The 72,089-nt window shown below is 38.7% G+C and overlaps 1 protein-coding gene across 1 annotated transcript; it reads left to right on the forward strand.

Moving 5' to 3' along the window:
* Positions 1-1,857: 1,857 nt before the first annotated feature.
* On the forward strand, positions 1,858-29,525 carry LOC110156777 (vesicular inhibitory amino acid transporter-like). Its single transcript, XM_055149771.1, has 8 exons — positions 1,858-1,961; positions 3,527-3,893; positions 15,437-15,573; positions 16,610-16,724; positions 16,800-17,002; positions 18,187-18,424; positions 19,995-20,146; positions 29,198-29,525. The coding sequence occupies exons 1-8, from the start codon at positions 1,858-1,860 to the stop codon at positions 29,523-29,525; spliced, it is 1,644 nt and encodes a 547-aa protein (XP_055005746.1).
* The last annotated feature ends 42,564 nt before the right edge of the window (positions 29,526-72,089 follow it).

Consider the following 72,089-nt stretch of genomic DNA (forward strand, 5'->3'; position numbering starts at 1 on the left):
CACAACCAAAATAAAATAAAATAAAAATCCCTCTTACTTTAGTGTATTGTTTAATCAGGCTTTAATCAGATGTCAGACATTTTATGGTATTTTGTTCTATTTTAGTTTAGTTTTATGCAGAATATCCAAGAGGAATATCCACAAAAGAACAGAGGTGGATAGAGCAGCCAAAAGATTTTACTCAAATTAAAGTAACATTGCTTCAAAATATTACTCAAGTAAAAGTAAAGTAGTGGTACAAATAATAACCCAAGAGTGAAAAAGTGGTGAACTACAACTCAAGAAAGAGAAAGAAAGAGAAAGAGCTACAGCTGTGTCGACATTTTCACAGTTTTGATGAGTAAAATTGGTGTATATTAATTTGCACAAACTTAGCAGACTTTTAGTGTCACAGCCATGATTTAGTCTTTTTTTCACTCAACTGTATAATCGATTTGAAATATACTGTATCAAATTGTATTGAATCGAAAAACGTATCGTATCGAGGCCTGTGTATCGAGGTAAGTATTGTATCACCAACTTCTTAATGAAACTCAGCTTTAGGACACCACCTGCTTGTCTCCATGGGAAAAATACTGCTTTTCCTCGAATGTTGCACAGTATGGCATTAAACTTTTGGTATGAATTGCACAAAAATGGGTGTTTTTCATATTAACTTTGTACAGACTTGGTGGACTTTTAGTATCACAGCCATAATTTAGCCTTTGTTTTTCACTGAACCGTATCGAATCGATTTGTAATATATCGCATCGAATTGTACTGAATCAAAAGTGCACTGTATCGAAAAGCATATTGTATTGTGGACTATATGTCGAGGTATATATCGTATTGGCAACTTCTTAACGAAAGCTTTAGTACGCCACTTGCTTGGCTCCATGGGAAAAAATACTGCTTTTCCTAGAATGTTGCACAGTATGGCATTAAACTTTTGGTATGAATTGCACACAAAAAATTACAGTGTGTTGACATTTTCACAGTTTTGAGTAAAATGGGAGTTTTTCATATTAAATTTGTACAGACGTAATAGACTTTTAGTATCACAGACATGATTTAGCCTTTGTTTTTCACTGAACGTATCAAATTGATTTGAAATATATCGTATTGAATCATATTGAATCAAAAGTGCACTGTATCAAAAAACGCATAGTATCGTGGCCTGTGTATCGAGGTATGTATTGTATGGGCAACTTCTTAACGATACCTAGCCCTAATACACCCCCAGATTGTCTCCATGGAAAAAATACTACAAAAAATTGCGTGTTGACATTTCCACTGTTTTGAGTAAAATGGGTGTTTTTCATATTAACTTTGCACAAACTTAGTGGACTTTTAGTGTCACAGCCATGATTTAGCCTTTGTTTTCTACTGAACTGTATCAAATCGATTTGAAATGTATCGTATCAAATCGAAAGTGCACTGTATCAAAAAGTGTATCGTATTGAGGTATGTATCGTATCTCCAGCTTCTTAATGATACCCAGCCCTAGTGTGAAACATTCCAGACAAAGTAAAAACATCTCCACAGAAAAAGCGTTTGACGAGGCCTCCGCCAGAAAAGTTACACAATGCACCTGTAATTATATATATTTTTTACTTTAAATGCAAAATATCTGAAGTTTTTATAGCACTAAAAGGCTCAGACTCCCTGTCTATTAGCAGTATTTACCTGTCCACAGTCAGAAACCCATGGCCGTATTAAAAAGTCTCAGCTCACTGGCCTGTCAATCACTCACCTGGACAACACCGTTTTATAATAACAATTTAGTCGGTGCATTCTTTTTACGCAGGAGGTGTCCGTCTGAACAGCTGCTGGAGATCCGGAGCAGAGAGGCTGAGCTGGCACACGTCCAGGCTGAAAATGAGCTCTCTTCACTGGGCACGGGGGTCGGGGCAGCCCTGGGGTTCTCCTGGGTCACCGTGGAGCTGGGCCACGAGGAGGCTGCACTTTAACTGGACAGCAAGGTACGAAATATTTTGTGTATTTGTTGTGATAAAGTAGGCTAAAAATAATACTGAATTGATACTATAGTTAATAAAGAGTCATCAAAGTCAACAGATATATATTTTTTTGTTTTACGTTGTTAATTGCTATGGCAACAGTCCTAATCTTTCATCATTCTGAAATCCATTGATAGTTAAGGACATTTTTATTTAGTATTTCTGTATTCAGCTCATTATGTGTCAATTTAAAATGTTACTTACTTCGAATATCATTATTTTCTTGTTTTGTTTTGTTTTGTTTCTGGTATGGGTTGCGATTTGGGAAAAGCATCTGTCGTAAAACCTAAAAATAAAACTAAAGTATATACATTAGTTGTATAGAAATGAGTAATTCCAAAATGACAATACAACTACTAAATATTATATTACATAAGGAAATTAAGATATTGGCTAATAGGGGTGTAACAACATGCAAAATATTGCGATATCATATTGTCAAAAGTCTCTCAATAACATCATGGATCATCACAATATATCGAATTACAAGTTTCTTTGCTTAAATTCATTGTTATGGTGCAGCAATAGCTAAAAAAACAGAGGGAACTACATAGACCATGATCCTTTGCTCTGTTTTGGTGCAAACTACATGAAGAAATAACAGTTCTAAACACTTTTAAGTCTTATTTCTTTGGATTAAGTCTTGTCAAGGCATTTTAAGAGGAATAAGTAGCATATTCACAATTTTTTTTTTTTTGCCTCCACAAAATATCAGAGGTGGGGACTTGGAAGTTGTGACTTGGACTTGAGTCAGACTTGAGTTACTAATTGTAGGACTTGAGACTTGACTTGATAAAATGGACTAAGACTTGGGACTCGACTTGGACTTGAAGGTCAGTGACTTGGGACTTGATGTGGATTTGAGGTCTATGACTTGAGAAGATTTGAGAAGCACTTTTAAATCTGAATTCTTTCTGTTCTGACCATAATGATTCACACTAAGATCTTGTCAAGACAGTTAAAATGGAAAAATTAACTAGATTCATTTTTACAACTCTTGTATACTTTATAAATACTCATATATAAATATACTGTGACTTTTTAAGTACTATTCATCTTAAAATTCATATAAACTGCAAAAATCTAAAATACTTTGGATTAAATGACTTGAAGCTCAAAGCAGACGACTTGGACTTGACTTGGACTTATGGACCAGTGATTCGAGACTCGACTTGAACTTGCCTGTATTTGACTTCGGACTTGACTCGGACTTGAGGTCAAAGACTTGAGACTTACTTGAAACTTGCAAAACGACAACTTGGTCCCACCTCTGCCGTGAGATGTAAATCGTGAAAATATTGTACCATGAGATTTGGATCGTTACATCCCTATTTCAAAATCAAAATCTTTTTATATGTAATTCAAAAATTTATACAAAAAGAAAAATTCTGAACTGCTAGTATAACATTTAAGAAAAACAACTAAATTCAAACAGTACACATGACATTAGAGCAGTTGCGTTAAAAAAAAAGCATATTCAGTGTAAAAATTGTTCTTAATTTTTCAATTTTTTCTTTTAATTTCTTTAGATTTACTTCCGACAGTGAAGAAACGCTCATTCTCACTCAATCTGACGAGCTGAGCCGAGTTTACAGCGAAGACACCAGGCTGCCCTTGAGCAACGCACCTTTTACCTCGACTTTCAGCCACTCCAAAAGGTCCGCTCAGAATTGCCAAGTACAAAACAACGCAAGCGGAGCGATCAAAACCAACGCCAGAGCCCACAGAGCGGTCAGTGTGGAACAGACAGGAGCTCAAGACGGAGGAGAAGGAGAAGAAGTTGCCTCTAAACAAGTCCGATGTAAAACGAACCAAGTAACGGTAAAAACAACTCTGAATCCATCTCCAACCATAACAGCTTGGGAGGCAGGCTGGAACGTGACCAACGCCATCCAGGTAAGCACAAATATGTAAAGCTCCACTGTGTAACTTTTCTTCCTGAGGTGATCCCACTCATAACAAGAATCTATGTTTTTACGGTATTTCTGCTTTGGCAATAAAACTGGTTGTAATGAAATAAATGCTAGATGGATTTGTCAGATTCCAGGCAATAATATCTCCATAGAAACAAGTCCACCCACCAGAAATGTTACATAGTGCACCTTTAAAAAACATATTTAATTATAATTCTATTCTGTAATCGTATATAGAAAAACTTGGGAAAAAAAAAAAACCATCACAAAAATGAAAACTGAATAGTCTCAGTTAATCTGAATCATACTATTACTTTTTATTCAGTAATAGTCATTTTTAAAAATCCAAAAATGAAAACATTATTTACTAAAGAATGATTCAATAATAGTTCAATTGCAAATCTAAAAGTAATGGTGTGAAAAAGTCGATACTCTTCAGGCTACTACAAGTTCACCCCTAACCCTTTGGTTGAGGGTCAGATTCCCATTGTGCATATTGAGGTTTTGCCCTTGAGCCAAACACCTGGACAACAGGGTGAACAGAATTTCAAAAAAGTCCAAAACTGGGACACTCTCAGTTTCAGTTGGCTGGAAATAATAAAATTGTGAAATGAGTGTGTAATTAAGGAGAAGAAAGGAGGAGAATCTGCACTTGGCCCATTCATGACAAACATGTGAGTCAGTATAGTCACATTTTCTTTATGTTTTAGTCATTTTTAAGCAGATTTTCCGTATTTTAGCTCAACAAATGACAATGTATGCCTCTCTTTACTGTTGGCATGTATCAAATTGGGGACACTTGGGACATTTCTTGTATAAAACTGGGAAAAATCACTGGTTTTGTATAAATTTGCTGGGACAGGGGACACAGAGCTCAAAACTGGGACTGTCCCAGGTAAATAGGGACATCTGGTCACCTTACTTGAGAACTGAAGTGCGATTCTTTTTGTCCACACCTGCTGAACCTAAGGTGACCAAATGTCCGTATTTACCGAGGACAGTCCCAGTTTTGAACCCTGTGTCCCCTGTCCCAGCGAATTTATACAAAACCAGTGATTTGTCCAAGTTTTATACAAGAAATGTCCCAGATGTCCCTATTTTTGACCAGTTTGAGACCTGCCAACAATAAAGATAAGGATACATTGTCATCTGTTTAGGTAAACTACAGAAAAGTCACTTAAAAATGACAAGAAAACAAGAAAATGTGACTATTCTGACTCACATGTTAGTCATGAATGGTCTCTAACAAATTTCCTTAATTATGCACTCATTTCACAATTTCATTTTTACCAACCACCAAAAAAATGAGAATGTCCCAGTTTTTTTTATTTTTTTATTCTGGTCACCCTATATCATTGTTTCCCAAAAATCCGGTTGCAACCCTCAAGTGGGTCGCAAGAGATTTTTTTGGGGTCGCCTTGTCATGATCTGCATGTAGGTCTGTGATATACAGTTCTGATCTGTGACTTTATCGTCATTCTGGATAAACATTTCATCAGAATATCCTCAGTAGTGCTAGTATTCTTATGTTATTCCTTTCACTACTACATATTTGTGTGAATTGGGATTTTCTGTGCTCACAAAAATGAAGACAAAGCACAGAAACAGACTGAATCCTGCGCCTGATCTGCTGCTGCGCTCTCCTCCTGCACTCCAAAACAAAAACACAGACAAACCCACCTATCTCAATAGAAATGTTGAAATGTTAAGACATGTTTTGTGTAATTTCTAATCTTTTTGTAATGATTTTAGTGACTATTTTGTTCCAATATTGCTGGTTCAGTTGAATGTTGAAAAGAAAATTTAACTACATTTAATGTCCAAATAGGGGATTTATGGATCCTTTTATTGTTGTTTTTTTATATTTTTAAAACTTGAGTAATACTAATTGTTCAGAGAGACACGATCACTCAGTCAACAATAAAATATCCTCATTAATGTTCAATAATGGTCAAATCCACCTTTATTTTGTGATTTACCAATAATGTCTATTGGGTCATGAAGGTTTGTGACTTTTAAAATATGGGTCTTTAGAAAAAAGTTTGGGAAATACTGTCTTTTAATAATAGTCTATAGTCTATATCTAACATTTTGATTGTTAGCAACCTATTTCCACAATTCTTTAAAATAAAATTGCACATAAATCAAGTGTTTAGTCTATAAAAAGCAGACTTGTCGTTCAGAACATGTCCTTGAGGTGATAAAAGATGATTATTTCGTAAATAATAAATAATAAAACTTGTCTCCTTTCACTCTCTGTTTGTAGCTAACATGAATAGCCGCGCATACAACGACATAATGAAAGACATGCTAACGCTAAACGGAATCCACAGGGAACTGATTTACATAAACGTTTGTGCGGGAAAAAATGTAAACAACGCAATTTAATCATTAGCAGGCATTGATTTAGTGCTACTGTCTGTACATAAATACGTGTTTGACAGTGGGATTGAGCCGGAGCCTGCGCCACTGTTTCTTATGCTAATGCACGGCGTTAGCGTAGCAGGCATGTCTTCAGAGAGCACTGTGTCTTTGTTTAGTGTCCAAATTATGTTTTTTTTTAGTCTTTTCTTTCTTTTTTTTAATCATCAGACACAAGCAATCACAAGGCAACATGGTTTTAGACAGAGAAAATGTTTTTTTGTATGGTAAAATTAATTTATAGATTTTAAAAGGAGTAAGAAAGTTGAAAAATCATGTTGCCTGCTGAATTATAAACAAGGGCGTAGGTTTGCATAGGGATGGTGGGGACATGTCATAACCAATATTTCTGGACAAAAAAAAAAAAAAGAAGACAAAATAGTTCCTACCAATTTTTGCCATTTAATAAACAAAAATATACATTTATTCCGATATTTTTCCAAACTCAGTTGTATTAGCTGAACACATTTTAGTTCACATTTTGTTTATTATACGTTCTGAGATGTATTCAGTGATATAATGACAGGGTTACTCCTGTCGCTGCTTCATTGGCTCCAACAGATTGATGCCATTAGTGGAGCCAGGAGCCTAAACTGGGGAAGTGGCAGGACAGGGCCAGAACCTGAAGATGTCGGCTTGAGCAGGCGTGAGTGAAGACACTGTGCACTAGAGCCCGACCGATATATCGGCTGGCCGATATTATCGGCCAATATGGGCACCTGGAGACATATCGGCTATCGGCCGATATGCTTGCTGATATGGGCCGATATTTCACGTGGGCATGTTATACCTCGTTATAAAGCTTAGACTCTCTACATTATGTTCATTTAATCCAATTTATAGACAGATAAATGTCCTAATATGTGGCTCCGCATCAGTATTTATTTGCGGTGTAATTTGTGTCCGTACTGTCCCTGAACACACCACAGAGTCACGTCACTTCACTCACGTGTGTTTGTTTACACCCGCAGCCGTGCGCAACACTGAGATTATTTTCTTTTTACGAACAATCGTCTTGAGTCTGGATTAAAAGGACTTTTATTAGTGCAGACTTGTGATGTGAGGAGGAGCCTGTGTGAGCGGTGAGTGTTGGAAATACATCGACTTTGAAGCTAGTTTAGGTTATCTGTTAGCGATTAGCTGCTGTAGCTCCCGCACATAAACAGGCTGTTTTCTATTGGTCTATTGTAAAGTGACTGTATTGTCCGTATATTTGTTACTGGACCAGCATTGATATGTAAATGAGCTGTGAACAGACGTGTGAATGATCCACATTTATGCATATAATTAATTACCGCGGTGCGCACGTTTTTATGGCTAAAGGCTAATAGCGGTAGTTTATTTACTAGCTGGGAGTTATGGGTCGGTCGCGATCGAAGCGGCTCTTAGAGCCGGCTCTTTGAAGTAAACAACGGGAGCCTGCTTCTTATTGGGAGCCGTGTTTTTTCTTTTTCTCACTTTTTCTCTTCAAGCCGCATGTAGACCCGTAGTTTGACAGCAGCAGCGGCTGAAAACGAAACTTTCAGAAATATGCGTGTGCATAGGATAAAAAAAAAGTGCATATTTGGCTGCAGTTCAGCATAAAATGAATAAAGCAGGACTAATCTTGGTCTTGAGAGAGAGATAGAGACCGAGTCCCGACACTCAGACCTGGTTCAGTTCTGGTTTAGTCCTGTTTTACACATGGTTTAAATCTGTTTTAGTCCTGGTTTAGTCCTTTTTCAGTCCTGGTTCAGTTTTGGTTTAGTCCTGCTTGCAACAAAACAATCAAGAGTCGCTTGGGAGCCGAAAGAGCCAGCTGCTTTAGTGAGAGCCGGTTCTCCAAAAAAAAAAAAAAACTGGAATACCCATCAATAGTAGCTAGAATGTGATGCAAAAATGCCATTAGGCCAATCTACTGTATGTAAATATGATGTAAAGAGTCAGAATAACAATAAATTTTTACATCACTAAATATATCGGTGATTATATTGGCTATCGGCAGCTCCTACTCCCATTATATCAGTTTCATATCGGCCACAGCAAAATCCATATCGGTCGGGCTCTACTGTGCACCAAACTTTGAAAAACTTTTCAAAAGGAACTGACTTGGCTTCATCTTCAGTTAAACTTGCCTTATAATGAGTCACCATGGAAAAAGAGCGACTATCACCACAAGTGCACATCCCAAACAGAGCCCTACTCGTGCGCTGTTAACAGCCGGACTCTACTGACAATATTCCATGGAAAAATGTACGGACATGACCTCACAAATATCTCATCACCAACCCACAAAGGGAAACCTGCTACAAACTTCTACATCGCTGTTATCTGCTAAAGAATCATCTTAGAAGGACAATGGACACAAACTGTACATTTTGCAAACTGAAAAATGAAACCAACTCTCACTTATATTAAACCTGCCCTTGATTATAAGAGTAAATGACTTCAAGTGACGCAGCATAACTTTTCTTTTGGAGGATCTGCACCTGCTTGCATCTACAGTATGGATATGTTGTTGCTTCACCTGGAATGTTCCATAATAAGACAATAAACCTGTAACCCTGGTAACAAGCAGGTGACACCACTAGGGCGAGTCAGATCTGTGGAGAGCATGAACATGTTTTATTATGTATACACAGGTATGTAGCCATAAAAAACATAATCAAATAAATGTAAGATTGTTTAATGCCCAGGGTTCCCACAGTCATGGAAATCCTGGAAAAGTCATGGAAATTGAAAATGTAATTTTCTAGGCCTGGAAAAGTCATGGAAATGTTTTTAATTTAATGAAAGTTTTGGAAAAGTCATAGAATTTTAGTATCTCTTTCACGCAACTACAGCATTCTGTTAAGTTCTCATTAGGCTGTTATGATTATCTCTGATTGTATGCACCTTTTGTTTAAAAGTGACGACAATAAATGACAGTTTTCTGAATGTTAAAAACTATAAAACCAAACCATAAGGTGAGTGGAAAGGGTTAACATTTCATATTTAGCTCTAAAAGTATGATCAATTCTACACGTAGGTGCCGTAAAGTCATGGAAAATTCACTTTATGTCATAAAAAAGTTATGGCCAAGTTTTGAAATTTTGTCTGTGAAAAAGAGTCTGAGCCTGAATGCCATATTGTGGAACATTCCCGGCAAAACAATAATATCTCTGTGGATTTGAGCAGAGATTAGGGTGACCAGATTTTCAAAATTCTAAACTGGGACACACTCGGGTTGGGATGTTTGGTATAAATAAAAATGTGAAAAGAGCGTGGAAGATTGTGCATTCTCATGTGAGTCATAATCTGAAGGACTTCTTACGCTGCATTTTTTTTTTTGCTTTATGATCTTTGGCAAATATGTATTGCTGAATTTTGGCAAAACAAATGACAATCAATGCTCCTCTTTACTGTTGGCAAGGATCTGATAGGTCAAAAATTTTGATAATCCTGTTTTAGTCCTGCTATAGTCTTAGTTTAGTCCTGGTTTAGATCAAATTGGTCAAAAATAGAGACACCTGAGACATTTCTTTTATAAAACTGGGACAAATCACTTGTTTTGTATAAATCTGCTGGGACAGGGGACACAGGGCTCAAAACTGGGACTATCCCGGGTAAACAGGTACGTCTGGTCACCCTAAGTAGAGTGTATCTTCCACAAGCACAGTTATTAGTGCTTTTTAAAAACATTGGCTATATAGCTGCAAGTTGACAGAAACTACAAAACAATGCTATAAACAAAAATATAAAAAATGCCTTTCAAAAAATGTTTCAAATTAGACACTGATGATTTTCATAGAGAAATCCTTTTTAGTTTTTGTTTTGCATGAGAAGAATCGATTCTTTCCAGTACCTTGTCTGTATTGATTTATTGATATTTTGGATTCAATCTGTGAGTCACTATTTTTGAAGCTCCGTTCTATTATTTTTTACTTGACTTCAGCAAAAATAAATCTATTATTATTATATTATTATTATTATTATTATTATTATTATTATTATTATTATTATTATTAATAATAATAATAATAATAATAATATTAAAAAAAATAAAAAATAAAATAAGTATGTTTCTAAAATAGTGTGACATTTTGTCCAAACCCCACAGACTTGACTCGAGTGTCTAAGTCTCACCCGTCTCTCTTCACCATAAGCCCGTGGATGTTATTTCTGTTAGAGGAAGAACAGTGGTTTTCATCTTAGCATCAAGGCTAAAAAAGTGTATTTTTCTCACTTGGTTTGTTGATGCCAATATTACTCCAGTGTGTGCCAACTAAATCAACTTTTTATTAGACAGTGAATTGCTGCCAGAAATATCAAAAGCAACTCCTCTGCTTGAAACTCATAACATGGGAATATTATGAAGAAGTTAACCTGAAAAATGAGGCGTGCAAAGCTATATGTGTCTGTTTTTATGGTAAATACAGAAAGTTTTATATTATATCTGAGCCAATATTTAAGATTAGAATGTCAAAGCTCTTCAAAAAAACATGTTGCCCAAAGCATTTTAAGGTTTAACTCTGATCAAAATATGGAAATATGACATTAACTTTAAAACGAAAACATCACAAAATGACACTTAAAGGTCCTATATTAAAATAAATTGATGTCATGTAATAATGTTGTTACCTCCTCAAAAACAGACCTGGAGTTGTGTTTTGTTTCATTCACATGTTTGAGTAACTCTTTGTTATTAGTCTGTCTACATCTCCAAACCTCAAAATGTTCTGGTCCACCTTGTGATGTCATGAAGTTTCCAAGTTAAGATCTACCTTTTACCTGTTTGTTCAGTAGAGTTTGGCAATTCCAGGGCTGAAATCATCCAAATGATTCAAGTGTGAAGTGTGTGGAGTTTAAAATCCGTGTATCATTCATTCATTCCTTTTTCAATATAAAACCAAAAGTGAGAAAATGAAAAAAGCAACGAAAATGGAAAAAACGCTAACAATTCGTTTGTTCACTTTTCGATTTTGTGTTTAAATGAATAATGGAAAAAAACAGATAATGGCTGTTTCCCATTTCCGTGACTTAAACGGCGGACTGAACCAAAACCAGGACTAAAACAGAACTAAACCAGGTCCAGGACCAGACCGAGACCAGGACTGACACCAGGACTGACACCAGGACTGACACCAGGATTGAGACCAGGATTGAGACCAGGATTGGGACTGAGACCGGGACCAGAGCAGAACAGAGACCAGGACTGAAAATGGTTTAGTCCTGGTTTAGTCCTCATTCAGTCCCGATTCAGCCTGTATGCAAAAACTGAAAAAAAAAAAAAAAAAAAAAAAAAAAAAAAAAATGAATCGTTATCTGCTTTTTCAGTTTGGTTTTGGAGACAAATAGTGAAGAAAATTGTTGTTTTTTTGTTTTCTTATTTTTGGTTTTATATTAAAAAAGGAATGAACAAATGATACACAGATTGAGCTCTTCCGATATTACCACATGACATTACAGGGCGGAACAGAGTGTTTTCGGTTTAAGAGAAGAAATCAGCCTAAATATGCAGGGTTTGTGTGTTAAACAAAAACAACTCCAAGTATGTTTGTGATGATGAAACAACATTATGACTACATACAGAGCGCAGCCACAAATCAGATTTTTTTGCCCCTATGTGACCCGTGTCTGATCTTTTAATAACAGTCTGAATGACACAGATCCGATTTTTTCAAATGCGACCCAGGCCACTTGGATTTGTGTTTAAAACCGATACATATCCGATCTTTTGACATGTGACTTCAGTCTGAACAGCCAGGTCACATTCATCCCACCTACACGTCACAAATGTACACAAACGTGCTTCTTGTCATACGAAAATTGTGTCTGAATTCCGTGTCGGTGAAGTAGTGAAGAATGCAGCAATCCCACCGCTCTTGGCTGCGACACTGCACCCACATGTTCCTTTCTACTGACGTTGCTGCCACTGCCCCACAAAACGGTCAAAAACCTCATCCTTCTCAATCTCCTCCTTAAAACAAATAAGCTGTTCATGTTCTGGCTCCGGTACGACAGCAACTTTAAAATCTCCAGGTGCTCAATGCTCACGTCCATGTTAAGGTCTCCAGCGCACATGTGAGACACTTTTGAGGCTTTTAAAGTTCACACTGGAGATCACATACAAGTTGCATTTAACTGGAAATATGAACGACCTCACAAAAAAAATCTAATTTCACAAAAAAATTTAAAAGTCTAAACGTAAACTTTAATACAAATCAGAAAACAGTATCATATTTTTTTATCTTACATCAGGGGTGTCAAACTAATTTTGTTCCGGGGGCCATATCCAACCTACTTTAATCCCAAAGGGGCCGGATCAGAAAACTCATGGCATATAAACCCCCCAAAATAACAATAAGTTCAAATATTTGTGCAGAGAAATGCAAATCTATTACAGAAATCTTTTTTAATTGATGAACTGTTTCTTATTATAATATTATAATATTATGAACAACCTGAAACTTTAAGAAAAATTCCATTTCAACACAATGTTTTAACATGAACTTGTTTGCAAACAGGAATAAGTCAGTTTTTCTTGTAAAATCCTGCACTCGGCTCCACTTTCTCATGTTTGACATTTTTCTGATGAGGGTGTCACGGTCAAGAGTCAAAACGATCGTCCTTTAAGAGCGTTTGGAAAGAGACAAGTCTTCATTTGTGCTGCTCTGGTGGGAGGGGCCACGTACTGAGACGCTGGAGACGCTGCTGTGATAAACACCACAGAAAATTAACAAGATTTTAATAGAAAATAGAATTAAAATATTTTAGTAGAAAATCACCCAAGGGCCACATTAAAGGTTTTGGAGGGCCGGATCTGGCCCCCGGGCCTTATGTTTGACACCTGTGTCTTACATCATTATAATCACTTACAAATAAAGCTTACGCACAGTTACAAAATGCCGTATCAAATCCCTATCTGCCTTTTTAACGGCCAGCTTTTTTATTTATAATCCTTCAGTTAGAAGCTAGTTCAGGTTTAGCCAACGTGGAATTAGCTGGCAGGATCACAGACAGAACGCAGCAGTGACTACGGGAGACGAAATGTCCTGAGGGGGGCTGGATACTTGGATTTGATACCCTTTTGATCCCCGCTAGTTTCATTTCTACATCAAAAAGCACGAGCATATGCCTAACAGACTGCACTTAGCGACTAGTGACTTAAAAGTGTGTGTTTTTATCTTAGCGAGCGTCAATCCTCTGTGGTACGTCTCTCCCTGCTCCTACATCCAAAACACCAGAGCCAAATCAAAGTGGCTGTAGTCGTCATCTCTGATCTGAGCTCGCAAATAGAAAAGATTGCTAAATTCATCTGCCAGTTTTGATACACCACCACCTGTTTAGTTACACGCAGGCAAAGCCATAACATTGCTGCAGACAAACCAGTAAAGTGACCATTCCCCAGAAAAGTTACACTGTGCAGTTTTCATTTAAAACTTTATTGTGTTTAAATACTGACCCTACTTCCAGATGATCTGAGCTTTCAAAACAGAAAAAATGGAACAGATCATACTGCATCTCTGTTGATTTAAACAGGTCTACCTCATGTCTGGGAACACCGATAGGTCATGCTCATAAAATTTTAAATCAAAATCTGTTCCCTAGTGTTGTAGACAAGACCGCACTAATCGAGACCAAGACCAGTCTGAGACCACAGGGTCCCGAGACGAGGACAAGACCAAGATCTCTGAGAGTTGAGACCAAGACAAGACCATCTTTGTCATTTCCTACATTTATTTGTATTTTACTGTTATTTTAGTACACATATATCAATGTTTTTATAAATCTATGTCCATTTGATCTGATTAATGTTAATTTAGGTGTAGCAGCCAATGAGCCTATGCTGCTGGCCCCCTGGCTACTGATTTAAAGTTGGTCTGACACGCTTGTAATATAAATCCACCAATACATTCTTAGTCCTTTATTGGCTTACCAGTATCAGCCAGATATTTCACAATACAAACAATGTAGTTAAAATGCTTTGCCCCCTATCAGCGGCACTTGTGGCTGCCTTCTTGGCCCTTAAATATGTTAAGGAGGGCATCATACTGCCATACAGTGGATGGAGGATAAAGCAACAGGCAAACAGGCTTAAAATAAACCAAGCAAACCATACTACACTTACTCACACACTTTGGGGGCCTGTTCTTTAATCCAAGTTCATTAAATTTATAGTTATCTTACAGGTTTTGCAGTGATATTTAGCAGCCTCTGCACATTTACAGGCCTTAGTGAAATATGATCACACTTGCTGAGTGTCAGACATCGAGTCCGAGACAAGACCGAGATAAGACAGAGTCCGATCGCTATCAAGACCGAGGCAAGACTGAGTCCAAGTGCCATCAAAATCATGACAAGACTGAGACCAAGCGCTATCAAGACCAAGACAAGACCGAGTCCAAATGCTCTAGAGTCCGAGACGAGACCAAGACTGTAAAAAAGCGGTCTTGAGGCCAGCCTTGAGGACTACAGAAATACTGTTCCCTTTAAGAATGATATATCAGTATTAAAAATTCAAGTAACATGTGGAGGAGCTGCTGGTGCATTGTGGAGTGAAGAAATGAATTGCTGGTGGTGTAAATAAACTGTAAACAGACTCAGCACCCAGACACTGTGATAGTGTTGACCTTTCCAGTCTAGTGCACTCTAGTCTTCCATTGCTTCTGTTGTAGGGAGTATTATACCTCTGATGACATATGCCAAGTTAACAAGGAATGAGCTGGCAGTGAGTATGGATTTTCAAAATACTGAGGAACTTCTTGGATTGCTACAAAATCAAGTATACCAGTGAAATTACTCAAACATGCATGTATAATTTTGACAAGAAAACCAATTCACTCAAAAAAGTCTATAAATATTGCACCTTTTGCCGTGCATTTCTGGCACCAACTCAAATCTTCCTTTTACACCAAATACCATTTTTTCATAGTCCCAGAGTCTCTTCCTCTGTGTTTAAATTCCACTCTGTCTCCAGCTATTACTTCTCAAACAAGTCACAACAATCATCCAGGGAACTCAATTTGGACGCCATTTTATTCCATTTCCAGTCAATTTCTGTGCTCTGAATGCCCCAGAAAAGAATGCATTTTGTAGTGTTATGACCACAGCTGTAGAAGTAGGTTGATGGGTGTTTGTGTGCAGGGCATCTTTGTACTGGACCTTCCCTTTGCCCTGGTGCATTCTGGGTACATGGGGCTGCTGTTGCTGGTGCTGTCGGCCTGGGTTTGTAACTACACCGGGAGGATCCTGGTCTCGTGTCTGTATGAAGAGGGACACTGGTGAGAATTTCATGTGTACATTTCAAATTGCTACTATTATTTTATCGTTTGTTGTAATTTAACTGATGCACCACACAATTTCTTTGACAAAAATAGACAAAATGAGAAAAAAAGCATCCTGGGAGCAGACTTGCATATCCAAAAACCTGACTCCTCATGTTTGTCCCCTAGAAAATGTTGTTCCTTTGACTATAAAATTCTAGCCTGATTCATCCTAATGCTGCGAGGTCCACGACCGTCTGACCTCGCAGCATTAGGATTTGTTCACTTGATGATAGGTGGGTACTTAAAATTTAACCAATCGCTGCAAATTGGTCATTGCGCCGCTAACGAGGCTAATTGGTATATGAAGCTTTTCCCAAATCCTGTAGAAAGAAGAGCAATAACGTCTTTCCCCTTGATAAAATTCATCAAACATTCTCTTTGTTCCAAGTTTAAATCCTTGATCTCGGGAATGGTTGCCAAATCAGAATGTATGGCTCTTCGCTGATTGGCTGGTGCCCAAACTCGCACTTCCGTGGTTCTTGCAAACTGTCTAGTGTATTTTGATTCCTGACCTTGTCGCTGGAGAGAAATGAAATTGAGTAGAGGCACTAGGTGGCGCCAGCCTGGCTAATAAAATTCCGTAGTATGGCATAAAATGTATCTATCTCCATGAAGAATGTTCCAGAGTCTGGTTTTAACTTTCTATTTCTGTGGAATCATGCAAGGGATGTGCCATTTCCAGAAAGTTACACAGTGTTGCTTTAAATGTGGAACTAGATTAGGGGTATTTTAGAACAGGTTTAGTCCTTGTTCAGATTTGGTTTAGTCTTGTTTGTAGTGCAGTTCTGGTTTGTTGACATTTAGTTCTGGTGTAAGAGCGAGTTGTAAATCTGAAACGGTCGGTCCTGATGTTATTTAGATCCGTGTTTCTGAAATAACTTACATTTTACATTAGCATTTAATAATGTTTGTAAGCCAAACATGTTATGTTTTTGTGTCTGTGTTGTCTACCAAAACCAAAAATTCAGATTTTTGTTGTTGTATTTTCCAGTGGAGGTCCAAGGGTGCGAGTGCGTCACAGTTATCAGGACATAGCAGAGACGTGCTGCAGAGGTCTGTGTCCTCACTGTCCTGCACTGGGAGGAGCTCTGGTCAATGTGGCTCAGGTTACACTTATATAAGCATCTCAGTATTTCACTTCTAGTTCCTGTTTCTTACTTTGATCATATCTGTTTCCGTAGCTGATCGAGCTGCTCATGACCTGCACGCTGTACCTGGTGGTCTCCACCTCTCTGCTCAGTGACAGTCTCTCTGGGTTGGCTGTACCCAGACTGGGCTGCTCTCTGCTGGGGCTGTTGTTCCTGATGCCCTGCCTCCTGCTCACGGACCTGCGCCCCGTGTCCACCCTCAGCCTGCTCTGCACCCTGGCCCATATCCTCATCAGGTTACTGTTACATCATCTACAACATTAATTCTAAAACGACAAGGGGAGATTACATTTAGTCACGTGCAAGGAGTGTCATAAAGGGCAACAAAACACCACGGTCTGAGTTAACATCTTACAAAGGTTTGCCGCAGGGTTTTAAAAGTCTTAAAAAGATCTTAAATTTCATGCTCCTAAATTAAGGCCTTAAAAAGTCTTAAATTTAGTTGCCCAAGTCTTATTTTTTTCACAATGGTCTTAAATTTCATTAGCCTATTTTTTTGTATACTCTACCGGGCTGCAGTGTGGTGTTAAATGGAAGGAGGAAGAAAAAAAAACCAACATGAAATCACCAACATGAATGAACGTCTAATTTGGAGTATTCGCAAACAATACTTTGGTTTCTGGCGCCGGTGGCAATGAGTAAACAAGCAGTACAGTGGAGGAAGACGCTGGATGAATCATGGGGAAGTGTAGGTTTAATCCACAGTGGCTCTTAGATTCTAGATATAGTAGTTGGTTGGTCATTATCAGAATTGGACCTGGTGTTTTTCGCCTGCATAATGGGTGTGATGTCGGTCTTAATTTCATTTAAGTGGTTTTCTTTCTGTTCTTGAGGAGGCTGATGGTTCTTCTGCTTCAGTGGAGATGAAGCAGAGGACAGTCGTAGATGGATTGTTATGACAGTGGGACTAAGCGAGCATTTCTATGAACTACCTGCAGGTGATTGGTTGTGAGGCAAATGTAGCAGACTGACAATAATAGCTTTTTACCTGATTTATAAACCATGAAAAGAGAACGTCAGATTTAAATCGGTTTAACTAGTTTGTACCTGTCACAAATCCTGCGTTACTTCATTAGTATAGATTTATTGACCATTAACACAGCTTTAGAACAGCTTTATCAGACGGAGAAGTGAAGGTTAGAGCACCTTTATGTCAGCTACAGCTTTTCTTTTCTCTTCAGTTTCCCCGTAATAAGTGATGGGTCGTATTTGAATCCAGGAACGTGGCTGAAGGCTGGACCAACATGATAATTGTGATCATATTTCTTCGTGTAATCTATGAAAACAGGCCGAAGGAGCCGAGGTCTGTGCGCCTGTGTGCTTGTTCAGGATGTATACCCGCCCCCGAAGGTCAAGACATTTCACCCACATTCCGAAGCATAAAAATGTTGTGTGTGTGAGTGTTTATTTCTCCCCGTAGCCTGCTGGTGATGCTGTACTGCCTGAGCCGAGCCCGCTCCTGGCACTGGTCCTCTCTGTCTCTGTCTGTGGACCCAGAGGATTTCCTGGTGTCTGTGGGCGTCATCATCTTCTCCTACACGTCGCAGATCTTCCTCCCGTCACTAGAGGGCAGTATGGAGGACAGGGGTCAGTTTAACACCATGCTGGGCTGGACTCACGGAGCTGCATGCGTGATGAAGACTCTGTTCGCTCTTCTGGTAAGGTTATGTTAAAGGAATTCTTATTTTGATACCGAACTAAATTAGACCTATAATGAGATGTTTCTTTTTCTTATTTTTTAGATGGTCTGACTGAAAAATGTAATTGTTAACGTAGATTTGTTGCCACATCTGCTTTAGGACAGACTGATAGAAATGTGCCATTTTGTGAAAAGCGTGCCAAGGGAAGCACTTTCTGTCAACTGGATTTTTAAAAAGTTCAGATTGTCTTCTATACTTGATATTTGCAAACGTTTATAGCATCACGTTAGATAGAAATAGAAATAAGCAGTGTTTGTTTTTTGTTTTTTTTTAGTTCTCTTGTAGTTTTCTTGTAAGCCGCTATGTTTGTTTTAACACAAACAGACCGTGCTTATCTCTGATTGGTTAATCCACCTGTCAATCATTATTAGCCTGATTCAACAGCCCGTTTCCAATCCAGTCTAATCCACTTTATTCATATAGCACATTTCACAAACAAACAGTTTTCAAAGTGCTGCAAAATACTTAACAATAATAAAATGAGTATATTAAAGCTCAGATTTAATCATACTAGTCTTGAAATAATAAAACCAGTCAAATAAAATAAGAGCAACATCATAGAATAGCAATAAATAAAGAAAACCAATAAAATACATTAAAAATAAATAAAAGACATAGAGGACCCCACAACTCACACGGTGTTAAAAGCCAGAGAATAAAAGTGGGTCTCAAGACGAGACTTAAAACTCTCCACTGTGGGGGCTGTTCGGACGTGGAGGGGCAGATCGTTCTAGAGCTTAGGGCCGACCACAGAGAAGGCCCTGTCCCCCCTGGTTTTAAGTCTGGTCTTAGGCACCAAGAGCTGGAACTGGCCCTCGGACCTCAGAGCGTGCCGTGGGTATAAATTTGGATGAGGTCTAAAACGTATTGTGTTATCTGACGGTTTCACTTCGTAGAAACCGTCTGACCTCGCAGTGTTAGAATTCATTCGCTCGACAGTAGGCAGGAGGTACTTTTTATCATTTAACCAATCGTTGCTATTTGGTCGGGACATATGTAATGCGCCACTAACAGAGCTAACTGGTATATTAAGGTTTTCCCAAATCCCATAGGAAGAAGGGCAATAATGTTTTTCCCCTTGATAAAATTCACCAAACATTCTCTTTGTTCTGGCTTTAAATCCTCGACCTCGGGAATCGTTGACAACACTGAACACAGGGCTCTTCCCTGATTGGCTGGTGCCCGAAATTGCACTTCCAGGGTTTTTGCGAACCATCTTTTATATTTTGATTCCTGACCTAGCTGCTGGAGAGAAATGAAATTGAGTGGAAGCACTGGGTGGAGATTGTATTTGGTTCCAGATTATTTTAAAGTCTTGCAAAAGCACCTGGTCTTCTCTTAGTATATAAGTTGTTTTCAGCCTCTTGACCTGCTTGTTTTCTTTTATCGACTTCACCGTTGAGGTCACGAGTGTGGGCGGGACTTTGACTCCGGGTTCACTGTTCCGTCTGTAATGAGCAGGCCGGATGAGGATGATTGATTGATTCTTGTGACGGCTCGGATTGGCTGTTGTTGCTTCTCTCCTCAGTGCGTTTTGACCTGGGGCTGTGATACCAGTGAGGTTATCACAGACAACCTGACCCCCGTGCTCCGCCCATTGGTCAACTCGTGTCTGCTGGCCAAGGCTCTGCTCTCCTTCCCCCTGCCCTTCTACTCTGCGGCCGAGATACTTCAAACATGGATACTCAAAGGTACACCTGTGTCCAAAATCACTATTAGAATTACTTTAACTTTTCTCAGTACTACCAAAGAAGAGTTTTGGTTTTAAGCGTCCCAACAGATCTAAAAGTAAGTATATAACAGGACTATTCCAGGTGTAAGGTCTAAAAGTGGACAAAATGAACTCTAAATTAAAGATGCACTGTGTAACGTTTCTGTTGTAGGGTCTCCACTGATCTCCCTGAAGATATTACTGTTTTATTCCACAGTATGGAAATAAACTTAGTAATCATGATTGAAACAGGTTAATGGTCAGATCTATGGAGAAGCAAGTCTGCATTATGTAAGAATTAATATATAAGAATTCATGCTTTTTAAGTTATTTTTGAGCTATAAAACACATGTAATTGAACAAATGGAAGGGAGACCTGTTTAATGCCCTACTGTGGGACATTCCATGCAAAGAAATCACTCCATAGAAACAAGCAAGCAGCGGACCCTCCACCACAGAAGTTAGTGCAGCTTTAAGCAAATCCACAAACTGTAAAACTCTCCAAGCACAAACAACAATTTGAGAATTTGAGAAACACTACTTTAACACATACAAAAACAAAAATAAAAGTGTTAAATAACTTTCTCTGTAGCACCGAGGCTGAATCATAAGCATTTTTGTGAGACATAATGAAAAAAGTTTCCAAAAAAGGTTTGTTAATTATTTTAAATGTATTGCCAAAACAAGAAATGTTTTCATAAACCACACTGCAGTTTTATATCTTAAATGGGAGTGGAACATTTAAGAATTAAATTGAGTTTAATGATGCAACTAGTCAAGAAATATTCCACCATTTAACTCAGTACAGTGGTAGATTAAATGTAAGTAGTTCGACAGTTGTAAGATGAGGCACAAGACTGCAGTTCTAGCAGTTCTAACAGGAGATGTTTAAATGTTTGTATATTCTGCCTGGCTATGTTTCTATTGTAGGGAGTATTATACCTCTGATGATGAAGGCCAAGATAACTAGGGCTGAGCTGGCAGGGTAGAGCTGGTATAGCACAGCAGAGTGATTACTTGATCCTCAACCATGTCTTTTTCTATATCAGGACCGTTACTAACAGCGTTAATTTTTTCAATAATGAGTAATCTAACTAATTACTTTTTCTGCTGCTGGACTTATTTCTTCGCTAAAGCGTGAGTTTTACTGTGCGACATGTAAATAAAAAGTGCAGTGTGATGGCATCATCAGCGTGGCCTGGTTCGGTTGTGCAAGTGTGAGTGCAGAACATAGAACCCACAGCAATCGTGCTTGTGCACTGCACAGTTCAAAAGACCTAGTGTGAGTGCATCCTTAAAACTAAACAAAACAAAAGTAATGCAATAGTTACTTTCCACAGTAACTAGTTACTTTTATAGTGGAGTAACTCAGTTACAAACTTACTTTTTGGGAGAAGTAATTTGTAACTATAACTAATTACTTTTTCAAAGTAATGTAGACTGACCAGGGTTCGGTTTAGGGATCAGGACAATGATTCATTAAGTCATTTTCCGATCTATGTAATAATGTTGTTTCCTCATCATGGCTCATACCTACAGTTTTGTTTTATTTGTTTAACACACAAACCCTGCATATTTAGGCTCAGTTCTTCGCTCAGACTGAAAACACTTGTTCCACCTTGTGATGTCATGTGGTAATACAAGATGTGCTCCACTGTGTTTTTAAACTCCGTACACCTTCACTAGAATCATTTGGATCATTTCATCAATAATGCAGGGTTACTTAAACATGTGTGAGTGAAACAAAACAAAACGTTGATGTTTTTGAGGAGGTAACAACATTATAACACATCTTAAACCTCACAAGAATCAATTGTATAACATAGGTAATATAGAACATTTAAGTATTACAGTGTGTCAGACAATATTACAGTCACATGTTAAGAGGATGGTCCCAATGGCCAAAGAATGAATCAGTGTTCTGCTACCATACACCTATTTCTCCAGTTATATTGGTTCGAGGTTTTGTCCAAATTGCATCCAAAATATAATAAAACAACAGTCACGTTTGATCATTGTTACAAAACACTACTAATACTGCAATTACCAAAACATTTATGTATATTCTCAAGGCAAAATAGCCCTAACCCACTCATCCACACAAATAAGATGACTAATATTCAGATCGTTGTGCTTGGGGGACTCTCGTTCATTTACACACTGTTGCTTTCACTCTCTCTCTCCCTTTTTCTATCGTTCTCTCAGGAGTAAAGCAGAAATCTTGGCCTGTAGCATGAATCTGTTTAGAGGAGTCCCATGGTAATCTCCAGTCACAAACACGAGCAGTGAACTTTTGACATTTGCTCTTTTGACAGTGCCCTGAAGTGAGCGGAGTGGTTATTTATGTAAAACTGAGGATTACTAACCGGGTCACCACCTATTATAAACTAGAAGCTATTATCTCTCATTTAGCGCTCTATGAGTCAATATTGATGAGTTGAAGATGATATTACAACATTTGATGGGATGTGGTTTGTCTATAACAGTGTTTCTGGGGACCCATGCTTTAAAAGTGACAAACCTTTGAGACAATAGTCAATAGATATTATTCATAAATCACAAAGTAAAGGTGGATTTGACCATTACTGAACATTAATAAGGATATTTTATTGTTGACTGAGTGATCGTGTCTCTCTGAAGAATTAGTATTACTCAAGTTTTAAACAATGAAATACAGTCATTGAACCAGCAATAAATTTGGACATTAAACGTACCTTATTTCTTTTTCTTTTCAATATTCAACTGAACCAGCAATATTGGAACAAAATAGTCAATAAAATAATTACAAAAAAAATTAGAAATTATACAAAATATGTCTTAACATTTCTAATGAGATAGTTGGGCCTGTCTGTGTTTTTGTAGCGCGTTCCAGTCCAGGAGAAAAGCGCAACACATATATCAGTGTCAGAACAGCATATTGCAGACCTACATGCAGATCGTGATGAGCCTGATTGATCAGCCAGTTTCACTTCGTAGAAACCGTCTGATCTCGCAGTTTTAGAATTCGTTCGCTCGACTGTAGGTGGGTACTTTCTATCATTTAACCAATCGCTGCCATTTGGTCATGACGTATGTAATGCGCCGCTAATGGGGCTAACTGGTATATTGAGCTTTTCCCAAATCTTGTAGGAAGAAGGGCAATAACTTCTTTCCCCTTGATAAAATTCACCAAACATTCTTATTGCCAACACAGAATGTATGGATCTTTGCTGATTGGCTGGTGCCTGAACTTGCACTTCCAGGGTTTTTGAGAACCGTCTCTTCTATTTTGATTCCTGACCTAGTCGCTGGAGAGAAATGAAACTGAGTGGAGGCACCAGGTGGCGCCAGCCTGGTTAGATCGTGACCTGAGGGTCTCGAACCAGTCTTTGGAAAACAATGGTCGATAGTTAATAACATGCTGCAGTACCTTTAGAAAAACATAACAAAAGGATGTAATACTAAAATCTATAGGGCATATGACATTATTTGCTTTCATGAAACCATTTGAACCTGCTAACTCAGGTTTTAGGTTGTTTGTGTGAAAAGAAAAGAAAAAACAAAACTATGACGCAAGTTACTTTATTATTTTATTTCTTGGTAAAAAAAAATCAGACCACTTCACATTGTCTGTATCTAAATATAAAATATTCTATTACTTGAAGAGCCAAGGGTTTCTGAGAGAATACAAACACACTTCCTCTACTCATGTAATGAAAATCAGTAGCCATCTGTTTTTGGGTGTTTTGTTTTAGTTTCTTCAAGAAAATTTCACCTTCCTTACCTGCATGAACAATATGTTGTGTTTTGTATCATTCACACATGTTTGAGTAATTTTCAAAGCACAAAATGCTCTGTTCTACCTTGTGATGTCATGTAGTGGTAGTTTTCAAATCAATATCTAAATTTTACCTTTTGTTTAGTAGCTAGATTGACAATGCCAGGTCTGAAATGATCCAAATGATTCTAATGAAGGTGTGTGGAGTTTAAAAACACAGTGGAGCACTGCCATCACAAGGTTTAACAGAGTGTTTTCTGTTTGAGAGAAGAGAGTAATTGGGGTCCTTTAAAGTATCTTGTCTCCATAATTAACATGTATCATATTACATCAGTCATACGAGGCAACAGAAAACCACCACTGTATCCACTGTCCACACATGAGTCAGAGTCTTAGATCTTATATTGACTGTAAACACATACAACCAGTGTTGGGAAGGTGACTTTAAAAATGTATTCCCCTACAGATTACAGATTACATACCTCAAAATGTAGTTTGTAACGTAATCCATTAAGTTACTTAAAGTGAGTAACGTAATCTGAATACTTTGGATTACTTGATATTGTCCTGGTTTTAGTCCTGGTTTTAGTCCTGGATTTAGTCCTGGTTTTAGTCCTGGTTTAGTTCTGGTTTTAGTCCTGGTTTAGTTCTGGTTTTAGTCCTGATTTAGTCCTGATTTTAGTCCTGTTTTAGTCCTGGTTTAGTCCTGTTTTTTGTCTTGGTTTAGTCCTGGTTTAGTTCTGGTTTTATTTCTGGTTTTAGTCCTGGTTTTAGTCCTGATTTTAATCCTGCTTTAGTCCTGGTTTTAGTACTGGTTTAGTCCTGGTTTAGTCCTGGGTTTAGTCCTGGTTTTAGACCTGGTTTTAGTCTTGATTTTAGTCCTGGTTTTAGTCCTGATTTTAGTCCTGGTTTAGTCCTGGTTTAGTCCTGGTTTTAGACCTGGTTTTAGTCTTGATTTTAATCCTGCTTTAGTCCTGGTTTTAGTACTGGTTTAGTCCTGGTTTAGTCCTGGGTTTAGTCCTGGTTTTAGACCTGGTTTTAGTCTTGATTTTAGTCCTGGTTTTAGTCCTGATTTTAGTCCTGGTTTAGTCCTGGGTTTAGTCCTGGTTTTAGACCTGGTTTTAGTCTTGATTTTAATCCTGGTTTAGTCCTGGGTTTAGTCCTGGTTTAGTCCTGGGTTTAGTCCTGGTTTAGCCCAAAATATGAAAACAGGAAAATACCGTTGTATAATCCATTTATTTCAACAAAGTAACTGTAATCCGATTACCACTCACTGAAACTGTAACTGTAACTGAATACAGTACTTGTACTGAATACTTGTACTCTGATTACGTAACTCCAGTACATGTAATCTGTTACTCCCCAACACTGCATACATCATACGTCATTCTGTGTCTAGTGCTTTAGGCTAGATGGTTTCACAGGTTAAAGGTAAAAAATGTATGTATTTATTTATTTATTTTCAAATAATACAATATGGGGGAAAATTTTTGCCCCGGATAAGCGGAAAATAATGGATGGAAGGATATTTCGCTATTTTCTGATGTTATAATGTTGTTTCCTCATCCGAAACAAAACAAATTCTTCTCCCCATTGGAAAACACTGTTCCACCTCGTGATGTCATGTGGCTCCACTGTCTTATTAAACTCTGTACAGCTTCATTAGAGTAATATGGATCATTTCGGCTCTGGATTTACCAATCTCTACTGAGCACAAGGTAAAAGGTAGCTGTTAACTCTTCACCACAAAATGACATCACAAGGTGGAGCAGAGCATTTTGAGCTTTGGAGATGTAGACAGAATAAAGGATTAGTCAAACATGTGAAGCAAAACACAACTCCATTTATGATTTCTGAGGAGGTAACAGCATTTTTGAAATTTCTTAAAGCTCACAAGAGTCAGGTTTTGTGCAACATAAGACTTTTAAGGACATTTTTACCTTGTCCAATGACACTCTACAAAACAGGAGAAAAATGATCAATATGTACAAATATATTTCAAACCAAAACACATAACTCTTTATTTGGAATTAAAACACCGTCACTGTGTGTCAGCTGAAAACCGTAAAATGTTTCTGGCATGTTTTTAACCTTCACCAGCTGACCCTGTATTTCAGAGACTCTTAGTTCTTCCTCTATCTGCCACGTCCCCTCAGTAGTATTTCTTAACCCTGTCTGCTCGTGTGTCGTTAAAATGGCGTGGAGCTGCAAAAATTAAATATAAATTGCTTCATAGTGGAGTAATTAATCACAGTAATGGCGTTTTTATTTATGCTCTTCTGTACAGGCAGCAGTGGACTGGGCTGCTGATCTGACGGCTCAATGACAAAAGAGAGCAACTGTTACATACGTACAAGGAATTAAAACCTTGACTTATATCTTGGAACAATGTTGTTTTTTTGTTTTGTTTTTTTAACTAAAATCTTTTGATTTCTTTCACAACAAGACACAAACGAGACACAAGTTGTTTTTGCTGTTGTTGATCTATGTTTGTATGTTAAACTGAAACTGCATTTCTGTGCTGTACCTGCCCCACACTGCCAGCTCTGTCTTCATAATCGTGATTTAAGTTGTCGGAGGTGTAATACTCCCTACAATGGAAGCACTGACTATACAGTTACTAGGGACGGGCATTCGATGAAATTTTCTTAATCGATCGTTGGAAGAATTAACGATTGATTATCGATTAATCATTAACGTGTTTATATTAAAATGATCATCATTATTATTACTGTCTGCACTACTAACCTGCATATATAAATTCAACTTTACGACATATAAACCGTAACGACTCTAGAGCCACATCAGCCCGTTTGAGATTATAATGAGTTTAACGCAATTTTGCGCAACTCTCACAGAAACGAAACTTAAAACCGCATCGCTAATTTGCAGAAACTAAGCGAAGATAAAACTACAGCTCTTGTGTCGCTGATGTGGTTCAACTTCTGTTGGATTAAAAGACATGATTCAGTGGAATACAGGTTAGTGTGACCAGATTTGCGTTTGTCAAAACCAGGACACCGTACGGGGGGAGGGAGGTGGGGCCTCGTCATCGACATTGCGCGACTCTCACCTGGCAAAACGTTTTCCCACTGGACACCGAGACATATGTGCTGCTTTGTACACTGTGCACATGGACTCACACTTGTCCCAACCGGAACAGAAAGCATTGAATTCTTGTACAAGTCATCGATTAATCATGCCCATCCCTAACAGTTACTATTACAATGACTTGAGAGTTCATGTCACCTGGTGCTGGGTAATTGTAATTGAACTTAAAGGGACAGTACAGGAATTTTGGACATAGGACCTCATTTCCTAGTGAGCCAAAGTGTTGGAGACGTGTGGAGACACTTTTTAAAATATTCCATCCAGTCCTTGTATTTGCAGAGGTCACTGGTGCCCACTCCACAAAACACCCAAAGCAAAACAATTATTACGCCAGACTATCGATGTGAATGTCTGTGTTGATAGAATAATGTTTGAAATAAAACTAACCTTGCATCGCATGAATCATCACATGTTGAGGGACTATTTTCTCATATATCACTCCGCAGCTGTCGAACTTTCTATCATGAAGTACAACTCACTGCTGCTGCTCAGACATAAATCCTTCAAATGCAAGGTTGGTTTAACTTCTAAAATTATTCTATCAACACAGACATTTACATCGACAGTCTGGTGTTATAATTGTTTTAATAATAAAAATGATAGTAATACATCTGACTTATACTGTATAGCGCTTTTTTGGACACTCAAAGATGCTTTAGAAACAAATAAAAAGTGACACTGTAGAAAAGGGGGGAATCATGGGGGGACAGGTGAGTTTTTAGTAGTGATCTGAAGTACTGCAGTGAGTCCGAGTTTTGTTTCAGGTGTTTTGTGGAGTGGGTAAGATGTTTTTAGTGGCAGGATAACTATGGCCATTGACATGCACTAGTCTAGCACCAGTGACCTCTGCAAATACAAGGACTGGATGGAATATTTTAAAAAGTGTCTCCACACGTCTCCATCACTCTGGCTCACTAGGAAATGAGGTCCTATGTCCAAAATTCTGGACTGTCCCTTTAACAACTGGTTTGTGGTTCAGCTCATGCTATATTGATCTTAAGTTGCACTGTGTAACTTTTTGGTTGGGAGTCTGTCACCTGCGTTTCTATGGATGTGTCACTGCCAGAGGTAGGATCAAGTCGTTGTTTTACAAGTCTCAAGTAAGTCTCAGGTCTTTGACCTCAGGTCCAAGTCAAGTCCCAAGTCAAATACAGGCAAGTCCAAGTAGAGTCTCGAGTCACTGGCCCATAAGTCTAAGTCAAGTCCAAGTCGTCTGCTTTGAGCTTCAAGTCATTTCAAGTTTTTAAAGCAAAGCCCCAAATATAGCTTAGATTTTTGCAATTTATATGATTTTTAAACTAAACTGTACTTCATATTCATATAATCATATTTTTATGTATAATTATTCATATAAGAGTAGCAGAAATGCAATTTTTTGACAAGATTTTTGTGTGAATCATTACAGAGAAATTCAGATTTAAAAGTGCATAATAACAGATATTTTGTCATGATGGATCATGTTCTTTGTAGTTCCCTCTGTTTTACTGTATTGTACTTTCTTGTACTGTATATTACTGTAGTACATTTGAGGATACCACATCACAGTACTTCAGTTCCATCCAAAGTAACAAACAGAAGTGGGAGGGACATGTTTCAGTTTGTTACTGTAACATTAAACATTGCATTTATCAACTGAAAAGAGAAAAGTGTTTTCAAAAAACATATTTTTTTAAGGAAAGCGTCAAGTCTTCTTCAATCACAGGGCTCAAGTCCGAGTCACTGACCTTCAAGTCCAAGTTGAGTCCCAAGTCTCAGTCTTTTTATCAAGTCAAGGCTCAAGTCCTAAAAATAATGACTCAAGTCTGACTCAAGTCACACACCTCTGGTCACTGCTTTGCCTGGAAAGTTCCACTGTATTTTACCTTAAATTTATTTAATTACAGGTGGTTTTATAGCTCAAAAATACCTCGAAAAACAAGTATTCGGACTGAGCGGTGTTGCCTCTTCGCAGATCCGACCTGTCACTTGGTCTGGTTTGGTCTCCGTGAAGATAGAAAGGTTTCATGCCATATTGTGAAACATTCCAGACAAAGCAATAACATCTCCATGGACACAATGCACCTTAAATGAATAGATTAAAAAATGTTTGCAACTTTTAGTATTTAAAAAAATGACCTAACATTCGCTCTGAACGATTTCTATTTCTTTTCTCTCTCTTCTCAGACACCACTCCCCACCTCAAACCAGGCAGCCTCCTCCCCCCTCTCCCCGTCCTCCTCCTCCGCTGCTCCCTCCTCCTCTCCTCCCTGCTCCTGGCTCTGCTCCTGCCCAGATTCTCCCTCCTCATGGGGCTTACGGGCAGCGTGACCGGAGCCGCCATGACCCTGGTCCTCCCCTGCGTCTTCCACCTCCGGCTGCAGTGGCACGGGCTGACCACACGGGGCAGACTGACCGACGGGTGCGTGCTGGGCCTCGGGGTGCTGTGTAGCGCCTCTGGGGTGTTCTGCGCGGTGAAGAGGCTGCTGCAGGCCGGGATGTAAGAAATGAGTATTGTAACTGCTGAGTCCGCATTTTTACGTTGTCATTTGCAGCTCTTATGTGTTTTATAATCTTTTATCAGGGGCCAATTACCTCCAGAGAAAAGTATTGATTTTAGTGGATTGATGCTGCTGTCCGTGGGTACATTAGCGCAATAGTGATTTATACTTTTCATTGTTTCGATATTGTATTTTCTATAACATACTGTATGTATTTATTATTTTATTTCAGCTATAGGCCTGTCATGATAACTACAATATTGATTTATCATAAAAGCTGAAACAGTATACGGTATTTTGGGGCTCAATATTTACTGTGTGCACTTTGTTTTGCACTACTGGGAAATTTTTGGTTATTTGTTGGTGATATGATAAGATTTAAGATGTAAAAGGTTGAAAAAATAACTTCTATAAGTCATTACGGTTACAGACTACAAGTACTAAAGTCATTCTGCTGTTCTATGCCTTGTTTTTTTTTTTTATTTAATAGATTTAGTATAGTTTTTGTGGTTTAAATCTGCTCTTGGGTGTAAATATTATCATTTACAGTCTTTATTTTCTTTATCATTATATTGCAATTCAGAATTTATTGTGATAGGTCTAATTTTAGTTACACAAAATCTGGAATTTCTGTACTTTTTTTTTTGTAAATGCTTGAATGAAATGTTCCGCAGTGTAGCATTAAACACATCTATCTCCAGGTGACACCATAAGGGCCAAGTTACAAGTCGGATCAGGTTCAAGGTGTTTTAGAGCAATAAAACACCTGTAATTGAATATATGTCAGACAGATAAATGTAATGTTATACTGAGGAACAAGCAAGTCATGATTAGAAACTCAATTGCCAAATTCCACCATCACTGTAGTAGTGGTACTAATTGCAATACTCTATAGTAGGACTGGGTATCATTAAGAAGTTGCCGATACGATACATAACTCGATACAGTGCACTTTCGATTCGATGTGTATTCGATTCAATTTAAGTTTCAATAAAAAATAATGGCTAAATCATGACTGTGATACTAAAAGTCTTTGTTAAACCACTTCTTGTGCAAAGTTCATATGAAACAGAAATATTTGAATCATCAAAACAGTGAAAATGTCAAATGTGTCACATAAAAGAGTTTCCTTCCACTAAAAAAGCAACAAAACTGTAACTGTAACAAAATAATTTAGTAAAATATACCAAAAAATACTCTTGGTGATATATATCGATACAGCAGCCCATGATATCGATACTGTATCAGCGCATAAACAATATGATATATCGATATTTCAATTTTATTTTTTGCACACCCTACTCTATGGTGTAAATATTAGGGGTGTAACGATATCCAAGTCTCACGATACGATATCGTCACAGTATGAACCTCACGGTATGATATTTATTGCGATATTGTGGGAAAGCTCATGATATGGTGAGGAGGCTCACGATTAGGGATGTAACAATATCAAAATCTCTCTGTACGATATTTTCACGATATACATCTAACAGTACGATATTTATTGCGATATTTTGTGGAGGCAAACAAAACTGTTAATATGCAACTTTTTGCTCTTAAAATGCCTTGACAAGACTTAAAAGTGCATAGAACTGTTATTTCTTCATGTAATCGACACTGAAATGGAGCAAAGGATCATGGTCTATGTAGTTCCCTCTGTCTTTTTTTTAGCTATTGCTGCACCGTAACTCTTCATTTAAGCAAAGAGACTTGTAATTTGATATATTGTGATGGTCCTGATATTATTGTGAGAACTCTGACGATACGATATCACGATATTTCGGTTATTGTTACATCCCTAGTAAATAACCAATCAGTGTCTTCTCATATGTCTGCAAATCACCATTAACTGACAGTCCAGGTCTCCAGTCTCTCCTATAATCTGTTTGAATCCCGAAAGGACTGGAACCACACAATCGTAGGTGAAAATCCTCCGTCCTAACTTGAGATTGTCCAACCACAGCTGACATGTCTCTCAAATGCAGAAGACATTTCATTCAAAACAAAATACATCACTTCTTTTACGTGAGATAAGTAATAGTTTGGTGTTTTCATTGTTAATTCTGTAAAAATCTACGCAGTCCTTAAGGTTGTTTTTTTCCGTCTTCCTTCTTTCAAAACTCCACACTGGTTTCTGAGAGTTTTGAAAAAAGCTTATGCGTAACGTAAGCGAAACTGTGGAGCCCGCTAGTCGTTTAAAATGACACGAGCGCCTTTTACTATTAGAACATGTCCTGCTTGTCTCCATGGGAAAAATACTGCTTTTCCTAGAATGTTGCACAGTATGGCATTAAACGTTTAGTATTAATTGAACAAAAAGTTACAATTTACAATAATAAACAAACCTGAGAAACATTCTTATACTGTGAGTGGGGATGCCTCTCCACAGATATGACCAGTAATTTGTCTCGATACGAAGATATACAAGTTTAATACTGGGACATTCCAGGCAAAGCAGTAACATCTCCATGGAGACGAGAATCTTCTACGCTCACTAATGAAGTTAAATCGACTGAGTGGCTGCATACATTGGTACAGTGGATAAAGTGTGTAATGTTACAAGTGCACATATGTCGGCGTAAGTAGGAGTCTTCTATTATTACTACTGTTTGAACATCTGTTTGTGAGCTGGCAGCGCACGCCGCAGTGGGAGGAGCGGGAACAACCGGAGAAAAGTGTTTCATTTAACACACTGTAAAGTCTACGAAAACAACTGCAGGGAGGAGGGAGGACAGAACATGAAACAGACTTTTAACAAACTGTATGTGAGATTCTGATTTTAAATTGCACAAACATGACCTTATTGTGTCCCCAGATATGAGGACATAAATGTATCTTTGTTCAAACTGAATATGATAAACATGATGGCAAAGTTCTTTAAAGTTGCAATTTGCTGTTTTGGTTGTGAAGATGATTAGAAAGCAGGATAAGCCTCACATAAGTATCTCATTTGGGTTGGGTTTCATTGGTGCACACAGTGACTTTGTTTACATGCACATCAAAAATCCTCTCATTATCTGTTTTCTGGAGTTCTCTGATAGTAACATCTGATGTGAGTACCATATTTTTTAGACTATAAGTCGCACTTTTTGTCATGGTTTGGATGGTCCTGTGACTTATACTCTGGTACAATTTTCAGACTGACAGCCTTGAGAGGGCACTCTAGGCTTTGTGTCAGTATCTGTTGCTCCTGTTACTCCTGTATCACTGTCATTTGTCTCTATTGCGCATGTCTCCTGCAGAAAGAGCCTCTGTCCTGTCTGTATCATGTCAGCCGATCGCACCATTACTTCTGTACCACTGAAAATTTTAAAATTTAAATAAACTTATAAAGACAACTGAAAAGACTGAACACAAATGCCCTCAAAAAGACAATCATATTTTGCAGATTACAAGCTGCAAGTAAAGGAAATAGTCAGCTGAAAACGGTAATCGAGCAGCAGAAAGAAAGTTTGGAGTGAGCGAGAAACTTGTGACACTGGGAGGATGCAACATGCATTTTTCCTGGAAGTCACTGGATGGATCGACCAAGCCTGGACTTCAGTGACACTGAAACCATCCTGTCGGGATTCAGAAAGGCCGGAATAATTCTAACTGGAACTGATGCTGAGTCTGACGATAGATACACAGAAAGTGACAAAGAGGATGATGAATTCAATGGATTTAGTGATTTGGAGTGAGATGGAGAGTTTGATGAACTTGTTCTGTTGTGTTGTTTGTGCTATAGTTTAGCTGAAGAACTGTTCATATGTGACATTAATAGTCTCTTGTTCTCTGTTCTATTGTTATTACTATAACTTGACTTTTAAGATAAAATGTCGGTTTCTGGTCTCTGATTTTATAAAATAAATTTCTCCAAAAAGTCCATTGCGACTTACATTTTTTTTCTTCTTCACTACTCATTTTTTGGCTGGTGCAACTTATACTATGGAGCGAAAAAAAAATACTGTAATCTGATTTCTTTTCTGTTCACACATGTGCAGGTTTTGAAAAGGAAATGCAAATCGCAAAAAGACTTGAATTAATGTTAAAAAGATTGAAAGAGTTATTTTAACGTTACTTGTATTTGCAAATATAACAGTTACTTTCTAAATCCTTTGAGTAACACGTGTGACCAGGTGTTTCTTTTGTGAATGCTCCACACATCAAAAAACAGATCTGACTATTGCGGTAAATGAAATGTACTCCTTGTTATGTCGATATTATTTTATGATTGCAGTGACTAGTGTCTTGTGTGGAGTAAGTGCTGAATGGGCATTTTCACATCGTCATTTGTAGCTCTTATGTGTTTTATAATGCTTTATCTGGCTGCTGTTACATACACGGAAAAGTATTGATTTTGTTAGTGGATTGATGTTGCCGTCTGCAGGTACATTAGTGTAATAGGGATTTTGACTTGAAATTGGGCATTCTGTAGATATTTTATTATTGATCTTTTTTATTTTAAAATGACTGTAGAAAAATGTGGGTGTTACTGGTGCAGAAAATTAAAGTAACTAAAGCAACATTTGGTGCAATGGTTGGATTTGTGTTCACTTTAGAGGTTTTATATTACTCAGAATTGACTCTTGTGAGCTTTACGCCACATTATGATGTTATTTTCTCATCAAGTTGTGTTTTGTTTCTTTGTTTCAGAGAAGAACTCAGCCTAAACATGCAGGGTTTGTGTCTTAAACATGTATGAATGAAACAAAACTCCAAGTATGTTTTTGATGAGGAAACATTATAACATAAATCAGAAAATAGCATCACACGGGCCCTTTAAAGCGACAAGAAGAGGCGTATTTCTAAAGCTAATAAAACCGCAGCTGAAACCCAATACTATGGGATACAGTGGTGACAGGAACTCCCACTAATATCACGGAAAATAAAGACATGCTGGGACAATGTAAAATATGCATAACAGTAACTATAGTAACAGTGGGGAGGCACAGACACTGCATGAATGTAAATGTTCTCATCAGTCTTACTCAGAGCTGTAGTTTGGTCCTTGCATGTTTGAGTAATCCCACATTTGAGTTGTCCTACATTTGAGTCTTGAGAGGTCAGAAAATGTGTGTTTTCACCTACCACCTAGCTCCGCCCACGGCTCTGTAACGTCTTGTGACTATTCAAGAAAATGCAGATGATGTGTTGTTATATTAAAGTGTTACTTATATTATTATCACATGCATTATTTCACATTTGGTATTGTTATCCTTTCTTATATAAATGTACACTAACACTTTGTTTTTTTAGTTAGTTTAGTTTAGATTTAGTAATTTTGCAGCACTGCAAAACAAAACATAGACTACAATCCTATAGATCATGACCAAAAGCAAACAGCAAGTTTGCATTTACAATTTCTCTTATAACTTACTGTATATATGAGAGACAAAATATAAATTGAAAGCAAACAAAATTTTATGCATAATTCATTTCATTCCAGAGCTCTATATCTGTCAAAACATAACACTTTATACCCTTTTTTAAAGACTTCTACAGTGTTAGACAAGGGTGTAGGCTTGCATAGGGATGGTGGGGACATGTCACAACCAATATTTGCGGAAGACAAAATAGTTCCTACCAATATTTGACATTTTATTTTAATAAACAAAAATGTAGTTTTATTCCAATATTTTTTCAAAGTCAGTAGTATTAATTTAACATGTTTTAGTTCACATTTTGTTTATTAGACGTTCTGAGATGTACTCAGTGATATGACGACAGGGTTACTCTTGCTGCTATTTCATTGGTTGCAACAGAGTGATGTCATTAGTGGAGCCAGGAGCCTAAACTGGGGAAGCGGCAGGACAGGGCCGCACCTGAAGATGTCGGCTTGAGCAGGCGTGAGTGAAGATGCTCCGCACCAAACTTTGAAAAACTATTCAAAAGGAACTTACTTGGCTTCATCTTCAGTTAAACTTGTCTTATAATGAGTCGCTGCAGAAAAAGAGCAACTATCACCACAAGTGCACCTCCCAAACAGAGCCCTACTTATGCACTGTTAGCAGCCGGACTCTATTGACAATATTCCATGGAAAAAAAATTGGATATTTGTTACTTCACAAATATCTCATCACCAACAAGCAATGGGAAATCCGCTACAAACTTCTACATCGCTGTTATCTGCTAAAGAATCATGGACACAACAGAACAATGGACACAAACTGTACATTTTCCAAACTGAAAAATGAAACCACCTTTACTTATTTTGGACCTGCCCAGACTCTGTGTTTTTGGAAAGAATTCATAAAGAATTCATAAAACAAACACAACTTTATATCCTATTTTACCTTTTCATTTTATTTTACCAAACCTATGCCCTTGATATTAGACTTTTTAAAATCATCACTTAGATTATTCCATATACTAACCCCTCTGACAAAAATGCAATCGCTTTTTGTCTTAGTTCTTATCTTCTTTTTTTTTTAAAGATACCTTTTCCTCTAAAGTTATACTGACTCCTGCTCAGATAACTCCTGTAAACAAGGAGGAAGCAGATGACTTACAGAAAATCCATATTGATAATGACATTTGAACTGATTTAAATTCAAAAAAATTATACTCAAGTAAGAATAACATTACTTCAGAATAGTATTACTCAAGTAGAAGTAGAAGCGCTCAAGTACGAGTAACTTAAAGAGAAACTGCTGCGACCAAACATCTGATTTATAATTTGAAGTTTAAATCATTTCTGAAGGAGCGAGACAAGAAAAGTAAAAGTACTGTTACTTCAATAAAAGTATTAGTAGTATACAAGTATGCTGCTAGAAAAGTACTCTGAAAAGTAAATGTAGGCTAAATGTAACAGTACTCCCCACCTCTGCTTTTTGATACTTTTTTTGGTCTTTACTTCCTCTCACTTTCCCATGATCCCCTCCTCCCTCCTTCACTCTCTCCTCCCTTTCCCTTTCTCTTTCTCTCCCTCTCTTCTCTTCACTTCTTTCTTTTAGAGCTGATGTTACAAACGGCCTCTCGTCTCCAGTTTCACTCGCGCGCAGACGAGCACGGAGACTCCTCGCAGCTGACAGGGCCACAGCACCTGTCGCCTCCTGCCCTGTGGCGGGGGGAGAGAGAGGGAGAGAGGGAGAGACACGGTGGAAGTAAGGGTAAAAGGTGACAGATAGAAGAGAGAGAGAGCGGAAGGGAGAGATATAGAAGAGGGGAGAGAGGTGATAAGGGAAGGGAGAAAGACAGAAGAGAAAAAAAAATTAAGTGAAGAAGATGGAGAGAATAGTGCAGTGTGATGGGAGGGGGAGAGAGCAAGGGAGAAAAGGGGAGAGAGGGGAAGAGCGAGTGAGGGAGGGCAGTAAGAAACGGGGAGCGAGAGATGAGCAGGAATATGGGAGAAAGAGCGAAGGAGAAGAGTGGGAGCAAGAGGAGAGAGAGTGAGAGTGAGGGACAGGAGTGAGAGGGGGAGAGAGTCTGAGGGAGAAGAGGAGAAAGAGAGGAAGAGAGAATAGGTAGAAAGGTAGAAAAGTGGAAGAGAGAGCAAGGGAGAAGAGTAGGAGCGAGGGACAGGAGTGACAGAGGGAGAATATTGGAGAGAGAGCAAGGGAGAGTAGAAGAGAGAGGGAGGGAGAATAAGAGAGAGAGGGGGAGAGAAAGTAAGGGAGAGTCGAAGACAGAGAGAGAGGGAGAATAGGGAAGAGAGGGGAGAGAAAATGAAGAGGAGTGGGAGAGAGGATGACGGAAGGCGGTAAGAAAGGGGGGAGAGAGCATGCAAAGGAGAAGAGAGTGAGAGAGAGAACAGGGGAGAAGAGTGGTAGAGAAGGGACAGAGAAGGAGGGACAGAAGTGTGCGAGGGGGAGAGAGCAAGAGAGAACAGAAGAGAGAGAGAGCGAGGGAGAAGAATAGGATAGAGGGAAGAGAGAAAGGAGAGAGAAGGAGGGATGGAAACGTGAGAGGGGGAGAGAGCACGAGGGAGAATAGGAGAGAGAGAGCAAGAGAGAAGAGTGGGAGTGAAGGGAGAGAGAGTGAGAGAATAGGAAAGAGAGAGCAGTGGAGAAGAGAGTGAGAGACGGGTGAAAGTGACAGAAAACAGGAGAGAGAGAGAGAGCAAGGGAGAAAAGTAGAAGCGAGGGGAAGAGAGAGTGAAGGACGGGAGTGGGAGAGGGAGAGAGAGAGACCACGAGGGAGAATAGTGTAGAAAGGAGAGAAAGCGATAGATGAGTGGAGGGAGAGAAGGAGCGAGGGAGAGGAGAGGAATGAGAGAGAGAGAGAGAGAGGGCATGAGGTCACTTTCATTGTCTTATGAGCCTGTACCTATGTAACATGTCACTGAAATGCCTCCTCTGTCTCTCGTTGTGCTCTTAAAGGTTGTATGGAGGATTTTTTTTTGTTTCAAACTGTCAGTGAAAGATTAAAATACCTTTACAGAGACGCAGCAGCTTTGTAATTATGATGACCAAAAAAAAAAAAAGAAAATCTATCAACTGTGGACGTGTTGAGGCCAGATAAACATCAGCCAATAGAAAACGAGGCTCCCTCATTTTCTATTGGCTGTTGAGTTGTCAATCAAACTCCTTAGTATAACTGACTCGTCGGAGCGCGGGGATTACGCAGTTTACGCAGCGCTTCTTAGAGGCTTTTTCAAACTGTCGCTTCCTCGCATTTCACACAAAGTTTGTCGTGACGGCGGACGAGAATCCACAACCGGTTCGCCCCAAAAGAAAGTCCGTTTTTTGAGGTCGCTGAAAGAAGAAGAGAAGGGGAAAAGGAGCAAAGCCAAACTGATGGTGATTCTTGGAGGTCTCGTGCAGCGATGGCGCGACCGAAGCAGGCGAAGGGTCTAAAAACTGACGCGTCGGTCGCTGAATTACTTCTAAACAGGTCACTTCAACACTAATTCTGAATGCGCACAAGGACTGTCGCTGTATTTCTCTTCCCTTAAAAAAAATCCTCTATACAACCTTTAAGGTCCTCTACGTACTCTGCATTTAATTATAAACATTGTCTGACAACCAGGAAGTGCGCAGTTAGCATGCTAGTTGTTCTCAGAATACGTAAGATAAGTGAGGAATAACTTTGGATCACTGCAAACCTTTTAAACCGATCTAGTTGTTTTTCACGTTTCAAGTGCCTTTAACTAACCTTGATAAAATAGGCAGTTGTAGATGTATTTTTATTCTTCCTGTTCTTTTTGACCCCCTGCCCTGTCTGCGCCTGTCTACGCCTGTCTGCCAGGGACACTTGAGAGGAACACCTGACGTCTGGCCTTGCTTCCTCTATGGCTAAGCTGCTGCTGCTCAAACGCGTGTAGTGTAGTGTCGCTTTTCAAAGGGCTGTGCTGAGAGATCCAATGGAGAGTACAGCCAGGAAGTAATGCAGCCTGCAAGAGGGAGAAAGGGACTTGGAATACACACCAAATCAACTAAACTAAACCAAGCTTGAAACTAAACCTGGACTATAACATGACTAGAAGTAGAACAGGGTCAATCCAAGGTTACATCTGGACTAAACTGGGCTCAAACTGGGACCAAACCAGGAAAATTAGTTTAAATAAGGTTTTCATGTAATAACACACAAAAACTAAGAATAATTTTACGGTTAGAATAGTATATGGTATAGTATATAAGTCGCACCAGACTGTAAGTTGCACTTTTTGGGGGACATTTACAGTATTTTATAAAATAATAGGGAACAACAGGCTGTTAACGTCACATATGAACAGTTCTTCAGATAAACTATAACATAAACAACAGAACAGAACATGTTTACCAAACTCTCCATCTCACTCCAAATCACTAAATCTATTAAATTCTTCATCCTCAGTGTCACTTCTGAGCAACTCTGCGACCTCCAGAGGTAAAGAGAGCGCCGCTTCCTCTTCTGTGTAGCTGTCGTCAGACTCAGCATCAGTTCCAGTTAGAATTATTCAGGCCTTTCTGAATCTCGACAGGATGGTTTCGGTGTCACTGAAGTCCAGGTTTTGTCGATCCATTCGGTGACTTCCAGGAAAGTTGCATGGTGCATGGTGTGTTTTCTATCCCCATTTTCCGCCAGTCCCTCACAAGTTTCTCGCTCACTCCAAACTTTCTTTCTGCTGCTCAATTACCATTTTCAGTACTTACAGCAGGACAGATGCAGGAGACATGCGCAGTAAAGGGCGAAGTGACAGTGGTACAGGAGTAACAGGAGCAGCAGATACTGATACACAAACCTAGAGCCTCTCCCGACTGCCAGTGTGAAAATTTTAATATACAAGTCGCACCAGAGTATAAGTCGCAGGACCACCCAAACCATGAAAAAAAATCCTGTAAAAATACAGTATATATTTTAGCCTGTTTTGTTAAGTTAATCTTTTATATTTCTGTTAATTAAGCATTACTTAATTTATTCCATTCTCCACCTTTTTTTTTTTCTTTTTCTTTTTGTTACTTCCCTGACCCTAGCGAGCACCTGGGTCGTAACACCACATGAAATCATAAGGTGAAACTGAGTGTTTTCCATTTAATAGAAGAAAACCTCAAGCAAAATCTGCAGGGTTTGTGTGTTAAACATATGAACGCAACAAAACCAACTCCAGATATGTTGTGATATGATGACGTAATTAGAAAATAGGGTTTTGTACACCCTTTAAACTCTGATTGAAACTGGAAAAACCTGCAAAAATAAGGTTCAAATTTAAGAAAACTAAGCATAAGTGATTATCTCCGAACAAAATATCCATCCAAATGTATTCAAGAACCCAACCACATGAAACATCTACAGACCAACTATTTTCTATTAAACTGTCGCTCTCAGAATGTTAACTCTTACACTTTAAACAGCAGTAGAAATAAAAGGTTAGGTGAGGCAAAGATACAAATGACAGTGTTAGGAATAAAATACCAGCCAGTGGAAAAACCTGCACTTTACTGGAGCTGTGTTTTTTTGGGGGGGATACAGTATTTTATCATTACTGTAGCTGACCTTTAAATTGACTTGCAAATGGAGCTATCTTAAAAGTTACACCTACAAATATTAAAACACATGAAACTTTTGCTGCAGTACACAATATATATAGTCTTTTTTTTTTTTGTATTTCTGTGGTATTGTTTGTGGAAATGCGTGGACAGGAGTAGTATTTGCAGTGTTGGGAAGGTTACTTCTTAAAATGTATTCCCCTACAGATTACAGATTACATACTCCAAAATGTAGTTTGTAATGTAATCCATTGAATTACTTAAAGTGAGTAACGTAATCTGAATACTTTGGATTACTTGATTTTCTGTAGAGAAGCAAAGACTCAGATATCTTCACATAAGATGTTGATAAAATGAGACACGGTCCATGCAGCATGATTTAGTCCTGGTTAAATCCTGGTTTAGACCTGGTTTAGACCTGGTTTAGACCTGGTTTTAGACCTGGTTTAGACCTGGTTTAGACCTGGTTTTAGACCTGGGTTTAGACCTGGTTTAGACCTGGTTTAGACCTGGTTTTAGACCTGGTTTTAAACCTGGTTTAGACCTGGTTTAGACCTGGTTTAGACCTGGTTTAGACCTGGTTTAAACCTGATTTAGACCTGGTTTTAGACCTGGTTTAGACCTGGTTTTAGACCTAGATTTAGACCTGGTTTAGACCTGGTTTAGACCTGGTTTAGACCTGGTTTAGACCTGGTTTAGACCTGGTTTTAGACCTGGTTTTAGACCTGGTTTTAGACCTGGTTTTAGACCTGGTTTAGTTTAGACCTGGACCTTTTAGACCTGGTTTAGACCTGGTTTTAGACCTGGTTTAGACCTGGTTTAGACCTGGTTTAGACCTGGTTTAGACCTGGTTTAGACCTGGTTTTAGACCTGGTTTTTAGACCTGGTTTTAGACCTTTAGACCTGGTTTAGACCTGGTTTTAGACCTGGTTTAGACCTGGTTTTAGACCTGGTTTAGACCTGGTTTAGACCTGGTTTAGACCTGGTTTAGACCTGGTTTTAGACCTGTTTAGACCTGGTTTAGACCTGGTTTTAGACCTGGTTTAGACCTGGTTTAGACCTGGTTTGGACCTGGTTTAGTGTCTGGCAGTGAGTGGAATTCCCGAAAAAAAAAGAAAAAAAAAAGGGATATAGTGCAAAATGTGAAAACAGGAAAATACCACTGTGTAATCCATTTATTTCAACAAAGTAACTGTAATCCAATTACCACTCACTGAAACAGTAACTGTAACTTTACAGTTACTTATAATTTGTACTCTGATTACGTAACTCCAGTACATGTAATCTGTTACTCCCCAACACTGAGTATTTGTAGTGGTAGTAATAAAAGAAGGATTCACGACGCTACACAAACCTTTACATTGTTACCTTTCTGATACTAACACCATTGATTTTCTAATAAAGTGGACTTGTTTAGTTATCGGTCATTGTCACTGATCTCACCGAAATAATATTAAACATAACCGAACCTTCACTTTTCAAATGATTTATGATGCTATTTGTGTGGTAGGTTTGCTCTTAGCTCAAAGCATTAAAAGTGAATGTCCGTCGTGTATTGGGGATATAAATATACAAATCTATTAAAGGAAACTTAATTATAGATTTGAGTAAAGTCGTGTAAATGTGAATTAACTCGCATGTAACTTCTGGTTTAAAATAATTTAGCCTTAAAGGTTCAATATTGCACAAAATTGGATCTTGTGAGCTTTAAACTATGTCAGAATGTTGTTACCGAATCAAAAACAAACCTGGAGTTGTGTTTTGTTTCACCAAAGCTCAAAATGCTCTGTTCCACCTTGTGATGTCATGAAGAGATAGTTTTCCAGCTAAAACCTTTCACTTTTAACAAAACACAACTCCAGGTACGTTTGTAATGAGGAAAAACGTTATAACATAGATCATAAATTGCGTAATACAGGATCTTAATTAGGGCAGGGTATCATTAAGAAATTGCCGATACGATACATACCTTGATACATAGGCCACGATACGATACATACCTCGATATGATACATACATTGATACGTAGGCCACGATATGATACATACCTCGATACATAGGCCACGATACGATACATACCTTGATATGATACATACATTGATACGTAGGCCACGATATGATACATACCTCGATACATAGACCACGATACGATACATACCTCGATACATAGGCCACGATACGATACATACCTTGATACGTACGATATACATACCTCGATACATAGGCCACGATACGATACATACCTTGATACGATACATACCTCGATACATAGGCCACGATACGATACATACCTTGATACGATACATACCTCGATACATAGGCCACGATACGATACATACCTCGATACATAGGCCACGATACGATACATACCTTGATACGATACATACCTCGATATACATAGGCCACGATACGATACATACCTCGATACATAGGCCACGATACGATACATACCTTGATATGATACATACCTTGATACGTAGGCCACGATATGATACATACCTCGATACATAGACCACGATACGATACATACCTCGATACATAGGCCACGATACGATACATACCTTGATATGATACATACCTTGATACGTAGGCCACTATACGATACATACCTCGATACATAGGCCATGATACGATATATACCTTGTTATGATACATACCTTGATACATAGGCCACGGTAAGATACATACCTTGATATGTAGGCCACGATACGATACATACCTCGATACATAGGCCACGATACGATATATACCTTGATATGATACATACCTCGATACATAGGCCACGATACGATACATACCTCGATACATAGGCCACGATACGATACATACCTCGATACATAGGCCACGATACGATACATACCTTGATATGATACATACCTTGATACGTAGGCCACTATACGATACATACCTCGATACATAGGCCACGATACGATATATACCTTGATATGATACATACCTTGATACATAGGCCACGGTACGATACATACCTCGATATGTAGGCCACGATACGATACATACCTCGATACATAGGCCACGATACGATACATACCTTGATATGATACATACCTCGATACATAGGCCACGATACGATACATACCTCGATACATAGGCCACGATACGATACATACCTCGATACATGGATACATACATACGATACGATACATACATACCTTGATATGATACATACCTTGATACGTAGGCCACGATACGATACATACCTCGATACATAGGCCACGATACGATACGATACCATTGATACGATGCATACCTCGATACATAGGACACGATACGATATATACCTTGATATGATACATACCTCGATACATAGGACACGATACGATATATACCTTGATATGATACATACCTCGATACATAGGCCACGATACGATATATACCTTGATATGATACATACCTCGATACATAGGCCACGATACGATATATACCTTGATATGATACATACCTTGATACGTAGGCCACGGTACGATACATACCTCGATATGTAGGCCACGATACGATACATACCTCGATACATAGGCCACGATACGATATATACCTTGATATGATACATACCTTGATACATAGGCCACGATACGATACATACCTCGATATGTAGGCCTCGATACGATACATACCTCGATACATAGGCCACGATACGATATATACCTTGATATGATACATACCTCGATATATAGGCCACGATACGATACATACCTCGATACATAGGCCACGATACGATACATACCTCGATACATAGGCCACGATACGATACATACCTTGATATGATACATACCTTGATACGTAGGCCACGGTACGATACATACCTCGATACACAGGCCATGATATGATACATGCCTTGATACGATGCATACCTCGATACATAGACCACGATACAATACATACCTTGATACACAGGCCACAATACAATACATATCTTGATAGAGTGAGCTTTCGATTGGATATATTTCAATTTTTTTCGATACTGTTCAATAAAAATAATGTCTAAATCATGGCTGTGATACTAAAAGTCTTTGTTAAACCACTTCTTGTGTAAAGTAAATATGAAACTCGCCCATTTTAATCATGAAAACTAATGATAAAATGTCAAATGTGTCACACAAACAAGTTTCTTCTTCTAAACAAGCAACAAAACTGTAGCTCTGTAACAAAATAATTTAGTAAAATATGCCAAAAAAAAAAAAAACTCCTTGCGATATATTGATACAGCAGTCCCTGTATCATCACATTAAACAATACAATTTATTGATATTTCGATACTTTTGCACACCCCTAATCTTAATACTTTAATACTTTAAGACACTTGTTTTACATCGCATTATTCCTTTACTGGTGTTAAACTGTAATAACCACAGCTGCACTGGGACAGATGGAAGTGAGGGTGCCAGTGTGCGCCATCAGCCCTTCCCAAGACTACCAACACTCACGCACTTAAAAAATTCAGCAAGATGGATGAAGTGTCTTGCCTAGGGACACGACAACAGTTTTTTTGTGTTGTTTTTTTCTTCACGGTTCCCTTTCATGTGCTCGCCAGGACCAGTCTTGTTTAGTTTCTGAGATCTGAAGTTTTGCACTATTATAAACTGCTACGTTTCCCAAAATCCAATCCCATATATGAAGCATGAGATCACTTTACGATATAAATAAAACTATTACACAGCATCTGTCATTCCCAGCGGTCTCTTATCCAAGTACAAACCAGGCCCAGTCCTGCTCAGCGTCCAAAATCTGACAAGACTGGACACAGACAAGGTGCTACAGCGTCATTTATTTATTTTATTTTATTTTTTTCAGTGAGTAAAGCCAGTTTTGGTTTGGCTAAAATATTTTGAAGCAAGTCGCAAATAAAACCAGTTAAATATAGATCTAACAAGAATATTAAAAACACTACTGAAATTTAGATTCTTTTTGTGAATTCAAGTCTTTTGAATCAAGGCCTCTTTCCAGTCTGTCTGGATTTTTACTATTAATGCGTTTCAGTCAGAGACCAACTGTAGCACTGTTGTCATAGCAATTAACAATGGAAAACTCATAAAAATATCACTTATTGATACTTTGCAGGTGACATAATGAACATGGGTGTGATGCTAACTGTAGGCTCTGCTCTGTCTGAAGTTACTCAAGTTGGACTTTACCGTATTTTCAGTCCTGGTTACTCCTGGTGTAGTCCCGGTTTAGACACAGTTTAGACCTGGTTTAGACCTGGTTTAGTCCTGGTTTAGTCCTGGTTAATCCTGGTGTAGTCCTGATTTAGACCTGGTTTAGTCCTAGTTTAGTCCTGGTGTAGTCCTGGTGTAGTCCCGGTTTTGTCCTGATTTAGACCTGGTTTAGACCTGGTTTAGTCCTGGTTTAGTCCTGGTTTAGACCTGGTTTAGACCTGGTTTAGTCCTGGTTTAGTCCTGGTTAATCCTGGTGTAGTCCTGGTTAATCCTGGTGTAGTCCTGGTTAATCCTGGTGTAGTCCCGATTTAGACCTGGTTTATTTCTAGTTTAGACCTGATTTAGTCCTAGTTTAGTCCTGGTTTAGTCCTGGTTTAGTCCTGGTGTTGTCCTGATTTAGACCTGGTTTAGACCTGGTTTAGTCCTAGTTTAGTCCTGGTTTTAGTCCTGGTTTAGTCCCGGTTTAGCCCCGGTTTAGTCCCGGTTTTGTCCTGATTTAGACCTGGTTTAGACCTGGTTTAGTCCTAGTTTAGTCCTGGTTTAGACCTGGTTTAGACCTGGTTTAGTCCTAGTTTAGAGCTGGTTTAGTCCTGGTTTAGTCCTGGTGTAGTCCTGATTTAGACCTGGTTTAGACCTGGTTTAGTCCTAGTTTAGTCCTGGTTTTAGTCCTGGTTTAGTCCCGGTTTAGCCCCGGTTTAGTCCCGGTTTTGTCCTGATTTAGACCTGGTTTAGACCTGGTTTAGTCCTAGTTTAGAGCTGGTTTAGTCCTGGTTTAGTCCACTGACAATCATAAAACTTCTTTCATTGCTAATGTGTGCATTGCGTCTCCATGGTAACTTTTGAACATTCCTCCATAAACATACACACACAACACCCCCAGCATGACGCCACCGCAGCCCATGAATAGATAATAATTTTTGAGTTTAGAAAAGTAGTAGTATGTATATTTTGTTTCAAACTGTACTAGACAATAACATGGACCACAGTACTTTCTACTTACCTTGCCGCTGTGTAATTACCAGTGCACTATTTTGGGGTTTGTGGGTTGAGGGCAGTTAAGTGTGATTGGATGAGGGTCAGGCGAGAAGGTCATGTGGACACGTCCCATCGGAGCTCATTAAGAAGGATCTATGGCAGTGTCCAAGAGCCTGTCCTTCAAAAGACATGTCCCACCTGTGAGGAGCTGGCCTGCTGTACATGTGACAGGGACACAACACAACACTGGGATTTGGATCCACAACAAAAGGGGAGAGTGTTACTTTTAAAGGTTCTATACTCCGCAAAATTGACTATTGTGAGATTTTAGTGATGTTAGAATGTTCTTATCACATCAAAACACACTTGGAGTTGTTTTTTTGTTTCATTCACATATGTTTGAGTAATTTGTTTTAATTATTACCTCCACCAAGGAGGTTATGTTTTTGCCGGCGTTTGTCTGTTTGTTTGTTTGTTTGACTTTTAGCAACATAACTCAAAAAGTTATGGACCGATTTTGATGAAATTTTCAGGATTTGTTGGAAATGTGAAAAGGAAGAACTGATTTCATTTTGGGGGTGATCCGGAAGAAATCCTGGATTCTGGATCACTTTGAAATTTTTGTTAACATTGTGGTAAATGGGGCCAAAAATTTTGTTTCTCAATATCTCGGTTAATTATTGACCAAACCCCATGAAATTTGACTCAGGGATGGACAATGGGATCCTCTTTCATATTCCAAAGGCTGATTCGGATCTGATCCAGAAGACTGATTTTATCGCAATTTATATAAAAAATGGGGGTAGTCCTTGGCGGAGGTCTCTGAGTGCTTTTCTAGTTATTAGTGTGCCTGCCTCTGTTCCACTTTGTGATGTCTTGAAGAGGGACTTACCTTTTATTAAGTAGAAATGGGCATATCCAAATGATTCTAATGAAGTGAAGGGTGTGGAGTTTAAAAACACAGTGGTGCACTTCCAGTTCCACTTCCATTTTTTTAAGTGGAGCTACGAAATTCCTGACGTCATCATCCTGAGCTGGAGGGGGGAGTGGGGTTTGGCGCCTTGGCCTGAGAAAAGCTTTCCCCGAGAAGAACCAAGTGCGTGGAGAACAATATATATCCAACCAACTGGATTCATGCTTCTGTCTGAATACTTTGCACCACCTTGGAACTAGCTGCAGTCCTCGAGCACGGAGCAGCCCACCCAGACCTGTAGTCCACTGTGTATTCTCGCTTTCCCCACATGGATCCATGGAACCGCTCTCACTCGAATTCATTGTGCACTGGTCTTGCTCACCCCCGTCTCAAACCCGGACTAAACCAGGTCTACACCAGGACTAAACCAGGTCTAAACCAGGACTAGTCTTGGGCTTGAGAGCGACAGAGAGAACCCTGAGCCCATTGAGCACAGAGTCTGCAAACCACGACTGGGCAGTCGCTGCGTTTAGCCCCATGGAGTGTGGAGCTCTACATTGGTCCTTTCGCCTGCGGTCACCCGACAGTCTAAGTGGGCACAACTCCGAGCCTGTCCCGACACTCCTCAGTCCTGGTTCAGTCCTGGTTCATGTGGCAGGTCACTATAAGACAGTACTGCAGATATCATGAGCCTGTGCAGGTTGTTTTCACCGTTGCCAATAGCTCTGGTTTGACATTTAAGTTGTAGCTATTTTATATTTGTTATTTTTTATATCTCACGTCGGAAGAAGTGGGTGGACGGCGCACCCCCGTGTACCATGCCCACTACACTCCTGATGACATCACAAGGTTGAACAGTTTACAGTAGTTTTATTTATTTATTTTTTTTACCATTTGCGAGAAAAACTCAGCTTAAATATGCAGCGTTTGTGTGTTAAACATGTGTGAATGAAACAAAACAACACCAGGTATATTTTTGAAACAAGATTATAACATCAGAAAATAGAACATGTGCCTCTGTGTTTATTTTTATTAAGATGCCTGCATGACACTTTTTAACCTCATGACTTTAGTGCAGGAATGTGGGCAGAGATAGGGGGTTGGTGAAAACAATTTTCTGAGCACTAAAGCCTTGACTCCAGGACAATACACAATGACTTAATTATGTATGAATCAATCAAAATACAATCAAGCAACTTAATGATTAAAAAAGGATTTTATTGATTGAAAACCCAGAACAAAGAGGCCGCTACGTCCTGACTTTCGATTTTGGGGTGATAGCTGGTTGACTGTGCTACAACAATCCAAGCTGGTTGACTTGTCTTTTAGAAAAACCTGTTTTAAATCTGTGCACACACCACAAACATTCATGCATGGGATTACTGTCACTGTGATGGATAGAACAAAACAGTGACTCATGCACGTCCTGCTTTCCCAGTTTCAAAATCAGGTATTATTTTTGTTGGGGAATTTGTTTGCTGTTTAATTTCATTTTTAGAAACTATAGTTCTTTCTTTCTGTCACTATATTGTACAGGTACACTTAATATCAGAAAAATAAAGCTGATTTTATGATAACACACATCGTATACTATATTTAAGAGTCCATACTGTGCTATTTTCTGATCTATGACATAATATTCTTTCAAAAACATACCCAGAGTTGTGTTTTGTTTCATTCACACATGTTCACACTGTGTTTTCAAACTCCTTACATGTTCACCAGAATCATTTGGATAATCTGAGCCTTGGAATTGCCGATCTTTACTGAACTCAAGGTAAGATGTTAACTTGAAAACTACCACTTCATGACATCACAAGGTGGAACAGAGCGTTTTGAGCTTTGGAGATGTAGACAGACTGATAATAAAGGGTTATTCAAATATGTGTGAATGAAACAAAACACAACTCGTGCTATGTTTTTAATTTGTGTATAATTTGTTGATTAGTTTTTTCAAAATAAAATAAAAAATAAGAAAACGACAAAACAACAATTTTCTTCATCATTTGTCTCCAAAACCAAAATGAAAAAATTTATAACGATTAGTTTTTTTCAGTTTTCGATTTTGTGTTTAAATGAATAATGGAAAAAACGGATAACGACCGTTTCCTGTTTCCGTGACTTAAACTGCAATTCTGGACTGAACCAGGACTAAACCGGTCTCAGTCCCGGTCTCAGTCCCGGTCTCAGTCCCGGTCTCAGTCCCGGTCTCAGTCCCGGTCTCAGTCCCGGTCTCAGTCCCGGTCCCGGTCTCAGTCCCGGTCTCAGTCCCGGTCTCAGTCCCGGTCTCAGTCCCGGTCTCAGTCCCGGTCTCAGTCCCGGTCTCAGTCCCGGTCTCATCCTGGTGTCAGTCTTGGTCTGGTCCTGGTCTGGTCCCAAACTCAGTCCCGATCTCAGTCCAGGTCTGGTCCTGGTCTGGTCCCGGTCTCAGTCCTGATCACCCAACAGTGTATGCAGGCGCACACTCAGACCTGTCCCGACACTCAGTCCTGGTTCAGTCCTGGTTCAGTCCTGGTTCAGTCCTGGTTCAGTCCGTCATTGCAGTTTAAGTCACGGAAACATTTTTCTATCATTCTTTTAAACACAAAATCCAAAACATTCATTTTGGTTTTGGAGACAAATAATGAAGAAAATATTTTTTTCATTTTCTTATTGTGGGTTTTATTTTTTTTAAAAAACGAATGAACAAATGATACACGGATAAAAGCTCACAAGAGTCCATTTTGAGTATTAAAGTTTTAAAGTATTAGACTCTTCTTTCATTATACCTGCCAACATTAAGAACTATCATATTAACAACCTGGCTCTGTGTCTTGGGGAATTTCTTACTTTTGCTTGCAGTGGTTTTTGTTCTGTGTAACCAGCCACTCCTTGGATATGTGCACCCCGCCTACGGCCCAAAGTCACTGAATCTCTCTTTATATGGACTATGAATGACTGCCTGTTATGAAGTTACCATATTAATCTGCACAGGCCCTGAATCAACATCTGGCCTTTATCCACTTTTCAGACAACAAAACCAAACTCCGAACAGTTTTGAATGAACGTGTGAGTCATAACTAAACTTTGAATATATTTCCACATGCGCTAATATAACGTTATGAGCCTACAGCCCTCTGTCCTCCTGTTATCAGCCGCACTGAGCTTTTATAACCCGCTTGTTTCTACAGTTATGTCACTGCTCTGCCTGAAATGTTCCGCAGTATGACTTTAAACAGCTCTACTTTACATTTATTCAATTACAGGTAGTTTTATAGTGCAAAAATGCCTAGAAAAGCAAACATTCGGACTGTGAACGAGGTTATCCCTTCACGAATTTGGCCGAATGTGGTTTGGTTTTCATGAAGATAGAAAGGTTTAATGCCATACTGTGAAACATCCCAGACAAAGCAATAACATCTCCATGAAGAAAAGCATTTGACAGGAAAAATTACACAATGCATCTTTAAAGTTACCATTTAATAGGGGTGTAACGAAAGCCAAGTGTCATGAACCTCACGGTACGATATTTATTGCAATATTGTGGGAAAGTTCACGATATGGTGGTGAGGCTCACGATTAAGGATGTAACAATATCCAAATCTCTCAGTACGATATTTTCACGATATACATCTCACAGTACAATATTTATAGTGATATTTTGTGGAGGCTGCTAACAAAACTGTGAATATGCTATTTTTTCTTCTTAAAAAGACTTAATCCAAACTACTAAGACTTAAAAATGCTTAGAACTGCTATTTCTTCTTGTAGTCTGCGGCACTGAAAATGATATGCAAATGGATCATGTGTTTCTCAATGGACTTACTAGTAAAAGGATAAATTACAACAAAATATCTCTCTCTCAAGTCCTACACTATTTACTATTTATTATTTAATTTAATTTAATGTAATGCAATTTAATGTAATTTTATGCAATTTTATTTCATGTAATTTTTAAAATAGTATTTATTTAAATGTATTTTTTATTTTATTTTATTTTATATTATTAAAGTTCAGCAGGCCTGATTCAAAAGATTAAAGTACCGCATATGGCCCTTGGACCGTAGTTTGCCCACCCCTGATCTATGTAGTTCCATCTGTCTTTTTTTTTTTAGCGATTGCTGCACCGTAACTGTTCATTTAAGCAAAGACACTTGTAATTCAATATTTTGTGATGGTCCACGATATTGAGAGAACTTTGACGATATAATATCACGATATTTCTGTTATTGTTACATCCCTACCATTTAATTAAATTTTTTGGAATGGTTAGAACTGAAAATGTGTCTTGAATTCTCCAAATATCCACACTGCACACTCCAGTGACATAAAACTGCAAATGGAAGGGGATCTGGTATAGAATTAGTGCAAAATCACTTCAGCACGGGTTCAAAAGAAGGCGTATTTGTGAAACACTTTGTTATTTCTGTTAAGTTTGTTTATTCTCAGAGTGTATTAAAGCGCATTAGCTGTGTGATGCTGCTCTGTGCGGTGTGTATAGAAGGGTCCTGTGGGTGTAGGCGTGCTCTGGTCTCGCTCACTGTGCCACTGTATACAGATAATGCATGTGTTTTGATGAGAGCCTCCCACTGCACTGGCTGCTTTCACACTGATACTGTTTAGGCTCAGTAAAAACGCATCTGCTCTCATTGGCTTTGCTTAGTGAATTGTTTATACGGGAGTCATATTTTAGGACTTGTTTTCGGATGATGTTACATAAGAGGACTGCGTTTTTGCTCATTTATGCTGCACATTTTTAATGGAAGACGTGAATGTGTTTTACAATGGAAAGTAAGCATACAAGCAGACAATGTCAAACACACTATTTTGAAAGGGACCATGAATATTACACTGTTTAAGGATCTATGTTATAATGTTGTTTCTTCATCACAAATAGACCTGGAGTTGTGTTTTGTTTCATTCACACGTTTAACACACAAACCCTGCATATTTCTTCAGAGTTTTGGCCTGTTTACAAAAGAACGCTCGCGGGTAAAAACTGACAAAATATTTTATCAGAAGTGCCTTTCGTTTAGACAGTGATGGCGTTTTTGGAGCTTGAAAATGCAAAAATCTAAAACCACACTCCATAGTGGAAAAGTTGAATACACTCCGCCATAGCGTTTCCATCTACACTGCCCAAGACGCAAAACTCTGGTCAGATCTGCTCATGTCGCGTATGGGTTTACGTCACATACCTCACCACCTCGTCGCCTGGCATGCATACCCAATCGAATTCCACACACTTTTGCATCACCGTATGCACGCAGATTTCCTCTCGAAAACGCTCATCAACATGGAGAATAAAAAGTGAAAACGTGACGCCACTTTTGCATCATCATACAAACATAGCCTTTGTCTCTCAAACAAAAAACACTTCGCGATGTCATCAAGATGTGCTCCACAAATGTCTGTTTATCCTTTGTCAAATTCAAGATGAACTTAATCTGCTAGCGAATCTACTGAAAAAAATATAATAATATAATTTTATTGCATTGTTTCCCCAAGACTGAGTCATGACCCTCAGGTGGGTTGCAAGAGATTTTTTTGTGTCACCTTGTCACGATCTGCATGTAGGTCTGCAATACACAGTTCTGATCTGTGACTTTATCGTCATTCTGGATCAGCATTTTGTCAGAATGTCCTCAGTAGGGCCAGTTTCTATGTTTATTCCTTTCACTACTACATATATGTGTGAATTGGGATTTTCTGTGCTCACAAAAATTAAGACAAAGCACAGAAACAGACTGAATCCTGTGTCTGATCTGCTGCTGCGCTCTCCTCCTGCACTGCGGAAAGCATTCCAAAAACACAGACAGGCCCAACTATCTCATTAGAAATGTTGAAATGTTAAGACATGTTTGTATAATTTCTAATCTTTTTGTAATTATTTTGTTGACTATTTTGTCCCAATATTGCTGGTTCAGTTGAATGTTGAAAAGAAAAAGAAATGGGCAGCATTTAATGTCCAAATAGACGACTTATGAATCCTTCTATTGATGTTCAATGTTTATTGTTTAAAACTTGAGTAACAGACACGATCACTCAGTCAACAATAAAATATCCTCATGAATGTTCAATAATGGTCAAATCCACCTTTATTTTGTAATTTACGAATAATGTCTATTGACTTGGGTCGCAAAGGTTTGTGACTTTAAAATACAGGTCCCCAGAAAAAAAGTTTGGGAAACTTTTATTTTTAGTTTTATTGTATATTTATTTTAAATCGTCAGTCATTTCATACAGCGCTTTTCTACCTTAAAGGCACTCAAATCACTTTACATCAAGGAACCACTCACCCATTCACACACACTCACACACCAGTGTACACAAACACTGGGGGCAACGTGAGTGTCATGCCTAAGGACACAACAACAGCATTCATCTGTGGGAGCTAGAATCGCACGGCAACCTGGGGGCGAGTGGATCTGACCGCTCAACCAAGAATGTTTATGTCAAGAGCAGGATTCAAACTGTCAGCCTCTACTGATCAATGGACAAACTTCCTTATATTTTATTTTATTTATGTAAAGCACAACATTCATTTTCTTTCTAACTTTAAATGGAATATGACTTGTTACATTGGCAATTTCCTCATCAAAATTTATAAAATATATCTATATATATTTTCGAACCATATGAATTTGTTGGCTGATGTTCTTCGCCCTTTTCTTCTTCTCTATTATTAAATTTCCTTACAAACAATTGCAATTTTGAGGGCCTAAAGTTCGACGAAAAATCCCCCAAACCAGGTATGGGATTGACCGATCTGGTGAAAAATAAAACAGGAATCGCAACAATTCCCAAAGTGACCCAAGCCCAAGCAAAGTTTGGCGCAAGCAAACAGAATTCGGAACAGTGATAGCGAACAATAAGACAAGCCAAAAGTTGAATTGGCGCATACCCCTATGATGGACAGGAAGTCGGCCATATTGTACCAAAAATCTGTTTTGACTGTGTGTTTGTGAAACGCCCAGTCCCTGGTTTTTGGTCTAAATGAGCGCACATTTGGCACATCACATTTAGAGACACAGGGTCACAAATATTATTCACTTTGTGTGTGTAAGATTTTATTTTATCCCCAAAAAATAAAATAAAAAACACGTCAACATTATCAGACTTGTATCAAATTTGGGGATTAAATTCTATGAACGAATACATGCAAATATTAATTACATTTTTTGATTAGCAAAGATTTAAAAAACACAAAAAATACAAACACACTGGAAAAAGACAATATCTAGGTAAGTTAAAATGACAATTAAGAACATTTGACTTTATTTGAATAGATTCAACTTGACAAGTGTGTTTTTTTCTTAATTTAAGCAACATTTGATTTTGTTTCGTATTTTAAGTGCAAAAAGATGTTGTTTTTTTAAATTTATTTATTTTAAGTGTAGTAAGATGTATTTTCATATTTTAAGTACAAAAAGTCTTATTCCACTGGCAGATCATTTTACTTGTCAACTTAAATTTACTTCAAATCATGATAAAACTTTCTCAATTCAAGTCATCTTAACTGGACTAGATTTAGTTTTTTGCAGTGCATTTAAAGGTACACTGTAATTTTTCTGATGGACTCGGGAAGGGACAATAGCGTGGGAGGTGCGGCTTTAATTTAAGTCATTTTCCGGTCTCTCTATACCTATAAATGCACTTTCTCTGCTCTTTTTTCTTGCCATTTCAATTACAACCCTCTTTTACGACACGATCACGGCAGAAGCAGAACCACCACCTTCTCCTCTTCACCACCTCCGATATCCATTTTTCTTTCCCTTCATCTGAACCTGCCAGAGTCTAAATAAGCACCAAAGTTTATGTCTCCAGTAAAGTTGAATAAATAATTAACACGGGCAAAAGATTCAATTGCACACACGTATTTGCACATTGCAGCATCAGACTTTAAAGCGGGCCTGTTGTCAGAATTGGAAGAACAGTCCGGAGCAATGCATTGTGGGAGCAGACAGTTGGAGATGGTGTAAGTCTGTGTAACAGGCTGTCAGCTGGAGAGCATTGAAATTGGTGCAAATGCAGAGGGTCAGTGCTAGGCTAATTCTAGGGCCAGTTTTGAATGAGATTTCCTTCTTTGTAGTTTTTCTTCTTTTTTTTTTTTTTTAATAGAGAAGCCACGAATCAAAGAACCATTTTACGTCATGTATTCTTTGATGTCGCGTTTTTCATTTAATATTTTAGGCATGTATTTTTTAAGTGCACAAAAGCTCAGCTCTAGTACATTTATTGAGAGAGAAGGTCGTACATATGTGGAAATTTTTGTTTCATTCACACATGTTTGAGTAATGACGGTTTATTAGTCTGTCTACATCTCCAAACTTCAAAATGCTCTGTTCCACCTTATGATGTCACGTAGTGGTGGTTTTCATGTTAACAGCGACCTTTTAGTAGCCTGATTCATCAGCCGGTTTCACTTCGTGGAAACCGTCTGACCTTGCAGCATTAGGATTCATTCGCTCGACGGTAGGCGGGTACTTTTTTTATTTAACCAATCGCTGCTATTTGGTCGTGACGTATGTAATGCGCCAAATCCCGAAGAAAGAAGGGCAATTGTCACGTAGAAACAGAGGGAGGACCCAAAATGCAGGACTGCTTCAAAGTATTAATGACAAATCCAAAAAATCCAAAACTCGAAACTAAACTGCCATGACACGAGACAAGGCGGGCTCAATGCTCAACTCTGATTTTTTGGGGGAAATACGATGTTTTTGCGAGGTCATTCACATTTCCAATTAAATACAGTTTGTATGTGATTTCCTGTGTGAACATTAAACGGCCCGAAAGTGTCCCGTATGCGCATTGGAGGACACGATGACGTCAACCACAGTGAGCGTGCTCTGTGTTTACGGAAGTTGTCCAAACATGGACACGAGCATTGAGCACCTGGAGATTTTAAAGTTCCTCTCGTACCGGAGCCAGAACATGAACAACTTACTTGTTTACTTACTTGTTTGTGGCCGTGGTGTTTTGTGGGGCAGTGGCAGCAACGTCTGTTAAAAGGAACGTGTGGATGCGGAGACGTAGCCAAGAGTGGTGAGTGACGATGCGTCGCTTCAGTGACACGGAGTTCATTAACAATTTTCGCCTACTTCAGTGCAGAATAATGACGTTTGTGGCTTGTTGATAATGTGTAGGTGGATGAATGCGCTTTGGCCGTTCACACTGAAGTCGCATGTCAAAAGATCAGATATGTATCGGTTTCAGGACCACATATCCAAGTGGCCTGGGTCGCATTTGAAAAAATCGGATCTGTGTCGTTCAGACTGTCATTAAAAGATCAGATACAGGAACATAGAGGCCAAAAAATCAGATTTGGGTCACTTCAGGCTGCAGTCTGAAAGCAGACAAGATGAAACTCTGACAGAGACAATGGACCAACCAAAGGCAGAGGAGAACACAGGGTATAAATGCACACAGACACAGGTGAAACACATTAGGGCGGGGCAAACAATCAAGACAGGAAGTAAAACTCAAAAATACAAGCAGACACGACAAATGTCAAAATAAAACACCAAAATGGGCAAATACAAATACAACCACTACAAACATGAGCCATGACAGCAATAACGTCTTTCCCCTTGATAAAATTCACCAAACATTCTTTTTGTTCCAGCTTTAAATCCTCGATCTCGGGAATCGTTGCGAACACAGAATGTCTGTCTTCGTCTACATCCATCTCGACCGCTTTGTTTACTGTTGTGCTGTTCCACAAAAGGGACCCAGACAAGTGCTTCAGTTTGACGTCATGGCTTCACAGCTCAGAGATGATTGGCCGGTGAGCGGTCTACAACTTCCAGGGTTCTTGCAAACCATCGCTGGAGAGAAATGAAACTGAGCAGAAATCAAATTGAAAAGTGATGCCAGCTTGATTTTTAATCTTTTACCTTTTCTTCAGTAGAGTTTGACATTTCCATGGCTGAAATTATCCAAATGATTCTTGTGAATCTGTGTGGAGTTTAAAAGCACAGTGGAGCCCTTCCTGTATTACCACATGACATCACAAGGTGGAACAGAGCGTTTTCAGTTTGAAACAAGAACTTGAACATGCAGGGTTTGTGTGTTAAACTTGTGTGAATGAAACAAAACATTAAAACACAGATCAGAAAACAGCGCAATATCAGCTATTTAAATAATTTCTTGGCTGATGAAGTTCAGAAATCATTTAGACTTTTTAATTTACTTTGACTTTGCCCCGGGGGAATCTGTTGATGTGTCATTGAGCAAGACACTTCACCTGCATCGCCTGTGAAATGTGAGACAGTGTGGGGATGGAAGTACTGATGCAATGTACATGCAATTTATTAGATTTATTGACAAACACAACATTTTCAAGTATTTTTTTCTATTACTGAGTTTATATTGTATGAACTTTTTGCTACAAATTGAAATGTTACTAATCCGTCTTTACAAAAAAAAAAAAAAAAAAAAAAGACCCACCCAAATCATTTATGCAATATATTTCTAGGTTTAAAAATATCAGACTCACTTCTGCTACATCTCATTTTCAGAGCTTCCTTTACCTCTTGGCTAAAATCGTACAAATTCAGTTAGTGTTGCACATTTGGGTCTGAATTTTGAGGACTCGCTTTGGAACCGACTCGTCATTTGAAACTAGATTTGAATATTTCATCAGTCACCAATATGCACATAGACTTACTGAATTTGACTTTGACCTTGCCGTTTTTATAGTCTGTTATTATACTGTAATTGTCTCATAAAATTGATTACACATGTATATCACTCGCTCGCAATAAACTGCTTTTAAACCATGTCTGTATTTTTGACGCTTTGTGCAGTAAATGAGACTAGAGGAGAACTATTGGAGAGCAGATCGATAATTCATTTTCTGTTCAAATATTATACTAAGCATTTACATAAAGTACGTGTGGAAAATATTTTACTACTTAAATGCCCAGATTTTATTGTAGTAAATTAAAAAGTGAATGTATTGTAATAATTAAAAGGTACGCAACACCTTGAAAATAAAAAGTTAAAACTAGAGATGCACTGATACGATTCTGTTAACATTTCAACACTGAAAAAAAAAGGTTGCATAAAAAAGTTATGGAAAGTGGTTGCATGCAATAAAATTATGTTTAGGCTTTGAAACTTTTTTCAAACCCCTCTACACAGATTTTTCTCAGAACATGAACGTTACTTTTACATGTTGATGAAATTTGATCAAATCATGCTGAATATGCATATTAATCTTATGTTACCTTATCATGAAATGTATAAGTATGTATAATTTAATTTAATTGATCTAATTCTGTAAAATAATACAAAAACAGTCTTTAGTTTTCCACAGTTCTGTATTGTCTAAAACAGAATCAAACACACAGAGAGCACAGGGACAGAGACACACAGTTTGGAGCTGGACAGTGTGAAGATTTATTCCAGTGAAGAAGCTCTGGTCTCTGCCTGTGGACACAGGAATAACACATGATGATCACATTCTGATGATCTACTCTGTTGTACATGTTTAAATATACTTAAAGTACTTATTACTACAATAATGGACTAGAACAGAATCACAAGAACATTAGAAGTGTATCTGCAGAAACAAAACTCACCGTGTGCTGCTTTTCTTCCTCTAAATGCAGTAACAGGGAGGGCATCTGGTAAAAAGTTCTCCTCTACATCACCCTGTAGAAACACGATAACTGTTTCAATAGGAAGTTCATTTTGAAAAATTTTAAAATCATGTTAGTCGGTTTACTTACTTTGTTCATCTGTGGTCTGTGTTTTGTTGGTTCTCAAATATCTTCCTTTTTTCTGAAACATCAGCTCTTACAACTGTCACACTCTTGTAGATGGACAGTCAAAGACAATTTGTTTCAAGGAGTCCTTACATTAACTCTAATTTCAAATAAAACACCACAAACATGTTTTAACAATGACGACATTCTAGTCCAGAGAAGCACATAAAATCTTTGAAAAGTCTCACCTCCAGATCAGCTCTCATAATCCTCCTGCTCCACACTGTGTTTCCTCTGCTCCTGGAACTCTCCTGTGTCCTGTTACATTTGAATTTTCCCTGCAGAAGTTTTGGGGAGGAGAATTCCAGAGGGAGGAGCCTCACCAGAGATTATAATAAAGTCATGTTTCCTCAACCTGATTAAAACATGCAGATCTAACATCGACCACAATCAAGCGACCTTTGTAAGATTTAAGATTTTTTAGATGCTGGACAGAGAAACATAAAAAAGTCATGTTACTGTTGTCAAATTTGTTTTTGCAATTTGAACAACCCCTCTCGGACCGTTTTTCAGTGAACGCTGATATGGAAATTTTTGACGGATTGGATATCGGCCTACAAGATATTGGTGCAGTCGATCCCATTTTGGTCTCTAAGCTGGTGTAATAAGACAATTAACTAAACAATGTTGGCCCAAACGCTCCATAGTATTTTTGCAAAGCTGTTCTGTAATTACAAAACTCATGTGGATATATATTTTTTTTAATCTTATGCTGTTTGTGTTTAAAAGGAAATAAATTACATATTCAGTCGCTGCCCTAGTATCAGTTGATATCGAGTATCGGCCAAAGTATCGACATCTGTATCAGAACTCAAAAACTCAAACCGGTGCATCCCTAAAACCATACTTCAGATCATTCTCCATGAAGATAAATTGTTAGAGGTTTTATGCCCTCCCGTGAGAGACTACCCATGGGTTTCAGAATGATGAGAATCTAAAGGGCGAAGTATATTCTGTGTCGACTCAAGACACACTGCCTCTGTCACCTTGTCACTGTCGTTTTTGATTTATGGATCTGCATCAAAGTAGTTCACCGCCACAACTCTAGGGGGCTAGGATATATGTTCATTCATATATACGGTCTATGCGTCTGAGCTTCAGATTTATAATCTCTGAAAAGTTTAATATGAACCATGTCCAACGTGATAAAAACACAGAACAGACTCACCATCAGCAGAACACCCCTCTGTCACAGAAAGAACACATATATTCATAGTCGTGTCTTTTTTAAATCCGACAGAAGGACACAAAGAGGTTTTTTTTGTGCGTATAGTTTATGCAAATTAGCCATGTGGTTTTAAGTTTCATTTTTTGTAAAACATAAACACACGTGGGCAAAGCTGCATTAAACCTATTATTATTAGAAAGGAAAGCGGAGTACAGGAAATGTAGGTTGTGCGATGGTAGAGAGGACCAATTCCTTATTGTCTGCGTCGCTTCCCCTGCTGTTTGCGTAGTTTCGACGAGTAGTTAGAACATTTCCGAAATGCACATCAGTCGACGCAAACGCTCTGCATAGGAGGGTTCTACGGAGGATGAGGGGGGTCACAACAAATGCAAACGCCACAACAAATACAAATGCGACAACACAACAAAAAGCCACAACACACCAAAAAAAAGCCACAACGGAAATGACTGCGGGACTCTATTTTAATGCAAACGCCGCAACAAATACAAACGCCACAGCACAAACACAAATGCCGCAACACATTAAAAAGCCACAACACATCAAAAAGCCACAACGGAAGTGACCGTGTGACTCTATTTTCTGACAGACCAATCAAGTGGCAAGTGAAGAAGAAGAACTACAACGTGAAAAGTAACGGAACGGAGAAGTTGGACACGTAAGTAAAAGTAATTTATTGTTTTATCATTATTCGTTTCACGTTGTAGTTCTTCTTCTTCACTTGCCGCTTGATCGGACCGTCGAAAAATAGAGTCCCGCGGTAACTTCCGTTGTGGCGTTTTGATGTGTTGTGGCTTTTTAATGTGTTGCGGCATTTGCATTTGTGTTGTGGCATTTATATTTGTTGCAGCGTTTGTATTAAAATAGAGTCCCGTGGTCATTTCTCTTGTGGTTTTTTGCTGTGTTGTCGCATTTGTATTTGTTGCGGCGTTTGCTTTTGTTGTGACCCCTCTCGGCTTCCGTAGGGTTCACATCATGGTGCAGACGATTTGACGCTGGACTGTAAATTGGCCTTAAGACCTAAATATGATCTCTTTTGAATGGGAAAAAAAATTCTCAAAATGTTGCATGTAACAGGAAGCTGAAACCCATGAATTGCCTCTATGATCATCTACCTTCTTGTGTTGGAAATCTGTGTTGTATGTAAAATACATATTACATAATACATCATATATATTATATAAGTATATATTGCACATTTTTTTAAATCTATTTATCTATTCTTGTTCTATTAGTGATTTGTCAGTTGCTCATCCTGTCATTGGTTTTAAAATAATTACATTTTGGTGACTGATGCTACTTCATTTTGACGTCATTGGTGATGAACGCTAAAGGGTTGAGTGTGTTTAGTATTTACAGACATAATTCCACATGCACATAATAATATGTGTATGCCATGTGGCTGGGATGTGAATTAAACAATGTGAAAAAACAATAAAACATGAATAAGTACTAAATAAAGGCCAAAGCACACATTTCAAATATTTTTAGTCATAATTTTTGTTTTATTTTTTTTATTGGTGCATGTAAAGGGTCATGTTTGGAGGTGCTTTAGCGCCGTTGACGCCTGGATCCCCTCCACTGCTGCTCCACTACAGCTGCTCCTTTTGGACGACTGGATCTTTCATGATCACCACGAAGCTTCAGGAGACGCAGCTCCTCTTGTGTTGAGTAGAGTTCAGACGTCCGCTCCTGCACCCTCCTGGACAGTTTTTCATTATCCTTTTTGGTTTGGTCTTCACCAACATCATAACAAGTGTTTTGGGCCTCTAATGTAAGTTCTTTAAGTTTTTCTTTCAGCTTCTCGTTGACTTTTCTGGTGTTGGCCAGCTCTTGTCTGAGCTCTACTTTCTCTGCCGCTGACTTGTTGTACAGAAATCTTATTTCTTTGTACGCACTATCTTGATTTTCCAGCTCTTTCTCTTTTTTCAGCAGGTTTGCTTTGAGCTCTTTTAACTCCGAGTCTTTTTCGTTAGTTTTTTCCCTGACTTTTTTGAAGTTGGCAAACTCTTGCCTTAATTGGACATGTTCCTGTACTTTATTATTATACAGGACGCGGATCTTCTTATGTGTGTCCTCCAGGTCTTGTAGTTCCTTTTCCTTTTGCTGGAGAGTAGTGGTAAGTTTTTGTAACTCCAAGTCTTTTTCATCAGACTTCTCTGTGACTTCACAGGAGTTCCGCTTTTGTCTTTTGTCCAAATTTTCCTGGATTATAAAAGTATACAGTTCATAAAGGTGCTTATATTCCCTATCTTCATTTTGGAGCTGCTTGTCCTTCTCCTGAAGAGTTTTGGTGAGTTTTCGCAACTTCAAGTCTTTTTGGTTTGTCATTTTCCTTAGTTGCACATGTTCCTGTACTTTAGAATTATAGAGGCACTGGATGTCCTTATGTGCAGTGACTAGCTCTTGGAATTCATTGTCCTTCTTCTGAAGAGCATTAGAAAACTCCAAGGCCTGTTCTTTGGCCATCTTCTCCTCCGCCTTAAGCTTGCAGTCCAAAACAAAGTTCTTTTGGATCTCATCTGCGAGCTGGGCCCTTGTCCGCTCCAACTCTAGGCGCAGCTCTCTGACCAGAGCGCTGTCCTCCAGGGGTGGAAGTTCCTGGACCGGACTTCTGTCCTCAGGGTTTGAGGAGTCCTGGATGTTGGGAGACACCTGGGTCTCCGCTGGCTTCTGCACGCCGCCTGATGGTGTGGGGCAGAGCAGAGCCTCCAGGTCGAAGTCCTCGTCGTAGAAGTGGGCGTCATCCTCTAATGTGTAGAGGTGCCAGGGCTTTGACGAGCAAGTGTTCGAGCTGTCCATGTTTGTATGCGTCTTCACGAGTGTCCTGAGAAGTTGTGAACCAAAAGTGGCTGTGCCAACCTTTATAGGGCTCAAGTCACACGATGTGACATGTGACAATGTTACATAACCTCCATGCTGTTAGCTGATTGGCTGACACCAGTTCTGGAATTCCATAGTTCTGGATGATCAGATTATCTCCATGGTGATGACGGAACCTTGAGCTTCACCTTAGCAACGTCAAGTTCATTTCTAACCACTCTTAGGCTGCGTTCAGACTGTAGCCTGAAGTGACCCAAATCCGATTTTTTGGCTTCTATGTGACCTGTATCTGATCTTTTAATGACAGTCTGAACGGCACAGATCCGATTTTTTCAAATGCGACTCAGACCACTTGGATATGTGCTCCTGAAACTGATACATATCCGATCTTTTGACATGCGACTTCAGTCTGAACGGCCAAAGGGCATCCATCCGACCTACACGTCATCAACAAGCGACAAACGTCACTATTCTGCACTGAAGCAGGCGGAAACCGCAACTGTAAAATCGCCAGGTGCTCAATGCTCACGTCCATGTTTGGACAACTTCCGTAAACACAGAGCACGCTCGCTGCGGTTGACGCATGGGGTTGACGTCGTCGTGTCTCCAGTGTGCATGCGGGACACTTTCGGGCCGTTTACCGTTGACACTGGAGTCTCAGACAAGTCTTATTTAATTGGAAATGTGAACGACCTCGGAAAAACATCGGATTTCACAAAAAAATCGGAATTGAGCATTAAGCCCTGCAGTCTGATCGTAGCCTTAGAAATGAACTTTTATTAATTATTAACAAAACAATACTATTATTGATTTAATACAAAAAATGCAGCACTATCCATGTGTTAGGGTTAGGTCACCAAAATGAACAACATTTCCATAGAAACAAGTAGAAGGAGGCCAAGTAAGAGACAGGTTTGTGGAGATGCAAGCCCGCTCAATGTAAGGACATGTGTTTTTCAACGTTTTCCAGTGCAATAAACACAGCCAAAATGAACATGCTTTTATTTTTGTTTATTTTTGGGCTAAAAAGTCAAACAATGTGGCCTTAATTAATTTAGTTATTGTTTCCTAAAATTTATTACACAAATTTATGACCGAGCCTATATTTTGACACTTCATATGTGCACTTGGTATGCAGGGAATAAATGAGACAAGAGAGATGTATCTGGGGGAGCCGGGCGAGCCTGGGAGCGCATTCTATTAAATCCAGTTTGGTCAGTTGGCGGTGTCATAAATATTAAGCAGAGGTGGGCAGAGCTACAAGTCTATCAGGGCCTGTACGCTCCCATTCATCAGAGCTACTCATCTGCACGTCCACGCTTGGCAAGAGACCGCTTTATCTGCGTACTCCAGCCAGGACGCCCAACCCCCCACCCCTCCACACACGCACAGAACCCAGCCTGCACGGTCCCATAAGCTGACACTTCCTTTGGCTGTAGAGCATTATGGGAAAGAACTATGGGAGCGTATGCCAAAGACTGCTAAGGCCCAAATCCCCAAATTGATCTTTTCATCCAAGTCATCTTCCTGGAAACATAAGCCAGTGGAAACCGTTTTCATCTGACAAATTTTGGGTTGAAATTTTGGAGAGATTTTTTCTTTTATGTGTAGAAAGCTGTAATCTGAGTCTTGAATAGTCTGCTGGAGTTTCATTGTGTGTTTTCAAATGCAACAATGTGTAGTGGAGGTAGCCAGTTTTCTTGTTGATTATAGTATTGTAAGATAAATATCCAAAAGGAAATTCACAAATGTTGAAAATGATAGTTCACTATTCACTACTATATAAAAACTCAAAACATGAGCAGTGTATGACGTTTGTAACATTTTGACCAAATGTAAAAAATATATTCAGAATTTCAGAAGCACAAATAAGGTTTTGTAAGGAATGGGATCCAATGGCTGCTCTGTACTTCATTGTCCAGTATAATTTTTTTTGGGCTTTTTTTTTTTTTTTTTTTTTTTTTGTAACTCTTTAGCATGATCTGAAGCTGTCTATCGGAGGTGCTGACAGCTACACGGCTCTTTGTTGATCATGTTTACAGTGACGTCAGCTCCCATTAGGCACCGCAGTTTTCTAACGTGGAAGTTAACGGGCTTTTTTCTTTTATTAAGTCGTTTGAGATAAATATTTAAATTAGAACGCCAATGATAGATAGTGTCATAGATTATAACTATACAGCAAACACAAGCACAGTGTGTCTTCTTTAAGTGTGACCATTGGTTTATGTTCAACTCAGTAGACATGCACTTTTGTACAGTTTTAACAAATCAGCCTTAAAAGCCAGCCTTATTATTTCAGGTCTATACGTTTTGTTTTTAATGAGATTTTTTTCTCATACAAATGGAATGGCATAGGGTTGAATGATTTCAAGAAAAAATGTATTGGGATTTTTCTGGCAGATACTGCTATTTTGATATCATCCGCGATATTTTTTAAATCAAGTTTTAGTGCACATGAAAATTTGCAAACATCATACAAACTTACATTATACCAGAGTCCTGCACTGATGATTTGACGCTGGACCGTAAAGGCCAATTTACGATCCAGCATCAATTTGTCATCGATGTGAACTCCCTACGCAGAGCTCCTGCAATGACTGAGGTGCACCTCCAAAAATTTCTAACTATGCTTCGAAACGACGCAGAGAACAGGAGTAAGTGATGCAGACAATAAGAGCTGTTATCGGTCTTCTGTAACACTGCTCTACATATATTTCCTGTACTCGATTTCCTTTGTTTCAATATACAATGAGTAATAATGTGTTTAATGCAGCTTTGCTCACATTTGCTCACGTTTTACAGAAAGGAAACTTAAAACCACATGACTAATTTGCATAAACTATTAGCACTGAAAAAAAACCCAGCTTGCTCCTTGTGCCCTGATGTGTTCATCTTCTATCGAACTAAAGGACACAAGTCAGTGGATTATATGCATTCTTTCTGTGACAGATGATGTGCTGATGATGGTGAGTCTGTTCTGTGCTTCTTTCACATTGGAGATCATTCCTGTTAAACTTTACAAGAACACCAGGTTTAAACTCTAGTCTCCTTGAGCACTGCAAAGCACAGCAAAAAAAAAATCCCATTGTATTGTTTGAAATCACAAGTTTCTGTAAAAAAACGATAGATTGTTCAGCCCTAGTGTGGAAAAAATGTATGTCTGAAGTTGATGCTGTGCAATCCAGTCAATTAGATGAGCCAGATAAGATAAGAGCCAGAGAAGGTATAGTGAAGAGAAGATGGAGTAGCTGAAGGGGCTGACAGTTCTGCTGTGCACATGTCAACCTACACAATCCCCTTTTATAACACTCCTGATTTTATTCACATCTTTTCCAATCTGTTGCTCCATTTGAAGCGCTCCTGCCCTGCCTTACTTTATCTGCTTTGTGTGACTGCAGGCCAGATGTGCCCATGGCCCAACTGCCACCGCTAATAAAACGAATATGTGGCTAACCTACGCCGCTAAATAAACAACAATAACTGCTCACATCGCACCAGAGACGAGCACATTATGATAATTAAAGATGCTAATGAGCTGAGCGGGCTTTAATCGCGGCTGCTCCCGAGGTCAGCAGATGTGCGCCATGCTTCTCCATACAAAATATACTAAATAGATCAACGCTAACTGTGTCGCTATCTGTGTGTGTGTGTGTGGTTAGCATGCTATTTAGCGTTGATTTCTCTCACTTAGCCTACTTACACATCTGTTATGCGAAGGATTAGCTTGGATTGAATGTCACAAAATGAATATAGGTTTGGTTATGCAACAGAAACAAAGAGTGGGTCAGAAAGGGTCAGTTTTAGAGGGGGCATGTACTCCGGTAGTGATGAAGAGGAGGAGATGGGGAGGCTGGGAGGCTGGTGGTTCTGCTGCTGGATAGGTTTGAATGAAAGTAGGATTAAAAATGTACAATCTATTCATTCATATCTGTTCATTTCTGTAGATAAAATATGACATAGTGACCTTTTATTTAATACTCGGTGTAACGGTCCCAAATATTTAAATATATAATTTCGTGTTTGTCTTTATATTTTACTTTGCGCCATCTAGTGGGCAAATTAACTGCGCACCTTGCTGTCAACGCATTGCCACGGACATGTGAATATCTCCGGTAAGATGAGAATATGTCAGATAAAATTTTGTAGGAATAACAATGTAAACACTTGTTTATTGTTTTTTATTTAGTATATAACGAAGGGATTTGAAGCAAGATAAACGATTAGCCCCCTCGTGCATGTCAGCCCACGAGGTTTGTGTGCTTTATTTTGTTTAATATAAGTTTCATATTGTAAGGTGCAGAGTTGATTTTGATGTTTTATTTATTGTTTTCTTTGCTGCTAGTTCTCACGGGTTGAAGAGTGAATAAACCCTGTTAAAAAACCTCGTGCTCATGCTCATTCCTTGAGGGGTGCTACACTCGGCATTCAGAAATGTATTGTCTGGTTGCTACAATAGACCTACTTGATGTCTTTCCATGCTCATTTGAATTTATATAAACAACTTTAGCAGCACACTGAATGAAAACCAAGCACTAAGTTGTCAGTTTTAAGCCAAATGCCCTTACACCATCTGTCTTTGGACAATAAGGTTTGGATACTCCTAACTTATGGATCAGTGCTATAGACTTTTACAAATGTTTTCCATAATAGAGTGTCGCAGCATGTGCATCACAGTGGCTTAACTTATCCTGAAATCCTGAGCTGAATCTAACTCCATCTTTATCTTAAGCCTCAAGTCGTTCCATGAAAGAAACAAGCTGAGTCTAACCAAATATAACTCAGGCCTGAAGTTTAAGCTGCACTTTGTACGCACTCATAATGGCACTTATAAAAGTCCAGATCAATAGAGAAACATCATCACAGAAAATGGGCCAAAATTTGTGTTTTTTATGATCTGACTAAACGAGAGAGGAGCCATAGCGCACACAGACAAGAGTTTGATTTGGGCCATGAAATTTTTCTGGGTCATTTTTATCTGAGGAACATAAAAGTGTCAAGCAACACGCGACTATAAAAGTCACTTTTTCAGTTGTATCACAGAGACAGGTGTTTTAACACAGGTGAGTGCACATGCTGAATCTTTTGACTGAACTGTTTCTTTCTTTCTTGGAGAGAGAGTTAAAATAATCTTGACAATTAGCCTGGTCCCGTCCAGGTCTGTTTCAACTCAGCACTACCTCTGGTCAGTCACTTTGATGGAACGGAACTAAGGCTTTGATAAGCCTGGATTGCCCAAATAAACCAGGTTTCCGCTTTAGCTCACTTCATGGAATACCCCCCAGATGTGCCACTTGAGTAAATATAGGAAACAGCTCCTAAAATGGAAATCTAATATATGGGCAAATCCTTTCAATTCAAATTAATTTTTGTACAGTTTCTCTTCATTTCTCTCTGACCTCCACCACAGCACTTGTTTGGTCAGCCAAAATCACATGCTTTGACAAACATTTTACAAAGACGATTGGCTCTGGAACCATATCCTGTTTTCCCAATTCCAAGGGGCGTGATTGACAGGTGGATTAACCAATCAGAGTGATGCATGGTCCCCTGAGAAACAGATGATTTCTGCTGAATCAACGAGAAAAAAAACTAAACTGTTTCTGAAGTAAAAGAAGCTATATATTTAGTTCTGAATTTTGCCAGAAATTTCGAGAGGAGACGTCTTCTGCATTTGAGAGACACATGGTACAAATTAACAGCTGTGGTTGGACCATCTCAAGTTAGGATGGGGGTTTTTCACACTCTGTGGTTCGATTCCCTTACAGATTCATCCTGAATGTAGAAGGGAACGGCCAGGCAACAACAGCAGCAGAACCATCACCCTCCTCACTCTCTTTATCTTTCATCTTCTCCACTTCCTTAAAATGATTTTGTCAACCAAACCTATCATACAATTTTTTCAAGGTTTTGATGAAGTCTCCACCATCCAAGTCTATATTCTCCATACATTATGAATCAAACCTCTCTTGTTTACATGTCTCTTTTGTCTGTTGACTCAGATATAGTTATTCCAAACTTATAATTGACCGTTTTATCTCTGAATCGAAGCTCAGTCCTCTCTGGATATAGCAGCTTTGTGTTGCAACAGCTGTGGCTTGGTGTGAATGGACAGATGATGATTAAAACGAATACACTCGGACACAGATCATATGTACAGCGGCCTATATGTGGAACAGTGCATGGACACACCCCCTGCTCATGCATTGTGTGTGTGTGTGTATTGTGTGTGCATTGTGTGTTGTATTGTAGCGCACGGGGGTCAGTCATTACACATATTAGTTTTCAGCAGCTGTTGGAAAGCCTCAGTTCAATGGCAGGATACAGGATCAGCTTTAGACTTTTACTGTGTGAAAGGGTTCGGATGGGGAGATCGGATCTGTGTCGATGGGATTTTGGGAATATACCAATTTCAGGATTAGCCAAAAATTGAGGTCACTGACAGGTCAAATCTAAAGCAGAATAATACAGTGAAAGTAATCATATAGAAAAGAGTCGTTGGTTTGATTCAGATTTCTCTTTTGTTGTGTCCATTGGTAATATTTTTGACTCTGTGCCTGTTCACATGTTCATGGGCGAAAGTTAAAGGTCTTGTATTACACAAAATCGACTCTTGTGAGCTTTTTACCTCATCAAAAAACATACCTGGAGTTGTTTTCAGTTTGCCCCGATGAAGGCCGAAGAGTCGAAACGCGTTGCCGGGATTTTAACTTTATCTGCCATGTGGTATTAAAGGTTTTTAATTATTTTGTGCTTTTTGGGTGCCTCGGCTTTGTCAATTTTGTATTTGAGACTGATCCCTAAACTGAAGAGCACCAAAAAGACATCAGAATACCAAATGAAACTCGTTGGACTACCAAAAAGACAATTTTGCACAATCTCTGTACATCCAAGCAGCACTCCTGCCCATAAACCTTCGCAAATCTGGAGTTGTGTTTTGTTTCATTCACACATGTTTAAGTAGTCTGTCTACATCTCCAAAGCTCAAAATGCTCTCTTCTACCTTGTGAGGTCATAGTTTAACAGCTGCCTTTTACCTGTAGTAGGAGAGATTGGAAATTCCAGGGCTAAAATTATCCAAATGATTTGCAAAGAAGAAGTTCAATTTGTCAACTAGACAAACGTTTATTTAAGTTGAATACGTTCAGCTTACGCTCATCCAAGCTGCTTCTTCAGTTTTGGTCAGATGCTGGTGGACACTTCCTTATATCTGCCTGCAGGGAGGAGCTAACTACACTGAAACTACTCTGAAACTAACTCCCTACTTGTTTACAGTTTCTGTTTGTTCTATTCATCTGTATCTGATTGAGGGGACATATTAGCATAATTATATGGGCCCATAATATACATTTAAGTTTTAGGATAGAGTTGTAGATGGGAGAGAGTGGTGGTGTTTGAGGTCTCCATTTCTGCTCAAGGAAGGGTTGTCTTTCCTTTCCTTTCATTGCCATGGACTCTACCTGGACGACATATCCAAATGATTCTAGAGAAGTTGTATGTAGTTTAAACACACGGTGGAAATTTTCTTCTAATACCTGATGACATGAGTGTTTTCTGTTCTTTGAGAGAGAACTCAGCATAAATATGCAGGGTTGGTGTTTTAAGCAAGTGTGAATGAAACAAAACACAACTCCAGGTCTGTTTGTGTTGAGGAAACAACATAACAGATCACAAAACTGTAATTTGGGTCTTTTAAATCAATATAACTTTTATTTAAAATCACAACACCTTTCAAGTCTGATTTCTCTATGCAAATGCACTTCCTCCAATCTTCACTTATCTGATCATGAGTTGCTATTTTTAACTCTTGACCGTTGTGAGGAAAAAACTGAAATAATCTTCTATGTACAAGACAAACTACTATTATTTAACGGCTCCATGGAGGAAGCATTAACAATATGTATTCCCATTCAAGTGTCTGCACACCAATAACTGTAAAAGATGTGCTCTCAGCTTCCTGGTCCAAAGCTAACGGCCCTGATGGGGGTCGTAACCTGCAAAGTGCTGTGCCTCCTCCGTCTTGTCGCTCTAGGCAAATTCAAATAATGTAATTAAAGGACCTGTACCTGCTTTTGGGATTATCTCGTATAGTTGTTTCTATGTGGTTTTCATCAGTCCCCGCCCACTTGTTTCTCTGATGATAAAGCACCATGGCAGGGAATCAAGTGTCTGGGATAGTGCAGTTGATTTAAAGTTCCAATTATAATCATTAATGAAGGGATATCACCTCTTTAAAAGAATCCAATTCTTTTATATCTGATTAATTCAAAGAGCCATTCGAAGCACTAGCTCAAATAATATTCATTTATATGAGAGAAGCCAAACTGAGATCAAATTTTAACAACAAATTAATCACATAAAGAAATGGCCCAAGCCAAAGTTAGTTTAAAATTATTCAAACTGAGAGTGGAAGTGTGTTTACTCTTTGAAATTGTATGCATAATCTAAATAAAAGCTACCTCCTTAACTAAAACAAGGAAAAACAAACAGACCAAAAGTCCGTTGAACTGCACATGCTGCACTTTCCAGTTGGTTAAGATCCTGTGATATGAAGCTAGAAGCAGAGCTCAAAAGACAAAAGGTTTGTATGTTGGCTACCTGCTCAGGATGTGAGCCAGATAGCCAACATACAAATATAAACACCAGGTACATGTGTGTGACATGACACTGGACTGCCCTGATTACAGACAGTAATCAGTCTGGCAGTCCAGTGCATGTCTCTGGCACTGCTGGCTTTATTTTTATTTGCTTACTGGGCATAGACTAGAGACCAACTTTCTCCCTAAATTGTAAATATTATGTTCATGTGAAAATATGAAAATACTAAACACACAACCCTTTGGTATTCAATGTCAAG

The sequence above is a fragment of the Boleophthalmus pectinirostris genome, unplaced genomic scaffold (genome assembly GCF_026225935.1).
Source record: "Boleophthalmus pectinirostris isolate CB_2022bp ecotype Guang Dong unplaced genomic scaffold, ASM2622593v1 HiC_scaffold_13, whole genome shotgun sequence".
Lineage (NCBI taxonomy): Eukaryota > Metazoa > Chordata > Actinopteri > Gobiiformes > Gobiidae > Boleophthalmus > Boleophthalmus pectinirostris.

Excerpts from the sequence above, each read along its gene's own strand:
- LOC110156777 (XM_055149771.1), top strand. The coding sequence starts at position 1,858 with ATGAGCTCTCTTCACTGGGCACGGGGGTCGGGGCAGCCCTGGGGTTCT. Across the intron at positions 16,725-16,799 it reads CTCTGGTCAATGTGGCTCAG|CTGATCGAGCTGCTCATGAC; the intron begins GTTACACTTATA and ends CTGTTTCCGTAG. Across the intron at positions 17,003-18,186 it reads CTGGCCCATATCCTCATCAG|CCTGCTGGTGATGCTGTACT; the intron begins GTTACTGTTACA and ends TTCTCCCCGTAG.